The 72,089-nt window shown below is 41.4% G+C and overlaps 1 protein-coding gene across 1 annotated transcript; it reads left to right on the top strand.

The window, feature by feature from the left end:
* The first annotated feature begins 15,620 nt into the window (after window positions 1–15,620).
* On the top strand, window positions 15,621–58,910 carry UGCG (UDP-glucose ceramide glucosyltransferase). The gene is made up of 9 exons (XM_058044419.1): window positions 15,621–15,776; window positions 47,309–47,450; window positions 50,895–50,997; window positions 51,915–52,016; window positions 52,401–52,513; window positions 54,370–54,548; window positions 54,997–55,083; window positions 55,505–55,694; window positions 56,457–58,910. Exons 1-9 carry the CDS (start codon window positions 15,679–15,681, stop codon window positions 56,625–56,627), a joined length of 1,185 nt encoding a protein of 394 aa, XP_057900402.1. The 5' UTR covers window positions 15,621–15,678; the 3' UTR covers window positions 56,628–58,910.
* Window positions 58,911–72,089: the final 13,179 nt, after the last annotated feature.

Below are 72,089 nucleotides of genomic sequence, written 5' to 3'. Positions count from 1 at the left end.
CTGTTAGCAAAAATTCAATTTCATAAGTATAGATAAAGTATGAAAATATAAATATAAATTAATTTGGCATGATCAGATGTGAAACACCATATATTTCAGATACCACCGTGCGATTCAGGAGAGCAAAAATTGGATTTGTTCTGTTTCAATCTTTGCAAAAGTATGGGCACTGAGGTTTCTTTAAAATTTCAGAACGTTTCTAGGACTAATAATGAAAATTTCAATAATTTCTTGGACATGCAGCATGGACTTATTTTAATAACTAGAAGTGGGTCTTTTTAATGTTGGGTCAGGCTTTAGGCTAGTATAGGTGAATATAGTTCCCTTGCAGTCAGGGTTAAATACTAGGATACCCAAAAAAGCATTCTGGGCTGCATCATGAAGAGCAGTGCCAGCAGTTGAAGGAGGTGACCCTGCCCCTCTGCTCAGCCCTGGCAAGGCTTCGCCTGGAACGCTGTGTCCGGCTCTGGGCTCCTCAGAAAAAGAGAGGCATGGAGCTCTTGGACTGGGTCCGGCAGAGGATATGAAGGTGATTAAGGGACTGGAGCATCTCTCTTATGAGGAACGGCTAAGGGAGTTGGCTGTGTTCAGCTTCAAAAAGAAGTGACTGAGAGGGGCCCCATCAAGTATTTGAAGGGAAGGTATTAAGAAGCTGGATCCTGGTCCTTCTTAGTGGTGCCACGCAATAGGACAAGGGGCAGTGGGAATAAATGAGGAATATGAAGAAGGACTTCTTTACTGTGTGGGTGATCTTCCACTGCAACATGTTGCCCAGAGAGATTGTGGAGTCTCCCCCACTGGACATTTTCAAGAACCATCTAGATATAATCATACGCCATGTGCTTCATATGCTTCATATGCTTCAGTGGGTCATTTGTTCCAAGCTCGAGCAGGGAGCTTGGAACAAATGACCCACTGTGGTCCCTTCCAACCTGACACATTCTGTGATTGTGTGAACTGTCAGTGCCTTGCATCAGTGTGGAGTCAGCTTTGGGACACCAATTAGGACAGTTGCTGACATGTTGCTTACTCTTTTGCTTTAGCAATACTTTGTCATGGGCTACATATTTAATGCATAATAGCATGTATGAACATATATTACCAACCTATCCACCCCTTAACCCAAGTGCTGATATCTGCCCTTTAAATAAGAGGGTATTTACTAATGTGGTAAAACGTAGTGAAGTAATTTATTTTGCATTTCCCAGAATAATACAAATGCTATGGAAGTAGTCACAATCATAATTTAACATTCCTTAATTAATTGGCTTTGTCTGTCACATCATTGTCACATTTCCTTGATATTTAACTGTCTCCACACAAGGTAGAATACATATGGGTGAAGGTACAGAAGAATATTGGGGAGTACTTTTGCTGGAGCCTTAACTCTAATGCAGCTACAACCTTTAAGTACCTAAGTGTAGACTTGTACCACTGTGCCAAACTCTGCCATAGGACTCCAGTGGTCTGTGCTCTCACCCCTTTAAGTTTCCATAAAGTTTCTTAAGAGGTTGCGTTCAGACCCCGTGTGATATGCTTGCTCCCCATGAAAGGTTGCTCCTTATTCCTTAGGGATGAAGAGAAGGACTGCAGTCAATAAATCCCAATTTCTTTGGGCACACAGCCCTCTAACCAAAGAGTAATTTGCCATGTAAATGTCTGGATCAGCCAGAGGAATTTTTTCCTAGCATTTGGAAAAGCTGATTACTTCATGCCAAGCATAGCTGTATTGCCCAATGAGAGTTTGTTTATCAACCCACTCTCACAAGTAGCTAACTGTGAAAAGACTCAGTGGTGAATAAGTTCCTGCTGGAAATAGTCTGGAGTTTCTTTCAAAGCCACACCTGTTCATGTGATACAAGCCTCTTAGCTGAGCTGCTTGCTCTCTCATGGCATTGAGAAACAGAATGTCACAGCCCAATGAAAAGCAAATGCATATTGAGCATACAAACACATATGCAAGCAAGGAAATGGCTTTAGCCTGCAGAGAAATATTGCCTATTTAACCATATCTAATGTTTGCACTCTCTCTCACACACAAAACGTTTGGTGCCTGAGTATTATTTCTACTTGCTTGAGAGGGAAAGAATGAAAGGACAGAGGACAGGTTACTAGGAGGGGGTGCATAAAATATTTCTGATTCAACTGTGATGAAGTCAGCTGAAAACAAAACGCCTACTGGTTTTCACAATTGACCAGGACCTTACAGTTGTGATACACAGAAACAGAATATAGACTTTCCATATTCAAACTTACAAAAATTACACGCCTGAAAAGAACCTTTAACTGTAATAAAAACCAGAACAAGTCACAAAGAAATGGATGAGAATATATATTCTTGTAATAGTCCCTTGGAGTCCATGGAGAATGCAGTAATTTGTAGACTCTTTCTTCCTACTTATCAAAATCAACCGTCACACCTTGCACTGACACCATGGGTTTGGAATACATGATGCAATGCAACAATGGCTCATGATGACAAGCACGCAGAATTAACCTGTTCCCTGTATTACAGCTGATCCACCCAGTTATGCCTCACTGGTAAAGGACTGAACTTTTGGTCCTGAGGCAAATGGGCACAGCAGCTGTGTCTCCCAGACACAGTGCCAATGCTTTCATGACATCTTCAAGTGCACTCAAGATAAGACTGATCCAAGAGCAGGTTTTTTGTACCACAGGGATTTTTGGCACAACAGACAAGTAGAAGGCTTGCAGACAAACAAGACAGATCAAAAACCCTGTGGCTTTCGCTTTCGCTCTCTGGGCTGAGGTCTCAAACTTAAATGAAACTGGGGCAAATTACCCAATCATTTGTTTGTTCACTTTTGTCAGTATCTGAAACAGATCACGCTCCTGAACAAGGTTGTCCTGGTATAGGGCAAAACTGGGAGGAAATTTGGGGTGAAATTTTGATGCAGCTGTTCCCACTGTTTCATCCCTGATGTCCAGATTGATATCACTAACCTTAACACAAAAACAACCAACTGCTTATACTTCTGTTCCTGGCAAGACTCTACTCTTACAAATATACGCAAGGCTGAAGACGGACACCAGTGGTTGCAAAGACCAGTTGATTCCAGAAGTTGGTGAGTCGATATTCCATTTCAGGGGCATCCTTTTGGAGAGCATTCTACCATTTATCTGCACCAAATCACATTAATTCCAATCCGTACATCTTTATATAACAGTCACTCCCTGGGTCAACATGAAAACCAAACTGAAGAGAACTGCTGAGTAAAACAGAAGTCACTCCCTGAAAAGACCATGATGCTAAGAGCTCTAGTAAGCCTCTGACTCTTCTACTGCTGAGCAGTCCCCAGCATGAAACTAGTTCACACAACACCTAGCAACTCAGTATTTGCAAAAAACCAAAAAGGGTTCTGCTTAGAGAAAGGAAAATGTACATAGAATTTGTTAATTCACTATTTAAAAAATAGAGTTCTGTTTTCAGAGCTGACTCCATTGTAAAAAATCAAAATTCAGCCTTCTCTCTCACCTGTTTTTCACCTGATTATAAGAATATTCTTTGCAAAGAAATTTAGAAGAACATTAAACTGTAGGGCTTTTGTAATGGGTTTAAATAGTAAATGAAACTTGAAAATTTCCTCAGCAGTTTTCTTCACATTTTCAAGGTTTAGATTTTCTGTTTAGGAACAGAAATTCAGATAGTATCATTTATATTGGTTATCTAGAGAGAAGCTGAAAACTCAGGTTTCAAACTGTGCCTGTCTAGACTCAATGTATATTAGTCTTCTGAGCCACTTAACAGCTGCTTCACCGTAAAAGTGGTAATTAAATAACCACAGCAAAAATACAAATGACCGACAACAGAGGAAACTTGGCAGATCAGACATCTCAGGTCACCCTGATTGCTTCTAACTGGATGCAAATCCCTGTGCAAGAGTCTGTAACTGCTGTGGAAAATGGGCAAAGGTCAGAATAGATGATCCCTGTGAGCTGGGTAAGGAACATCCGAAGCACCAATTGCAAACACTCTGCACGAAGGACTGCACTGTTTCAGCTAGGCTCAGCTCACCACACCCTGTGCACTTCCCAGACATGCAGGTGTACCCACTGAAGTTGTGACCTCCCAGCCCAGTTCAGCACACAACTGGGAAAACGGCTCTGTTACTGCAAGTCCTGAGCAAAACAGTTCTTTTATTCTGGAAAAAAGCACTTCTCTGTTTGAAATAGCAGGTCTGGGTTATGCTATAAACACATAACACAATTTGGAACAGTGGAGCTTCTCAGGTCCAGGGGCCTGTTACTTGCAACTCTTTTAAAGAAATGCAAGTACAGCTTTTGCAGGATGTATACCTGTATTAGACATGGTAAATGAGAGATGTTCCCAAAAAAGAGTTGGGAAAACTTGCTTTTACAAGTGGCTTTTATCATGTTCCTCTGGCCTCTATTATTGAGCTTAGTTTCACAAAATAAAGGAACTGAAATATCAGAAAGCATTGTGGTAAGATGGAGGAGCAGCAATAACAGCTAAATGAGCAACTCTGAAATCATTCATATCTGATTAAAATATTGTGTTAACAACTATTTAGAAACAACTGTTTATAAACCACTTCAGGAATAGCATTTAAAATAGCTTCATAAAACAATGTTTTTAAAATGCCAGACAAACTTCCCTCTTAACAATTTTAACTGTGTATTTTTGTCTTTAGTCCTCAAGTTTTTTCAGCAGCTGCCAGGCAGAAATTGAAGAAGTCCCTTTCAAACAGTGCTATGAAACTGTGACTCTTTGTGATGAGAACCAAGTACATGGCTAGAACAGATGTCTCAGTGCACTCTGGCTCCTTACACATAACCTTTCTGTCCATCTTCAGTCTGTACCTCCACTCATATTGTGGGAAACTGCATGCAAATACTCACAGATATCAGAAAGGAGATCCCAGCATTCCATAAATGAGTGCAGAGTGATTCCTGGATGCTTGACAATTCTGTAGCGGTTGGGAAAGATTCAAATACAAATCATATCTTCGCAGCCATTTGGGAAAGAGGCATTCCATAGGGATGCCTCTGACGAAGCTAATGGTGTATGCTGTAATTCCAGCCCTTGAGACATGAGTAGGAAACCGTGTGAGATATCTTGGACTGTATTCAATCACAAGTTATCTTGTCGTCAGTGTGTTAATCTCGACTTGAGAAATTGCCGGGCGTTCAGCTTCAAGGCAGGGCTGATCCTGATTTCTAAGACAAATATATTTCTAAAGCAGTTACTACCTCCACCCTCTAAGCTTTGATAAGTAATGACCAAAACATCTTTACAATTTTGCTCACCTGTCTCGTCAAGGCAGTTTTGCTTCCAGGCCGTCATGGCTGTAGTAGTGAGAAAGGACTATGAGCTTTTTTCAGCTGCTCCTGGACCTGCTTTGACTGAGCTCAGGAACCAGCTCAGTCATTAGCCACCATTTTTGTACCGTGGTGCTAGTGTTGGGGCCCAGGAGTTTCTAAGGACTAATCTCAGTGTCAGTATCCATAGCTCCATTTAAATGTATTATTTGTGCCTATATGTATTCTTGGAGTATCAAATACTTGTTCTTGGAAGCAACAAACATTACCTTTAGATACAGTGTCCCATTTAGTCATGAAACATCACTATTTAGCTCACTTCTGTGCTAGATCCTGTTCCCTGGATTTCACCCTTTTTGGCTTTTACTCTTAGCCTACAAAAACACTCATGTTTTTGATCCCCCAGGGGGCTCTCTGATCACAATTTCTGTTGTCTTGCTGACAACAAATTCTTTCCTGACCAAATTCTTTCCCCCAGTTCAGGCCCTGATGCATGTCTTTGGTTCTTAAGCCCTGAAACAACCTGCCCTTCCTTGAATCCACTAAAACTTGGGAGTAGCTCTTGGCTATCCTTGCTTGGGTTAACAAGAATGCAACAGTTTTGCAGTAAAAAGAGTTGAGAGATGCAAAGAACCCTGAGTGTCTGCTTGGGTCTAGCAGGTGGAAAAAGAAACTTGATTACTTGTTCCTAATAGTAGTAGTATACCTTTAACTTGCACTCAGCATTTTTAATTTCCAAGAAGGTTTACACTGATGAAACTCAGAAATTCTTCTGTAGAATGAATGCTTACTCTTCTGAAAATCATGAAATATGTAGCTAGCTAATAAATTTGTAATTTTGCTTGATTTCTTCCCTTATCTTTATGAAACTGAGATATCCATAGAAGATATTGGCCATTATGAGGAGATGTCAATGGCCAGTTGAGTTCCATGAATAAAACCATGAATTACCTATGGTCCGAGTGAAAAGTCCATGCATAGTGGATATCCAACTGGATAATTAACAGTAAGAAATTTTTTAAGATACTTGTGAAAAAATCCAATTTTATTCTCAAAACTATTAATGAAAAATGTAAATTTAAAATATTACCCAAATAGATAATTACCTTCTTAATTACAGTAAATTACCTTCTTTCTCTATGCTTGTACTCAGTATTTCTCTAACATGTTTCTTGGTTAAAAACAACAATTATATTTTGATATATATTCTGCTCAGCATGTGAAATGTACGTACTGTTTCAGATGAAGAATAATTTGCTCAGCTGGTGGGAAAATACAATGGTTATGCTGCAAAACCAGCAGCCAATGGAACCAATAAGCCAATGCATATTCTTCAGGATCATGTTAAATGCTAACCAAGAAGCGCTGCAAAATAATGAAGTTACTTCCATGTTTGGGTAGTAACACCAGTTGATACAGCAGTCAGCTGTAACTTCAGGGTTTATGACCACCAGAGGAAACCGCAGGACATAAAAACACATGTGCCAAGGGGAGGGAACATTTAATAATAATAATTTCAGGGAAATAATTGTCACATGTATGTTTATTCCAGGAAAATCAATTCATATTATGTAAAATTCAGTATAAAAGCAAGAGCTTTTCTATACTCAGCTCAACTGGTGGAGATATCCCATGTGCATCCAGTGCCACAATAAAGAATGCCTGCTTCTTAATGCCACATTGGTAATAAGGAGCTTTATTTTACTGATTTTTTTGGTAATAATATCTGCAACAAATTTTGTTCTTAAAAGAAACCTGTTTGCGTAATATTCCTTAGAGATATGACTTTTAAAACACTGGAGCTGGTGGAGTCACTGTGTCATGGTTTGACACTGGCGCAATGCCAGTGCCCCCCTGAGAATACCCTCTCCCTGGGGTCTGCTGTGAGATGTGACCAGGAATAAGCAAAGCAGGCCCCCACTTAGAAATAAAGAAAAGAAAACTTTATTAACTAAACTACAACTCTAAGTAAAAAGAAACACACAGGGAAAATGAAAACCTTCCAAAAACATTTCCTCCTCCCCCCACCAAATTTCCAATACATCCATCCCTCAGATCACCAACTCTTGGTCCATCACCACCCTTTAGATAATCAACTCTCAGTTCATCAAGAGGAGAGGAATCCCTCTTGTGCCATAGGCTTCCCCAGCAAACACCGTTGAAACCTCGTGTGTTTCCATGTCGCTCGTGGCACTGCCCAGAGAACATCAGCCATCGTGACCTCTTCCTTCCATGCCCAGTGCTCTCACCACTGCACATGGACCAGAGCTGCTTCTAGGGTCCTTTAAGGGTGCTTTGTCCAGTTCTAAAAGGAGCACAGTCTCACCTTTGGGACACCTGTCCCCCCCAGATTTCACCCCCTGGGGCCGAGGAGTGAACCCTGAACACTGAACCCTCTTGGCTCCGAGCCATTGCCTCCCCCTGGATGCAGTCTCTGTGTCACAGGAAACATGGTTCTGTCCATGGCTATGCAAGAAAAGTCCAGCTAAGGCCACTCCATCATCTCTTCCTACCTAAGATTCTTCTCTACTCTTCCGCATCTTTCACTTGCCCAGACCTTCACACTTGCACATTTCCTTCTTCTATTTCATCTCTGTCTCTCTTCTAGGAAGGTTAATGTTCTGCAAAGTTTTCATTGTCCAAAAAAACTGGTAAAATCTTGGGCTCTGCCTGCCCAAAGCTCCCACAGCAGCCAGACACCTTCTCACTGCACCCCCGTCGCCCCTTCTCCGCCGGCCGGGCTGTGCTGCCAGCACATGATATCAAATTTCAAGGTGGCACAGGCTCTCTCTCTCTCTCTCTCTGTCTCCTGGGGGGGCTGCCCGATGCCTCTCGCTGCTCTTCCACTCTTTCCCCCTTCCATCCTCGGGCCCGGCCTACCTCGCCTCTCGGTCCAAGGCCCGGCCTGCCTCACCCGGCCGCATGGCTGCCCCTCCCCTGCCCGGCCAGCAGCTGGGACAGGGCAGGTCTGACCTGGTTCCCTCCCCCGAACCCAAGAGGGCTTCCCATGGGAATGCTCTGCTTTTAACCCCTGTGTTCTCAGAGGCGTATCCAATGTCCCCAGTGGCCGCATCAGGTGCCAATATTCAAATCTGAACACCAATTGGTGCCCACAGCATATCCCAGAAAATTTACTTCCTCTCAAACCACACACTGTCCCTGGAAGTGTTTAAGGAAACACTGGATGTGGCACTCAGTGCCATGGTCTAGTTGACAAGATGGTGTTAGGTCAGAGGTTGGACTCGATAATCTCAAAGATCTTTTCCAACCAAGCTGATTCTGTGATTCTGTGGAATATACAGAGATATAGATAGATTTACTATTTCCTTTTGTACTTCAGATATGAAAAATATCATAACTATCACACTTTTTCAATCAGATGCTCTCATCCCTGGTCACCACCCTCTTTTTCTCATACATCCTCACAGGGAGAGATTCCTGGCCATCCTCCTTCAAAATACTGTGGCCAGATGGTTTTGTTTTCCAGGAGGTAAGGATAGTATAATATGCCTAACAAGGAGCATGTAATTTGTTTATAAGACTTAAAAAAAAAAAAAATACACTGATACACTGGTGTGTAGATATGACAATTTTGTGACAATCTGTATATTGAAAATAATGTCTTTTCATCTCAGAGGGATAATTCTTGCTCTGAAAATTTCAAAATAAAAATGGAGAAAAGAGGAGGTAAAGAAATAAAAAGGGAGAAGATAAAAAATGAAAAAATTACCTGTTAACACTTACTTATAATAAAGCCCCATTGTTCTTGTTCATTGATAATTGTAAATTAAAAGGAGAGACTCTGGAGCATGTAACACAGGACAAGCCAGAGCAAACATTTGGAGGTGGGTCTTGAAGAACAAACCCTTACGAAATGTGGCTGCTGAAGTGAAGAATAAGAACTCTGAAGGAAAGACAGGAAAGAGCAGTAAAGAAATGGAAGATAATCAGAGCATATAAAGAAAAAAGGTTGAAATTATCTGTATGAATAAGCAAGGTCTCCTCATCAAAATCAAGTATAAAATGGAATCTTAGAAGCGGTGGGACCAGTAGCTCTGGAGGAATACTGACACTCTTTCTGAGCACAGAGGGAAATCCACAGTCCATCTGGAGTTGAATCTGATAAGAATGTGAAGGACAGTGAAGTACCCTGTAGCAAAAGAACGATCATAGAAAATTTATGACCACTGCTTAAGCAAGGAGGATACATGGTGACAAAGGACGTGGATATCACTTAAGTGCTCAGTGCCTACCTTCAGTGGAGGAAGATCAGGAGACCATTCCACCTCACAGATGCACATGAGTGCTGAAGCAGCATGCCTCTTCTGATTGTCTTTGACACATTAGCAGAACATGGGAGGTTGCTGAGCACTAGGAGAAAGCAAATGTCCCTCCTGTTTTCCAGCAGGGCCACAAGCTACAGCCATGAAACTACAGTCTGATTGGCCTCACCTCAATTGCTGGGAAAGTGATGGATCGACTATCCTGGAAACCATTTCTAAACAAACAAAGAACAACAAAGCGATTTGGAGTAGTTGGCATGGACTTATGCAGTGGGAATCAACCTTCTATGTAGCTTTCTCTGACCAGATTACTAGTTTTGTGAATAAGGGGTGGTAATGGTAACTGGAAGTTGTGAATCTGAACTTCAGGAAGGCTTTTACCACTTTCTCCCACAATATATTCCTAGACAAAATGACAAGGAATAAACCAGATAAGGGAAGTAAACTGAAAGCTGCCTTGGGCAGCCAGGCTCCAAGCCTTGTGATCAGTGGCAAGAACTCCAGCTGGTGGCTAGTCCCTATTGGAATGCACCAAGGGTCAGTAGGGGGGCCAGTGCTGTTTGAACCCTCAGAAAGTTTGCAAATGATACAAAACTGGGAGATGTGGCTGATAACATACATGGGTAGATTGAAATTCAGAGGGATTTTGACAGTCTGGATGGATGGGATGACAAGAACGACATGGAATTCATGTAGAACTCAAGGAAGAACATTACAAATGCTGCATCTGGGGAGGAAAAACACAAGGCAGGAGTACACACTGAGGGATAACTGTCTGGAAGGCAGCTTTGCAGAGAAGGACCTGGGGTGCTGGTGGACACAAAGTTGACCATAAGCAGCAATGCACCCTTTGGAAAAGAAGGCCAACATCGTTGTGGCTTTCATTGTTTTGTGCATTGCCACTGCATGTAGCAGCATGGAAACAGAGCAGCTGAGGGTCACAAAGATGACAGATACTGAAGCATCTGACATATGAGCAGTGACAGAAGAGTCAGGATTGTTCAACTTGCAGAAGGCCCTGGGGGAATGTTACCAATGCACACAAATACCTGGTTGGGTGGAGTAATGAAGATGGAGATTGACTCCAAACTCAGCAAATTACTCTCAATGACCCTGCTCAAGCAGTAAGCTGGAACAGATGATCTCCAGAGGTCTATTCCAAATCCAACTATTCTATAATTTTGCAGGTGACTGCAAAATTATTTACCTTGGTTATCTAAATGTAACTATTCTCCAGGTATTCCACAATTTAATGCTGAGTGCATAAGCCTAGTTATTTCCAACAGCAATACATGGGAGGTTTATAGGCTAATCAGCCTGGATCAACTTGTCAAGAAAAATACATATACCTGAAACATTGTTTGATTTTTTTAAAAAAAACTGCTTTCATGTTCTATTACAAAATTATTTCTGAAGATCAAAAGTACTGAGGCTTTATTCCTTTCAGACTTCTACTTTGAGGTTTCACTGCAACCTGTAGCTTTAACTTTTTCAACCCTTGGGCATAAGAGCTCTGGTCTCTGTTTTTTCTGGTGTTTAATTTTTTGCGATAGTAACAAACAAGACAAAGACTGTATTATGGGCTAGCCTAGAACTACATTTGTTAAACCTCACAAGCCACTTCACATATGCAGATCAGATTGCTTGTTACTGCCAAACAAAGAGGATGCTGGCAAAACTGTCTCTTTTTGGTCTCTCTTTCTTGCCCCTACTAGACAAGCTTTTATATACTCAAGTGCTCTAGGACCTAAATATAAGTTCTAAACTCAGGCATGGAGGCTAACAAGCAGGAAGCAATTGCATAGATTTCTGTTTCAAATCCAACTAATAACTGCAAACTTCATTCTTAATCTAAACATGTAAGAGGAAGATGCAAGGCAGAGTATTCATATAGTAAAAAACATGCAGAGCTGTAATACGCACATTTCTTTGATTTAATTAAAAGGAACAAAAGTGGATTTTTAATAAAAGAAGACAGACATCTCAGAGTTTAAATTACTAGAACCAAGTTTCAAAGACACACAATCCTTACCAATGCATGTTCCCTTTACAATAAGGTATTTTACAAAGCAGTTTCAGAGTGCATATGCATAAATGGATCAAATCATTAAGCAAAAACTTCCACTGTCTGTCCCCTTATTTTATATTTTCATAAGGAAATGACACATAAGCAAGAGAAAGCTAATTTATTCTTGCCTTCTATTTGCCCAGAACCTCAGTGTACCATTCTAAATGGAAACAGTAATAGTAAAGTGAACTGGAGAAAGTGTACTTGAAACACTAATAAAAATTCTGAAATAGCATTTCAGCAGATTTTAAATACAATTTTAACTGAAATCCAGGTGACAAGCTGTCTTGCCATCTGAGGATGGAGACTCAGATCAATTTTCTCTCTCCAAAGCTTATGTTTTTTTTGCATGTAAGCAATGGTTTTCAACAGAAACTGATGGTTGAGAAGAAAATTGGGACGTCTGTATAGGGTTAAAATCTTTCATAGGTATACCAGTAAGAAAAACTTCAGTGGTTTTGGTTTCCACAGCCTTCTCAGCATTAATACCAGTATCACTACAGGTTAATCCACTATTGTTCCTTTGTTAACTAATTATATTTATCCCTTTTTATCAGTTCAAGATTACGTTTCTATTGCATCATTTTTGTTGTGGGAACAAGTCTCATATCTAGGCCATCTAAGATTTTTATTATGAAGATTTGTATTAAATTAATCTTTCTCAGTCTGCAACAAACTACACTCAAATGCTGTTAAAATCAATCAATATGTTGGCAAAATGATGAATGAACCAAGAACAGGAGCTTTATAGGATATGGGAGGGCTAATTTTTGTTTTTATTTTAAACATAGTACACATTTGCATTAAGTCCCAAGCACTTGATTAAGCACCAGGGTGTATCATGCCCCAAGGCATAATGAGGCACCTTTGAGTAGGCAGATTTGTCCTGCTTGAAGAACACTGCTCTCTGTGAATTGCTGCCTTCCATGCTTACAGCAGGGAGACCAAATACATGTCCCTTACTACTGAACTGTCACAACTCCAGGTGGCCCCATGCTTCAGGAAATCTTTACTCTCTGCTCCCCCACTAATCTTAATTTACCTGCCAAAAGAATCCATGTGGCAGCAAATTTTACAAGAGAAATTGCTCAGGTTGAAGGCTTTACTATAACTGATTTTCCTCCATTACAATTCTGAAAGTATGCTGAAGATTCTGCTTTTAAACCTTACATCAATTTGAACATTGCGTGCTGCAGCTTTTTACCTTAAACACCTCATGAGAGAGTTCTTTCTCCCCATAAAACCAGAGGGCAGAATGACATCCCAGAAAGGATGACAGAAAGGTGGATCCTTGTCTAGACAAAATTATTTGTACTACCTTGGTGTTTCCTCATGGAACACTGCTTGAGGACTGCTCATTCATCAGTATGGCCAGCTGAAGAACAGGAGTCAGTACCTCTATTCATTTTATTTATGAAGAATCCTCAGCAAAGTTTGTTTGCATGGAGTCATTGACCCTACCTGTTGCACAATAAGCAGACACTCAATCTAATCTCCCAGGCAAACACTTTCTAGGACAAAAAAAATAAGCTTTACTGCTTCAGTTTAGTAAACTCTGGTTATTTGCTTTACTGATTACTGGAGACAGGCCCTCAATCTTCTTCAATTCCCTGTACTGTCATATTTTAAGCCAAGAGAATCTTGTGAACAGGCTGTTTCTGCCTTAGAAGAGAGATTCAAGCCAACCACGCAAGGGTTATACGAGCTATATTCCAACAATTATCTGACTCAGCTAGTTTTGTGACTGTGCCAACATTGAGCATGGCAATTCAAATCATGGCTAAAAAATGCCTATAAAGCTCATTGAGGCAATCTTAAATTAATATAAATGTGATCATTAAACTCTAAATGAAGGAACAAATAGGAAAAAACCTGCCACTTGCAGTTACAAATGACATACAAACACAATAGGGGAATTTGAATATTAAGGTAATTAGTTTTATTTGAAAAGCTATTTTTAAGGAAGTTACAATAAGAAATCACTGAAGCCAGTGAAAAGGCATGTTGCTGGCCCCATGATTTATTTATGTGGAAACTAGCATTAACCGGGAACTACAGACTATACAGGCAGTGTTCACACTAGAATGGACTGATACCTCACCTGTTCTTACCAGTTACTAGTAGCTTTTCACTTTTAGTTTTAAATTATAATTTGGTCAATTCCACACCAGATGAGATGCCTTTTTAAGTTGCCTTTAAATTACTATATCTTAACTTCTCTCATACAACTAGAGCTAACTTGAAACCAAATTCTTTCTACAGTTATTGTGGTGGCTATAATACTTTTCAAAACCACAAGTGAGTTCTTAGCAGAATTTATGAACGCTCCTGAACCTACATTAATAAGAGAGAGCTGTGGAGGAAAAAAAAAAAATAGGGAACATACATACATTGCAATGTTCAGCTTGTGTTAGTGGTGAAGACTCCTGAGAAAAAGTATACTTTCTCATGTACAGGTAAACATAGTGTCTTATGTAAGGCTATGCTTATTCTGGCAAGCTCAGTATAGTCAAGGAACAGCCAGTCAAGTCATTTTATCTTCCCACAGCATACCCCAGATTAATGGAGTTAAATTTAAAACAGTTAATGCAATGCATGTTTGCCTATTACACAATAAGCAAAAAAAGGAAAAAAAAGAAAAAGATAATTTTATATTTCTGACCCCAGATCAAAAATGCTGAACTGTAAAAGTAAGCAGAAGTGTTGGGAGGTTTCTGCATATGAACCCCCTCAGAAATGGAGCCACATCATAGTAATAGTAATTGCCATTAACACAGTAATGAAATAAAGGCAAGAATAGCTAGCTCAGAGGATTAGGAGTGAGCAACTGACTCTTTCATTAACTGGATGCTAACTCAAACGTAGCCAAGGCTGGTAGTCACCAGGTTGCATTAGCACTGCTTGGGCTCCACAGATGGCAGTATGACTGATGAATTGCCCCAGTCCTTGGAGCAGCTGCTCTGACTCACAGAGTTCAGCGCTGCCAGCCACTCACAGGTGCACACCTATGCTAGAAATAGCAATCCCGTCCTGCAGCATTCAACATCACCAAAGTGTTTGGACTCAAAAGCAATGAAGAAAAATAACAAAGGTCATGCAGCCCTGTATCAGCCCTGCTGTACTAGATCTCAGAATCAGAGAGCAGTTTGTGTTGGAAAACACCTCTGGAGATCATCCCGTCCAACACTTCTGCCAAGTCACCAAGGGTCACCTAGAACAGGTGAACCAGGAACAAGTGGAGGTGGGTTTAGAATGTCTTGGGACAAGGAGACTCCATGACCTCCTTGCATAGCCTGTTCCAGTGCTCTACCTGTGTAAAGAAGTTCTTTCTCACGTTGAGATGAACTTCTTGGTGAAACTTCTGATTTAGTTTATGGCCACTGTTCCCTGTCCTGTCACTGGGCCTCGCTGAAAAGACTCTGGCACCTTGGTGTCGGCACTCCCTTTTGAGATATTTATATCCATTAATGAGATTCCCTCTCAGTCTTGTCTTTTCCAGACTGAACAGCTCCAGCTCCCACAGCCTCTGCTCAGAGATGCTCGGCAACACCGAGTTTATCCGTCTGCCCCCGATCCCCGGCTCTGTGTACAAAGGGCTACCGTCTCCTCAGCGGCCAACACCAAAGTTGGACGATACGGAACCAGCGCCTCCGCCGCGCCCGCACCCCTCCCCGGCGGCCGGAGCGGGCGGGGCGAGGCACCGCCGCCCTTCGCCTGCGGCCGCGGCCCCGCACCTCCCTCGGCGGCCCGAGGGGGACGGACCCAAGGTCAGGCGGCGGGCGGGGGCCGGGCCGGGCCGGTAACGGATGTGCTCGCCCGCCCCGCCTCCTGCGCTGACAGAAAGGCGGCGGCGGCGGCTCTCGGTGCGCTAGTGGCTGCCGCGCGCAGGCCGGTGCGGAGCAGCAGCGGCGCCCCCGGAGCCGCCCCAGAGCCCGCCCGCAGCAACCGCCGCCCCCGGGCCGCCCGCGCCCCCGCCTCGCTCCGCTCCGCCGCCGGCTCCTGCCTGGGCCGCCGCGCCCCCCGGGGATGGCGGTGCTGGCCCTAGCCTCGGAGGGACTCGCCATCTTCGGGCTCATCCTCTTCGTCGTGCTCTGGCTCATGCACTTCATGTCCATCATCTACACGTAAGCGCTGGGGTGCGGGGGATGGCGCTGGCGTTGTTCCGTCACCCACCGGCCATCGCGCCCGGGGAGCGGGCCCCGTCCGCCGCGCCGCCTCCGGCCCGGGCTGGCGGCTCCCCTGCCCCGGGTGTCAGCCGGGCACCCGCCTGCCTGCCTGCGGTGTGGTCCCCGCAGACCTCGCCGAGACACCCAGGGCTCGGGCTGGCCGTGCTTAGGGCACGGCTGTGTCCCTGCCGTCGGTCTTCGGCTAGAAACCGTCCTCTGATTTTCTGCCTCTTGGTCTGTGCGGTGATCTTTGCTCCGTAGCCCTCAGTGCTGCTGGGGAAGGCTTAGTGGTTGTTGTGTTCTGGTATACACTTGTAAAGCGTCCTTTCCCTGTGGTAGTGGGTGACCAGGGTGCACAGGACTTAGAAAATGTATGATGTTTGACTGCAAAGGCTGTACGGTGGAACAACTGAAAGAGCACAGTACTCTGTGCCAGCCATAAGCACACTTCTTTTTTGTATTGAGAAATAATGATAGTGCTAGTAAAACAAGTATATGTAGTGAGTCAGATCCTTCTTGGATAAGTCCAACTGAAAATGCCTTTAGAGTTTGTGAGCAGTGTTTGCATTTTAGGGACTGACAAAGCAGATAGAACCTGGCAGAGGAATTTTCTATAGGTATGTAGGGAAAGGATTAAGAATGCATCTCTTTGTAGATAGTTGTTTTGCTCTCTTAAGTAAAAGGCCATTCTTGCATCACTACTAGGATTAGAAAATACCTGAATTTCTGTTTGCTTTCTTTGTGCTTATCTGTTCTCCTTTCTTGATGCTCTACTGCATCTGATAGGTACCTGTGATAAGCCTCAGCCCGTACTGAAAGCAAACCTCACAGAATGGGTCAGGTTGGAAAAGACCACAGTGGATAATCTGTTAATCCTAAAGCACATAGCACAGGACTGTGTCCAGATGATTCTTGAATATCTCCAGTGGGGGAGAATCCACAAACTCTCTGGGCAGCCTGTTCCAGTGCTCAGTCACCTGCACATTAAAGAAGCCCTTACTAGTAGGTGGAACTTCCTGTGCACTAGTTTCTGCCTCTTGTCCTATTGCTTGGTACCACTGAGAAGGACCTGGCTCCATCCTCTTGGCACGCTCTCTTCAGATACTCATAGACACTGATTGGGTCCCCTATCAGTCATCTATTTTCAACATTGAACAGCCCCAGCTCCCTCAGCCTTTCCTTATATGGGGGATGCTCCAGTCCCTTAATCATCTTCAGCGTTCTCTGCTGGACACTCTCTGTTGTCTCTTGTACTGAGGAGCCCAGCATTCCAGGTGAGGCCTCTCCAGGGCTGAGTAGAGGGGCAGGGTCACCTGCCTCAGCCTGCTGGCACTGCTCTTCATGATGCAGCCCAGGATGTCACCGGCCTTCCTGGCCACCAGGGCACTGCTGCCTCATGGAGCGCTTGTTGTCCACCGGGACCCCCAGCTCCTTCTCCACAGAGCTGCTTCCCAGCAGGTCACCCCCAGGCTGTGCTGGTGCCTGGGGTTGTTCCTCCCCAGCTGCAGGACCCTGCACTTGCCTTGGCTGAATTTCAGACGGTTCCTCTGTGCCCATCTCTCCAGGCTGCTGAGGTCCCTCTGAAGGGCTGCACAGCCCTCTGGGCTATCGGCCACTGCTCCCAGCTCTGTGTTGTCAGTGAAATTGCTGAGGAGGCCTCTGCCCTTCATCCAAGTCATTGATGGATAAATTAAGCAAGACTGGGCCCACTATTGGACCTTGGGGGTCATCATGTCTCCAACAGAGACACAAGTCTCCAACCAGAGCCTGTGCCACTGATTGTGACTCTGGGATTTGTTGTTCAGCCAGTTCTCAATCCACTTCACTCTTCCCTCATGCAATCCACACTTTCTGAATTGAACTTATGGATACCAAAGATTTGCTTCTGCTTCTTTTTTTTTTTTTTCCTTTTCTGGTTTTGTTGTTGGTTTTGTTGTTGGTTTTGTTGTTAGGTTTGTTTTTTTTTTTTGGGGGGGGGGGGGTGTTTGCTTTTTTAAATGTGAAGTCACTAATAAGCTCTAATTAGTTTTATTTTCTTCTACTGATGTTCAGTTATCCTTAGATCTTATATTCACTTGGATAATTAACTTCTTTCTTGAAAAATACCTGTATGGTATATATATGGTATATAACCAAATGGCAGGGTTTCACTGGGGAGCAGAAAGGGTGCTTAGTGGGCGAAGAGACTGCTTTGGGCATGGCTGATTTTGGTCAGCTTTAAAGATAATAAAACAGTCCATTACATGCTTAAATCTCAACCTGTCAAGTGGGAATGTGTGGTACTACTGCTCAGAAGTCTTTTACAAATAAGTGACAACTGAAATGGGCAGGAGACATAAATGGGCAAGATGGCAAGAGGATGAACAAGAGGCAGAAGGATGAGACATGCTAAGAGATGTGAGAAGAAAGAACAGGGAAGAGCTAGAGGGAAGAGTACACTTTTGGGCAGACAAAAGTGGACATAGCCACAGGAGCTATGCCCTCAATGGGACTGCCTTCTGTGGAGGCAGTACTGGAGCAGGGACACTTCTGAGTGCACTGTGGGCTGCAGGTAAGGCAGTCATGAAGGGACTGTAACCTGTGGGCAACCCATGCTGCTGTAGAGATGCCTTGAGGGGCTGCAGCCCCATGGTTGACTCTCCCCTGAGGAGATTGGAGCCTGTGGCAGGCCCAGATTGGGGCACAGACTCTGCCAAAGGGATCGCAACCTGTACAGCAGTCACTCGTGAGCAGTCACACCTGCTAGAGCAGAGTAACAGTTTAAGAAAAACCAGCAGTGGAAGAAAATGAGTAAGAAGTAAGGCATGGAAAAAAAACCATTATGTGCTGACCCTTGCCTGCTGTGTCATCTTGCTGAAGGTCTGGGGAGGGACTGAGAGTAAGGAACCATGCAAATGAGCAGTTCAGATAGAAGAGTGAGGGGGAAATGTTTCTTACTGAAGCAGAGCCTGGGGAAGGAGGACAAAAGGTACTTCCCTAAAAGTTAGGTTGTCTTTTTTTCCTCGATACCCAAATTGATAATTAGTTGCCTGATGATTGCCAGTAGTTTAAATTGAATTATCTGAGTTGAGGCAATTTTGCCTGTGGCAGTAATTGGTGGGGAATGCAAGCAGCAGCTGGACCTGGTATGGCCTGCATCTAGAGTATTTGCAGTGGTGTGAAATCTGAAAGGAGTTGTGTTTTTTGCTAATGGGAATTACAAGTGCATGTATAAATTGTATGTTAACAGGTGGAAAACTTGTCAGTTGTGGATGGAGTGGGTAAGAACTGGGGTGATCCAGTCTCAGCCTCTGAGGCCTCTGGTCTGCTTCCCACAGGGCTCTGGAATTGCCATCTCAGTAGGGCCGGAGTCAGGAGCTGTCTTTGACAGAGTAATGGGCTGATGGCAGTGGGGATATTTAGAGTTCAGTTCAGCAAAACAGTGTCCCGTGTTTGGAAGTGAGCAGCTGGTAGCACTGAGGTGACCAAATTGCAAACTGTTCTGGGTTCACAGGCAGTTGTGGAGGAGCTGCCCTGGTTACAGTGATTTGGCAGATCTGAGGAAAAAGGACCACAGCTTCCCATAGTGTGACCACACAGCTGCCCTCTGAAGTGAAAACAAAGAAGTGGGGGACACCATCCCAGGCAGTTGTCCTTGCAGCATCTCTGGTGGTGCTGGGAAACAGTAGGTGATGGGATGTAGCCGATGGCTGGAGAGGGCACTGTGCTTTTGGAGCCTGTGCCGCTTGTTAGCATTGCCCTGTGTGAGGGAGGATGGCTGGGAGGTTGTCTGACGGAGCTGCACATGGAGGAATGGCCTGCTCCTGCAAGCAAGGTAGTCCTGTGAAGGGAAGGTGAAGGAGGTGATCAGTGGTATTTGCTTTGAATGCTGGAGAGTGTTTAGGGGGAAAGGGCTCCAGATAAATGATGATTGCTGGTGTTATGGCTGAAAATGCTGGTGGCTGGGCACTGTTACTGGTGCCCTCCATCTTATAGAAAGGATCTTCACTTATGGACAGAAACTGCTTTTTATGTCGGAAGATGCAGTATTAAAATAAAATTGGATTATATTTGGCATATAGTGGATAACACATTTTTCCTATTACGGGCAGTAAAGAAGAAGAATGAAAGTAATTAGTCTTCCTGTTTTCTCCTTACAGACAGTATTGTTGATTTAATTTTTTGAAGTCATTGAGGTACTGCTTGTACTCAGTCTGCACTGTGTGTAGCCATGCTCTATTGGTGAGTTGGAAGGTCCCATATGTGCTACTGGAGTATTAAGATAATGTTGTAACATGTCAGTAAAGCTGTTGTGGACTAGACAGTCATCCTTCTGTGGTTTCCCATTGGTATTTAGGAAGTTTGATTTAGAATGTGTTACTTAAGCAGGTAAATGGAGTTATTCAAGAAAGTAAGCTTTTTTGTATTGAAATGCTTTCAGCAGTTGTTGAGATTAAGATCAAGACAATATTTATTCTGCATTGGTTTATACTGTACTTGCATTCAAAGCTGTAGGCTTTGAATATCTAGGGAATATTCTTCCATTCTGTATTTGTGAAATCTGGTTCTTGCCACCTCTTTCCTCTACTTTGAATGGATTTGAAACACAGAAACATCTGGGTTAGAAAAGACCTTCAAGATCATTGATTCCGACTTTTGACTGATCACCATCTCATCAATTAAGTCTTAGCATCAAGTGCTATGTCCATTTCTTGAATACCCCTGGGAAAGGTGACTCTGCAACCTCCCTGGGCAGTCCATTCCAATGCTTGACAGCCCTTTCTGTGAAGAAATTCTTCCTGATATCCAACCTGAACTCCCTCTGACAAAGCCTAAGGCCATGTCCACTTGTCCTGTCAGTAGTTGCCTAGAAGACATCAACCCCCACCTGGCTACACCCTCCTTTCAGAGTTGTAGAGAGCAATAAGATGTCCCTGAGCCTCCTCTTCTCCAGCCTGAACAACCCCTGCTCCCTCAGCTGCTTCTCACAGGACTTACTCTCTAGACCCTTCTTTGGCTTTGTTGCCTGTCTCTAGACAAGCTCCAGCACCTCAGTGTCTTCCTTGTGGGAGGCCCCAAACTGAACACAGGGTACAAGGTGTGGCCTCACCGGTGCCAAGAGGGACAGTCACTGCCCTGGTCTTGCTGACCGCACTATTTCTGATATAAGCCAGGATTCCATGGGCTTTCTTGGCCTCCTGGACACGTGTCTGGCTCATGTGCAGGCAGGTGTTGATCAGGACCTCCCAGACGCTTTCTGCTGGTTAGCTTTCCAGCTACTCTGCCCTCAGCATGTAGCCCTGCATGGGGTTGTCTGACTCCTGAGCATGACCCAGCAGTTCACCTTACTGAATCACTGCTGTGCCTTAAGCCCAGTAGAAACTAAGCACCCACAGCAGCTCACTCACACCCCCCACTATTTCCACCTTGGTGGAACACCACCTCGCAATTGATCCTGGCCTATTGATCCAGATCCCTCTCCAGAGTCTTCCTGCCCTCCAGCAAATCAACACTCTGGCCTCTTTAGTGTCGTTGTGAACATACTGTGCACTTGATCCCATTGTCTGGGTCCTCACTAATGATATTAAAGATGTTACATGTTTGTCAACTCTCTAAAGCTATTTATCTTTTTGTCTTTATTTATCTGGTAAAAAAACCTGAACTAATGTGAAGTCATGCTCTGGCTTTGAGTCTTCGTTGTTCTTGTCCCACTTGTCAGTGGCAATTCTAATTACAGCACTTAATGGAAATCACTTTTAGGCAGCCACAGTCACTTGATATTGAGGTTGCTCATTTTCTTGGTTCGTAGGTGTAAGCGGGAAGGGTAGTGCATGACACTTAATTGATAAACATACTGCTGGTTTTAGACAAATTATTTTAAAAAGCTTTTAGTTACAGTAGTCAATGGAGAAATAATGAATTCTGCATTTATGTGGCATTTTGGGTGTAACCGGGCCTTGTCTGCTGAGTGAAAATCAAGACTTTTCAGAAACATATACAGATAATAAAAAACTCAGACGTAACTAAAAGTAATTAATAGCCTTATTGTGTGTATGGACATTAGGAGGATATTCAGTTTGCACAGATGCATAAAGCTCAAGTTTCCTGAGGTACTTCTGCAACATTGAAAGGCTTAAACATGGCTTCCAAACCTAAGCAAGAACCTCCATGTAGCTGATGTTTAACTGCTGCTTTTTTTTAAATGTGAAGTTAAAATACTTTGGCTAATAATTCCTCATTGCATAGTAATTGTGATACTTAATTCTTAAGAAAAAAATAATTTGTTTCTCTTGGCCCCGTTTGTCTTGTCAACCCTTTCTTTTTACTCTTTGACCATCTCTTGCTGCTCAGTCTGTAATTTGTGTCAAGGTTTATCCTCTAATCTCTCTGCTTCTCATTGTCATCTCACTTTCAACTTTTTGTGTGTTGGTGGGACTGTCTCCTCTTTTAAACTTTCTTGTATTTTCCATTGTCTGGCAATAGACTGGGTGAGATAGCTGTTAAGAGCAGCACTAGTTACACAATTAGCCATGATCGAGTTGCATTTTCTTTGATTTGTGGAACTGCTGCAGACACATCTTGTTGCAGATACGAACTAGGTAAGTTGTAGTGTAAATCTAATTTAAAAGGCAGTGTTTAGAGAACTCTCCTGTTACTATCAAGTAACATAAGTGAATGAACACTTTGATAGACTCTGATGGAGATAATCCAGCTACTCCTGGTAGCTGGTGAGAGGTACCCTTGCCTCTTGATGATAACCAAACTTGGAAAACTGCAAAGTGTGATTGTACTAGTGGAGTGGAGCTTCTCCAGGAAGTGGCTGGAATATGTCTAGCATGTGCAGAATGCCATTTCTGTTTCTGGGTATGTGGCTTAAATGAAATTTTATTCAACTTGAGCAACTTGTGCTTAAATGTCTTATGCAGGTTATCTTCCTCAAGGTACATAGTTTTTCCAGTTACGTAGCTGATGACAAGGATGATGCAGAGTGTTGGTGACACTAACAACAAACAGATTGTTGTCTGTGATCTTGTATGGATGGAACAGGGAATGAAGCAAATTCATTATCTGATTAGCAGTGTCTTTTTGCAAAAATTCTTTGAGGGTTAAAAGCAAGCAAAAGACATACTTAAGTGTTTGACCATAAACTGGGACATTGGAGAGGCAGGAAAAGTTGGAAAGTTATCTGAGGCTTATGTTTGATATCAGGTGACATTTCATCTTCCTGATTTTTCTCTGAGTAACCCTTATCTCCCATAATCTGTGCATTGATGATGAGCCCTACTTTATACAGAAATCCCAAGGTATTTGTGGCAAGTGTTACATCCATAAAACTTCATGTTGTATGGGTTTTCAACAAGTGGATAACAACATTGCAGCGAGCCAAATCTGGGAGATAGCAATGCAAAGATTGGAAGTCAAGTACAGTTACTGGGGAGGAACACAACAAATTCATAGGGTATGGAAACACAGAAGTCAGAATAAACAGAATATCCTGAGTTGGAAGAGACCCACAAGGATCATAGAAATTTAGCTCTTCTTCTTGTGCGGGACCAGCTTTGAGAGTCACAGCTACATGCCTGAGAGTGTTGTGCAAGCACTTCTTTAGCTCCGGCAGACTCAATGCTTTGACCATGTCCTTGCAGAGGAGCCTTTTTCTAATATCCAGCCTGAACCTTCCTTGACCTTCATGCTATTTCCTCAGGTCCTGTCACTGTCACCACTGAAGAGAGATCAGTGCCTGCCCCTCATCTTCCCCTCACAAGGAAGCTGTAACTGCAGTGAGGTCTGCCCTCAGTCTCCTCTTCTCCAGGCTGAAGAGACCAAGTCACCTCAGCCACTCCTCACACGGCTTCCCCTCCAGACCCTTCATCTTCTTCGTTGCCCTCCTTTGGATGATCTCTAATAGCTTTATATGGGGTTTTTTTGTATTGTTGTGCCCAAAACTGCACACAGGACTTGAGGGGAAGCTGTACCAGTGCAGGGCAGAGTGGGACAATCTCTAACAACTTAGAGGTGAAAGCCATTTTTTTCAACACTGAAGGAAAGTGGAGTGCTTTAGGTGGGAAATACCAGTTTTAGGTTAAGTTCCACCTCTTGCTTGAAGTGGAAAGAAATTTTCATAGTTTGCTGTATACATGTTGCATTGATATGATAATAATAGCTTGTGATAGAAGATGGAAACTATTGAAGGAATGTTAAGTTCGAGATGCACAAAATGAACAGGTGTCAATGATTGGTGGGGCCATTTATCATCATTAATGATGTGGACTATGTGACATGATCATCAAGTTTGCTGATGGTACAGAACTGGAGAGAGTGGCTAATACACCAGATGAGTTCAGAGAGACCCAGACTGGCTGGAGAAATGCTCTGACAGGAAGCTTATGAAGCTCAAGCCGGGAAAATGCCATGTCCTGCACCTGGCAGAAATAACTCCATGCATCAGCACAGGCTAGGCACTGAGAGGCTTGAAAACAGCTTGGCAGAGAAGGACATGGGATTGCTGATTTGTGCCAATCAGCCTACCAAACAGCAGTTTGATTGTGAGCAGTGACATTCTTTTGGTGGAGAAAGCCATTGCTGCACTGTTAGCAGGTTGAGGAAAGTGATCCTTCTGTTCTACACAGCACCAGAAAGGCTGCCTGGAGTGCAGGGCGCAGTTTTGGTCTCTCTCACAGTATGAGTCATGGGTATGCTGGAGCAAGTCTGGCTTAGTGCTACGGGGATGATGGTGGGACTGCAGCATCCTTCACTCAGGGAGGCACTGAGAGCTGGAAATCTGCCTGGAGAAGGCTTGGAGGGATCCCGTTAATGTGTAAGAGTACCTGATTATTTGGGGGAGTGAAGGGTGTGAGGTCCAGGACTCATCTCAGTGGTGCTGTGTGACAAGATGAAAAGCAACGAGGACAAATTCAAGTGAAAGACTGTAATTTTAAAGCAAAGAGGACACTCACGGCTGAATGTTGAAACAGGCATTCTGGAGAGTTTGTGGAAGCTCTGTCCTTGGAGACAGGAAAAACTGGCTGGTCCTTAGCAACCTAATCTACTTACCCCACTTTGAGCCAGGCATTTGGATAGCTGACCTCCAGAGGTGCCTACCAACCTCTGCTAAATGGTGATTTTTTTTTTTTTTGTGTGTGTGAAAGATGACACTGAGGCAGCTGTTTGGACCATTACAGAGCAATAAACTAAGAAAGGTTGTGTGGAGCTGTAAGTTTTGTGTGTTGCTTGTTTTAAACAAGCTGAAATTTACCTGATACCATCTAATCATAAGGCTTAAATTTAGATAATCCTTAGGGGAAGTAATATTAAAAAAAACCAGAAGGTGTTTTTTTTATATACTAAGATTGTGGTTGGATGAGCTTCTGTATTACAGGCTTGATAAACGGGGAAAGCAAAACAGTGCAGGACCAGAAATCTGAGAGTGGTAACAGTGTGGGAGAAAACCAATAATGTGGAAGGCAATTAAGGCAGGCCAATTCTTTAATAGGGGAGTCAGGAGGATGAGACAGACTATTTGGTGTAAACAGACTGTCTAGTGTTCATTTAAAGGAAAGGAATCATGGCAGTGGTGGATGATGTACTTACGTTGAGAAGAGGGTAGATAGTACAATAGATGCATTTTGATTTTAAAGGCCACTTGTCACATCTCTTGGAGTGGTTTGTGTGGAAGGGGAAGATAGAAGGCTCTAAGATTTGGAGTATGTAATATGGAAATTAAATGGGTTGGGTTAGTGGAGCTCTTATAGGGCAAAAAAAATCCCGCTTTTTATGTGAGCTGGAGTGGAAGAAGCTGAATAGTGGCATGGGGAAAAATGTCTTTTGGTCAGCTTTCATCAGGATACAAAGATTTTAAAGAAGTTGATATTTTACATGAACTGTTTCCATAAAAGAACAAATGTTGATTAAGGTGGATGAGTAGAATGATAGATGATAAATTACTCTAAAAATTGGAATCTAAAAATTCTGTTCTAGCTGCTCTATGACATGCTGAGCATATAACTAGTTTTACTGGTTTACTAGAGCACCCTTCAGTATTTCTGTCCATCACCCCCTGAGAATGGTGTAATGGTAAATAGTGGTGTCACAATTCATTAGGATTTTAAAATTGCTTTTTAACTGAAATAAAATACCATAATTTTGACACATTTAATATTGGTTTTACATTTTACTGAATACTACTGTTTAAAATGAATTATTGATTACTTTATTGTGAGAGATGTTTTCCTTTAGACTAAAAAAAATTCATTTTGCTAATTGCAAGGTGACTTGTTTTGCATTTTCTTGTATACATTACTTTTAATAGTAGGTGGTGAGGTACATATTGAAGACTATATCTTTTCATAAGTAGTCTGGGTGAATTCATACCCTGAATTGAATTATTTCAGTTACAGTATGTATAAAGAAAGTCTTATACTATCCTTTGGACAACTAAGGTAAAAAACATTTTTACAAGTATAAACTTGTAAGTTAGAAAGCTGATGGGATGCATTGTGCTAAGTGAAAGATTAGGACATTCTTGCCAGTGCTACTTTCCTGAGGAATTGTTTTATTTCTCATGAGAGTTTTTTGAACTTTCGGTGCTTCTAGTGACCAGTCTGTTTTCATTAAAGTATCAGGATAACTAACAACCTATCTTTGCTCATTTGTGCTGGTAGCTGATCTGGTCAGGTTTTGACCACTTGCGTTCCAGTCTTAGAAATACCACTTTGTAAACTAAAGATTGCTTTGTTTTCTTCCCCCTCTGTTGATAGGGCTCATCTTGGATTTAGTCCACAACGAGGTATCTGTAAATGAAGCTAACCATTCACTTTTCTGTTTGCAGCTGTCCTATTCTTGTTAAGCACTTGCCTTGATCTTGATTCAATTTGCCCATGTTGTAGTGATTTCCCAGATGACTGCTGCTTTGGTTTAATAATGGGTAGTATGCTGCACCTTATTTTATGAAGCAGAAGTGTCACTTGTCTGGTCATATGCATACATTGTTAAAATATTCAAGCCGATGAAAACCAGGTATTGGTTCATGTACTGGGCTGTTACAGAGCAAATATCCCATGTTTTATATTGAAATACTTGGAGTTAAAAATTGGATCAAAATTGAGTTCAAAATTGTTACTTCACACTTCCTTTTAAACATTTTTAAGAGATAATACATATGTTTTGTGCCTACATTTCTGAGAAGATTCTTTTGTGCAGATTGTGTAGTGGTAAGGGCAGTAAATTTTTTGGCAGTACAAACCAAGTATTGTGGGTTTTTTGTAGGCATAAGACATAAAATTTGTGAAGTTAGTTTTTCTGGTTTGTACTGTCAGAAATGTAAAAAAAAAATTACCCTTCTGAAATGCAGTCAAACATCATGTTGAGTGTAGAAGTGTTATTTTAGCTTAACATTTTCTTTCAAAGCATTTTTGTTTCTATGTAATTGCTTCCTTTAGTTTCTGATGTTTCATACGGGAGACTTACTCAATCTTTCCAAGGTATTTGCAGCACGAGGGCAGTCACCCTCTCACTGACAATTGTGTAGTGCAGACAAGATGTACAGCTTTTTTATTATCTCAGCTGTGGGTAATGTGGTCCCAGACTGTGTGTTCAAACTTGTGTGAATTGGTGTTTTAGTGTCTTTTTCAGCAGTATGCTGTTTTGTACTCTGGAAACATTTGTTGCTGAGTTAATGAAATAAAAATCAGACTGTCATACACTGGAAATAAAGAAAAAATGTTGGCCTGGTACCCTGCAGTATGGTTGTTAATATAGTTTCTTATGAGCTCTTAACATAATTCTGCTACTGGCAGTTAATTGTTTTGGAAGTTTTGAGGGAGAAAAAACTGGGAAAAGCTGCACAAAAAGAGCAGCCTGGGGTGTCTGTAGCATGCACATTATGTAATGTTTAGCAAATCATGTTGTCATTTAAACTTATGAAATAATTGAGGCTGAGCTAGTTTAATCTTAACAGATTTTCAAAATAAAAGTCAGAAAACCAAATTGAATAGTCTCAAAATAAAATTTTTCTAAAGCCTTGTGTTTTAGAAGCTCCCAAACATTGATGGGTTGATCCTGTACTAAAAGCTGTCTTCTGTGGTTGGTTTTTCTGGCCCAGAGTTATGGCCATCCCCTGGAGATACTTTCGTAAACAAAACATGAATTGTGTTGGATGCAGCAGTTCTCTAAACTTGCGCAGTACTTGTTGCAAGGGTTTCCAGAAACATTTCTGTTTCTATGCCTTAGTAAATCTTTATTTAATGCACCAGGGGATAATCCAAACCCCTTCCTTCTGTTGTACCTTTCTAAACATTTCTGCCATTCTAATCTGCTTTTAGTGAGCGTGCAGCTATGTGGTGACTCAGATCAGCAAGCGAGTTTTTTCTGTGGGGTAGTTCCCTGTTTGATCAGCAGGCTGGTCCATTTTGTCTTGTGGTGCTGCCTGTTTTATAGCCACAAGTGGGCTGAGGGTGTGGGAAAAAAGAATCAGGGAATAAACTGCTATTTTGATGGCAGACTGTAGATAGACTACAAGGAAAACCAGTGTGTTTATTTTAATGTTTAGCATGATGCAGTAATGGATGTGTTGTAGGCATCTTGCTATGTCTTTGTTAACTCCATTCAACTTGCTGAATTGTGAACTATCAAAGATTTGGTCAGTAAAAGGGTTCCTATTGCTTCAGGTTCAGGCACAGCCTATTGTATGGCTGTTTGTTTCTACCTTTATCCAGAGGGAGTGGGAGGGGAGCTGGAGAGGAAGTGTGTTTGCTGGCTTTAAGCTGAGGTCTCTAGTGTTTGCTCTTTCTTACTCCTAAAAGATGATGTCAGGGTTTTTTCTACTTGAAACTGTTAAACAGGTTCGAAGGCATTTTCAATTCCCCCTGGTTTTAGAAAAGACTGTATCAAGTTGTGGGTTGCAGGTACTGAATGTGACTTAATGGTAATACTTGGAAAATCCTGGTTAAAGAATTTCAGTAGTGCATGGAGTTTTTAAATTTGAAATGGCAAATAGCACTAGATAGGACTTCAACTGTTCTATATTTCATGATTTTTGTCCTTTTTCTTAGCCACTGATTGAATGACTCCAAAATTGAAAAAGCAAATTGATACTTGGTTTTTGAGAACACTCACCTTCTGAAAGATAACAATGGTCACAATCTGGTTTGTTCTGGATCAATTCCAATTCAAGGCCTATAATTTGACCCTTTTTTTTTTTTTTTTTTTTTTTTTTAAGTTTGGAGTTTCTTTTAGCTTAACTTTTATTTTTCTAATTTCTCTTCCTCTCCACTACCTATTGTGATTTCAGTGCATTACCTTGTAAGATCCCTTTCTTTTTGTCTGTGGAGGTTATGTGTAGGACAGGAGAAAATATGCATTGGAATTGAATGAAGTGTTTTATTTGCCCTGCACACTCAACTGGCATGTGATGAAGCTCAACTGTAACATGCTTTTCAACATAAACCCCTAGCATGCAAAAGGCAGGTTTGCTTTTTTTTTTGTTTTCAGTGGTTTTGCAGGCATACACAAACCTATGACTGTTTTTCTGCTGGCACAAGAAGTCTCTGCTACAAAGTGCATACCTGAATCATGCCTGCCATGTTTTTCTTTCAGACTCCTATACTTCCCCCTGTCTCTGAACATTTTATCCAGGCCAACTGACTTGTTAAATGTTTTTAATTACATTAGGGTTTCCCCTTAAGTCCTTTTCTTGTTGTCCACATCTGCCTGTTTCTGCTCTTCCCTCCTGTTGGATCTGAAGGTTGTGTAGCTGTGAGGCTGGTGAGTGGGTGGATTGACTTGCCATATGTCCGTGTGGCTGTTGAATTGGATGTGAGCCGTGACAAAAGTGGAGGATGGCAAAGAATGCCTCTCTGAGAGCAGTGACTGTTGGGTGCAACGGTTTGACCCAGGCCAGCAGCTGAGCAAGGGTGCCTGGCACTATAGCATATTTCTATAAGCTGATGTCTTCCTTTCAGTCAAGAAAGTCGAAGAGGGATATACCTGAAGTATTACTGCAAGAGCCACTTTTGAACACTGGCATTGTTTTCTGTTACTGATTAACTGAAGTTAGCTTTTTTCTGGCAGATAAGGAGCAACCTCTAAGGGAGTGAGTGCTGTGAGGGAAAACTGTGATGTGGAGTTGGTTGTGAACAGTTTTTAGGGGCCTGACCCAAATCTATGGTCAACTTAGCCCTTCTGGAATCCTGCTGAAGCATGAGGTGGAGGGAGACCCTATTCCTGCTCTTCTCCTGTGATCTTGGCAGCACATTCAGAGCCTTCTTGAACATACTCTGGAGCTTTGTGCAGCCTTCCATAGGATGCCTGAATTCTAATTTGGCAGAAGACAATCTGAAGTGGAAAAAACCAAAATCCAGATTTAGCTTTCAGCTGGGTGAGTGATTTGAAGCAGGATTGTGTGTGCATCAATACTGGCATGATGTCTTGTTTGGCTGGTATTGATGGCAGCACAGCAGAAGGATTACTGGGGGACCTTTGCCTGTGAAGCAGCATGATTATCTTGCTGCATCCTTTCTGGCTTGCTAGGTTGAACTGATGAAATTCTATAATTACCTGTTGAGTAATAGTTATGTGGTGGTTTATGAATCTCAGGTAGTTCACTGTGGGATCAGACAGTTGCCAGCACAGAACATCCCAGAAAAAGAGGAGAAAGGGGGAAAGAAGGAGTGCCTCTGAGCAGTAGCCTGCACTTAAACTGGTTCAGCTACATTATAAAGCTCCTCTCAAGGGGAAGAAAGGTTTAAAACAAGACCAAGGTTTAATTCTTGCTTTAACAAGAATTCTTTCAGTTTACTAAGAGGCTAGTGGCCACAGGTGATTCTGGCTTTTCTGTTTGTTCTGTCTTTCAGTTTGTAAAGCTCTCTGACATCTATGAGGTTCATAAAAAGAGTAATAGTGTAGTAGGTCTGCACAGTAATGCAGCAGTAGTATTTCTGTGGGCTTAAATCTGGACAGAGAAGTATAAGAATTAGATACTTGATAATAGTATGTTATTCAGCCTTAATTGTATCATTGCAGAGTCCTCTTGTGTTTCTCTGCCTCCATGTTTTGCTTCCTGATGGGATCTACTAGAACAAATCCCTCCCACCTTCACATGCCAACAAAAACCTGCACATATATATTTATTACACAAAATGTAATTATAGTAATAGATATTTATTACATAATACTATATATAGAAAATATTATTCACATAGGAAACATAGCAACATATGGAGTCATAGAATAGTTTAGGTTGGAAAAGCTCTCCAAGATCATCAAGTCCAACTCTTAACACTGCCATGTCCACCACTAAACTGTGTCCATAAGTCCCATATCTACACACCTTTTAACTATCTCCAAGTTTGGTAACTCCGCCACTTCCTTGGACAGCCCATTCCAATGCTTGCTAAGCCTTTTGATGAAGAAATTTCCTAATATTTGATGTAAAGTTAGCCCAGTGCTGCAACTTGAGGCCCTTCCTCTTGTCTTGTCACTTGTTGCTGGGACCAGAGACTGCCCCCCATGTCACTACAGTCTCCTTTCAGGGAGCTGTAGAGAATGATAAAGTCACCTCTGAGTTTCCTTTTCTCCAGGATGAACACCCCCACCTCCCTCAGTCTGTTCTCATCAGACTTGTGTTCCAAACCCTTCTACAGCTCCTTTGCCCTTCTCTGGATGCACTCTAGCACCTCAGTGTACTTCTTGTAGTGAGGGACCCAGAACTGAGCACAGCACTCATGACACAGCCTCACCACTGTACAGGGGGACAGTCACTGCCCTGGTCCTGCTGGCCGCGCTATTGCTGGTACAGGCCAGGGCACCACTGGCTGCCTTGGCACACTGCTGGCTCATGTTCAGCCACTGTTGACCAACACTCCCAGGTGCTTCACCTCTGGGCTGATTTCCAGCCCCTCCCTCCCCAGCCTGCGGCTCTGCAGGGGTTGTTGTGACCCAGGTGTAGGACCTCATACAGTTGACCTTGGCCAAACAATCCAGGCTGTCCAGATCCCTCCAGCAGATCAGCTTGGTGTCATCTGCAAACTTACTGACAGTGCACTCAATCCCCTCATCCTCATCACTGATAGAGATGTTAAACAGGACTGGACCCAATACTGACCCCTGGGGAACACCACTGCTGACTGGACGCTAATTGGATTTAACTGTGTTCCCCACCATTCTCTGGCCTGGCCATCCAACCAGTTGTTAACCCAGCAAAGAGTGCATCTGTCCAAGACATGGGGAGCCAGTTTCTTCCAGGAGAATGCTGTGGGAAATGGTTTCAGTGGCCTTACTGAGCCAAGATATACAGCATCCATGGCCCTTCCCTCATGTACCAAGTGGGTTACCTTGTACAGAAGGTGATGAGGTTGGTCAAATAGGACCTGCCTTTCCTAAACCTGTGCTAAACCCCAGGTTGTCCTGTACATGCTATATGATGGCACTCAATATAATCTGCATCAGAACCTTCCCCAGTGCTGAGGTCAGGCTGACAAGCCTGAAGTTAGTTCCCCAGATCCTCCTTCCAACCTTTCTTGCAGATGGCTGTCATGTTGGGTAGCCTGCAGTAAACTGGGGCTTCCCTCATGAGCCAGGACTGCTAGTAAGTGATCGAAACAGGCTTGGTGTGCACTTTGGTGAGCTCCCTTAGTAGCCTTGCATGGATCCTATCCAGACTCAGACACTTGTATGTCTAAGGTTATGAGGCCTTCGTTCTGCTCCCTATTCCCTTCTTTTCACTCAGAGACCTTGTTACCTGGAGAAGAACTGGTCTCACTAGTAGAAACTGAAATGAAGAAGACAATATCTGAGCCTTTCCATATAATTTCCCAGTATGTTTCCTCTGCATTCAGTAGAGGATGGAGGTTCTCCTCAGCTCTCCTCTTGTTGCTAATGTGTTTATGTATACATTTTCTTGTCTTCTATGGCAGTAGCAAGATCAAGTTCTAGTTGTGTTTTGACCCATCTAGTTTTCTCTGTCCATAACTTAATGACACCAGAGCTGCCTGCATTGTCTTTCAAAGGTCATAAACTCTCCTTTTCATCCTGAGTTCCAGCCAAAGCTCCTTCTTTAGCCAGGTCACTCGTCTTCTCTGCCTTGTCTTTTGGCACATGGGGATAGCCTGCTGGCTGTGTCTTTAGGATTTCCTTCTTGGATGTGAGGCTAGCCTCCCAAGGTACTGTGTTGAACAATCTCCTAAACAGGCCAAAATCTGCCCTCTGGAATTGGCAGCTCTGCTGACTCTTCCTACTTTTCCAAGAATTAGAAACTCCATCATTTTGTGATTCCTGAGCTGCAGCCAGCCTCCAATCACCCCAGCATCCACCAGTCCTCAGATCACAAACAGAAAATCCAGTGGGGGCCTCCCAATGGGCTCATTCAGCTTCCTGACACCATCGGTATCTTCTGCACACTCCAGGAACCTCCTAGACTATTTCTTCTTTGCTGTACTGTATTCCCAGCAGACATCTGTGAAATTGAAGTCCCCATGAGAAAAATGGCTAATGATTATGAGACTTCTCCCAGCTGCTTGTAGAATAATTAATCTGTCTGTTTTTCCTGTTTGGGTGGTCTGTAGCTAACTGCCACCTGGGTTTCTGCCTTTTTGGCCTATTACCTTGATTACTGCCCCATAAACATTTAACCCCATCATCACCATCATTAAACTCTAGACAACCGAAACAGTCCCTAACACACTGGCTACCCCACCATCTCTATCCCTGCTTATCCCTTGTGAAGAGTTTATAGCCAGCCATTGTAGCACTTGAGCTGTGGCACTGTCCTTCCATGGTGATAGCTATGTCATAGTTTTCCAGCTGCACAATGGCATCCAGCTCCTCCTGTTTGTGGCCTATGCTGCATGCATTGGTGTAGATGCACTTCAGCTAGACAATTAGTTCTGCCTTTTTTTTGGAGGTTTGTGACAGTTTTCAAACACTTCTGTTGTTTCTAGGACATCAGTAACTCTTGTGTCTTTGCTGCAACATAGATCTCAATCCCCTACCTCCACTGAGAGGGCCAGCTGACAGACCTCACAGCACACTGTCCCTTAAATACTGACAGTGTCCCCAAGCTTATTTCTACCATGCCTGATATTTATCCCTTTCCCCTTTAAATTACTTTAAAGCTCCTACAATGAGCTGTGATAATACCATGCAGAAATCCTTTAACCTCTTTGAGACAGGTATACCCCGTCTGTTGCCAGCAGCCCATGGTGTCACATAAACCAATCATGGATCAAGAAGCCCAAAATTCTGCTGATGACACCAGTTATAGAGCCAGGTATTATATTCTGCTTGATCTTCCTATGATTTCTTCTCTCATCCTTCTTTGCAATGAAAGGATATGGGAGAAACTGTTTGTGTTCTGATCCCATAACCAGTTGTCCCAAGGACATTATTCTGTGTACATTATTTTCCGTATAGAAGTCCTCTTCCTGTATAAAAAAGATTCTTGGTTACCTAATTTTAAAAGGATCAGATGACTGTATAAAAAGTTACTGCTGTGAGATACTTTTTTATTAGCTGTCTATGGCTTCTTACATGATTTGTCTTTATAATATTACATTAAGGGTGGGATTTTATGTCTGCTAATATTAGTCTTGGTGAAGCAATGATGCTGTTAACACTTTCATGAATTTAGGGGTTGTCTGTAATACTTTTTGAAATCCTCCAGTCTTTTTCAGTTGTATTTAATGTACTGACCAGTGTGGTATACCAGTAGCAAATGTCATTGTTTTTCTCTTTGGTGGCTAAAGGTACCAACTTTTGGGAGTATTTTAATTATATATACATGGTTAAATGTATAGCTATATAGATATGTGTATTTCATTATATACATATAATATGTGACGTGAAGAAGCTATAAGGAGCTCATCCTTTTTACCTTCCTGTTACCAAAAGGAGAATAATCTCACATTTTCTTACTCCTCTTTAGGATGGGACCTTATGCCCTATATTCCATAGCAGACCAGCAATCCAAAAAAGACCTGTTTGAGGTGTTTCAGATCACTAAAAATTCAGAGTTGAAGCAGGAGAACCAGTCCCTTTCAGAAGTAGTAATCTGCTACTTTATCTTGATGGTCTGTGAAACCACAGTCTTCAAGGAATGTCATAAGAGCTTTCTGCATCTTGTTTTGCTGTCTGGCAATTGAAATAAACAGGGCCAGGAGACTTCTTCTCCTTTTTAATGCCTTTATTAAAAGTGATCAGCTCAGGATTGGGCGGAGGACACCAATTTTGGTTTCCCCTCCCAGGGGAGTGTTCTGTAGAGGATTAACCTGGAGTCTTTAGAATTAATTTGGGGAACTTAACCAGAATTACTTATTTACAGTCTTAAACTTTTTACCAACATAGTTTACACAGAACAGTTTTGAAACATTTTAAGCAATATTAGAACTCTTAATACCGATTTTTTCCCACATAGTTCAGTCTTTTTGACTCTTCCTTCTGAGAGTCAACTTTAAATCCTTTGGTCCTTTTACCACAGTGTACTCAGGTGATTTAGCTTGTGAAGCAGATGAATCTCGTCCAGCGCCGGGGGGTGAGAGTGGTGTGGACTCTGGTCCAATGCCAGAGGGGGAAGCTGATGTTGGATCCAGTCCCGTACCTGGGGGTGAGACTGGCCCTTTTATTCTTGTGATATGAGTCCAACCTTTTTCTTTGGTCCGCACAGCTGAATTTGTGATCAGGAGCACCTGGAAGGGGCCTTCAAATTTAGGCATTAATGTTCCCTTATTCCATGATTTTATCAAAACCCAATCTCCTGGACTAATGTTGTGAACTTTTGTGTCGAGAGGGGAAGTTTGAGGAAGGTATCCTTTCTTTCTAAGTCCCTCCAGAGTTCTTCCAATTATTTCTAAATACTTTCTGGTAGCTTCTTCCCCTTCCAGATAGTCTCCTGTGCTATAAGGTGTTAACAAGAATGGCAGCCCAAACATCATTTCATAAGGTGAAATTCTTATGTCAGCCCGAGGTCTTGTTCTGATGCGCAATAGCGCTAGGGGCAAACACTTCAGCCAATTGATCTTTGTTTCCTCAATCAATTTAGTTAATACATTTTTGAGAGTTTTGTTCATTCGCTCCACCCTCCCAGAACTCTGGGGGTGCCACGGAGTATGCAACCTCCATTTCATTCCTAAAGCCTCAATTATATTTTGCAATGTTTGGGACACAAAATGTGGACCTCGGTCTGAGTCTATGGTGTTCACAATACCATATCTGGGGATAATATTCTCGAGGATTGCTTTTGCCACGACTTGAGCTGTTTCCCTCCTGGTCGGGAAGGCTTCTACCCAGTGTGTGAGATGATCAACTATAACCAGTAAATATCTGTATCCTTGCACTGGGGGCATTTCAGTGAAATCTATCTGTATGCTTTGGAAGAGTCTCAAGGCTAATTCCCTTCCTCCAGGTGCTACTTTTCTCATAACTTTCTGGTTCACTTTTTGACAAATGATACACCCTCTGGTAACAGCTTTAGCCAGGCTATATACCCCGATGCATAGGTTATTTCTTAGGAAATGATCACATAGTCCTTGGACTCCCCAGTGAGTTAATTTATGTAGTTCTGTTATCACTGTCCGAGCCAGTGCTTTATTCAAAAACACCCGTCCATCTGAGGTTAACCACTCTCCCTGTTGTCCTTGATGTAACTTTAAATCTTTTATAGCTTCTAATTCTTCTTCACTAAATACAGGTTCTTCCCCTTTTTCAGGTGTCATTTTTGTCTTCAAAATTTTTACTGGATCCCCTGGTTCTAAAGCTGCTTCTTTGGCTATCTGATCAGCCAGTCGGTTTCCTCTAACTTCTAAACTGCCTCCTCTTTGGTGCCCCTTTATATGAACCACTGCTATTTCTGTAGGTTTTTGTAGGGCTTCTAATACTGATCGGACTAGGTTCTCATGGGCTAAGCTCTTTCCCTTTGAACTTAAATACCCACGTTCCTCCCATATTTTCCCAAATGTATGAACTGTCCCATATGCATATTGGGAGTCTGTATAAATGGTTCCCCGGTCCCCCTCCAGTAAGTCCAGTCCCCTTTTCAGGGCATATATTTCACAACTTTGGGCTGACCAGCTTGGGGATAGTTTCCCTTTTTCTGCAATTTGTAATGTTTCTCCATCTATAATGGCATAACCTGAAGCTCTTTTTCCATTTACTACCCTCGAAGAGCCATCTATGAATAAGCTTCTTCCAGTTGCTGGAGGCTGATCTTCCAAATCTTCTCTTACTTTTGTTTGGAGATAAACCAATTCAAGACAATCATGTTCTAAATTCTCTATAGGCTCTCCCACTAGGAATTGTGCTGGATTGAGGGCATTTGATGTGATAAATTCTAAGTCCTCTGTATTCATTAGTATTATCTCATATTTTAATATTCTAGCATCGGTTAACCACTGCGGAGCTCTCTGTCTCAGTACTGCTTTAAGATCATGAGGAGTATGCACTTTAATTTTTCCTTGTAAGGTCAATTTTTGGGTCTCCTCTATCAGGATTGCGGTTGCTGCTACTGCCTGTATACAAACTGGCCAGCCTCTAGCCACTGGATCTAACAATTTGGATATGTAAGCCATGGGTTTCCTGCACCCTCCCCACTCTTGAGTTAATACTCCATAGGCTATACCTCCTTCTGCACTCACAAACAGGTCAAAGCCCTTCCTGAGGTCTGGTAAGCTTAGGACCGGGGCAGAAGACAATTTGTTTTTTAAGTTTTCCAATTGTTGATCATCTTCAGCTGTCCAAATTAGGGGTTCTGGATCCACTAGTTTATTGTACAGAAATTTCACACTCTGTGTGTATTGATCTAACCATAACTTACAATACCCAAACAAGCCCAGGAGTTTTCTCACATCTCTTTTCGTTTTTGGGGCCGGGAGAGCTAAAATATCTGAAATTCTGTCAGGGCTTAATTTCTTATATCCTCCCCCTATTATGTGCCCCAAGTATGTTACTTCTGATTGCACAAATTGTAGTTTCCCTTGGGAAACTTTTAGTCCTTTCTCCCCCAGAAAATTCAAAAGTTTAATACTAGTTTGTCTGACCTGATCTTTTTCCTTTCCTGATACCATCAGGTCATCAACATACTGCAGGATCTGCACTTCTTGTTCAGAGACAAATTGTTCCAACAAACTCTCTAAAGCTTGTCCAAAGAGATTGGGGGATTCAGTGAACCCCTGTGGTAATCGGGTCCACCTTAGCTGTTGTCTCCTTTTCGTACTCGGGTCCTCCCATTCAAAGGCAAACCAATCCCTACATTCTGTTGCCAGAGGACACTCCCAGAAAGCATCCTTCAAATCTATGACAGTGAACCAAGCATGTTCTCTTGGAATTCTGCTTAGGAGACTATATGGGTTGGGCACAACTGGATGTCTGGCAATGGTTCTTTTGTTGACTTCCCTCAAATCTTGTACCAGCCTATATTTCCCTTCAGCCTTTTTAACTGCCAGTATAGGGATATTATGTGGTGACATGCAGGGTTCTAAAATTCCCTCCTGCAACAGTTGCTCGATAACTATAGCAAGCCCCTTCTTTCCTTCTAGGGAAATCGGATACTGTTTAACCTGTATGGGTGAGATATCATCCTGCATTTTTATTGTTATCGGTGGAATGTCTAATAAGCCTCTCTTTCCCTCCTCAGCCCATACCTCAGGGTTTATCTCTGCAACATCTCCTTGAGACAGCTTCATCACTTGTACTGCCATCCTCCCTTCCCTTGGAACAATCCCAATCCCCAAATGAACTTGCAGATCCCTTCCTAACAAACTTTTTTCTAAGTTAGGCAGATAAAGAAAATTAGCTTTACATTGCCTTGAGTTTCCAATTATTTTCACTTCTTCAATCACCGATGCTCTAAATGGTCTCCCCTCTGCACCCAATACTTCACAAAATTGTCTCCCAATTTCCATACCTTGTGGTATTTTGTTGAGACAGGACTTATCTGCCCCTGTATCAACCAAAAATTCAAATTCCTCATTTAGGGGTCCCACTTCAAAGTTTACCAAGGGCTCTTCTAGATGTTTCATGACACCCCTAGTCCTCCCCCTTAAGAATCCTTCCTAAATTGTCCTGTTCCTTGGCTATTGCCTCATCGAGACTGAGCTTTTTACAAAACCTCCTGATGTGTCCTGCCTCCCCACAGTAATAGCACTGTCGTCCTCTCAAAGGGACTTCTTGAGGTCTCTCAACCCTTCGTGCACCGGTCAGTACTGGCCTACCTCTGCCTCCTCCTGATGGTGGACCCGCCCACCCTGCACTTTCTCTAGCTACTGCAACCATGATCTTAGCCTTGGCCTTTGCTTTTTCTTCCTCCCTCCTTAAATACACCTTCAATGCCTCTTTTAATAACTCATTTGTGTCCCTCTCTTGCCAATCTTCCATCTTTTCCAGTTTTCTCCTTATATCAGGCCAAGATTTGGTAACAAATTGGACTTTTAGCAGCATTTGACCTCCCGGGGTGTCTGGGTCTATTCTAGAGTACAACTGGAAATTCCGCCTTAGGCGATTAAGCCAGGCAGCAGGAGCTTCATCTTTCTCCTGTGTACCCTCAAATGCCAATTGGGTATTAGTTCCTTTGGGAACTGACTCTTTGATCCCCTGTATTATCAAAGACCTATATTCCCTCATGGCCTTCCTCCCCTCCTCCTGGTTAGGGTTCCAGCTGGGATCCGTTAGTGGCAATTTCTGCTCACCTGATGGCACCTGGGGTCCTGGACTGTTATCTTTCTCCCATATTCTTATGCCAGCCGCTCTTATCATCTGGACCTCTTCTGGGGAAAACAATATACTCAGGATGGAATTCATCTCCCCCCAAGTGTAGATATTTGGACCTAGAAATTGATCCACTTGGTTGGCTATGCCCACTGGGTCCTCAACTAAATGCCCCAACTCTTTCTTGAATCCTCTCACCTCAGAAGCAGTTAGGGGAGCATTCACAAAGCCAACACCTCCCGCCACTCCTCCCATAGGAACCTCTCTGAGGGGAAAGAGTCTCTCTGCCTTGGAGGTCTTGGATCTGGTGCTACAGTACGGCCCATCTTCAGATGCCAAACTACTTTGAGGGTTATCTGGGTTACCCTGAATGTTCTGCCCATCAGCAGGTGTATTTGCTGATAGCTGTTTATCGGGCGAGGAGGCATTTGTGTCCCAACTAGGAGGAGGTAAAGGGACAGAAATAGGAGGGGGAGAAGAGCCTGAGTAGATATTAAGCGGAGCTAGAGAAGGGGTGGAGAATGCAGCAGGTGGAGTAGGCACTTGTGGTGGTGCAGAAGGGACTGGAGGAGATACTGGGTTTATCATAGCGGAAGCTGAAGAGGTAGAAGGAGGAATTTGAGCAGGTGGTAATGAGATGGCAGCCGGGGGAGGAACCAGACCTGCCATTTGAGGTGCTTGAAGAAGAGGATTATCAAGGTGGAGGGGCAGAAGGAGGCAAATAATCCAGGGGGTCCCATCTTCTACTAGTCCTATCATCCCCTCCTTCATTCCCCTCTTTCTTCCTCTGTACCTTACAAATTCGCACCCCTTCATCCTCAACAGCGTTCTTTACCCAGCAAGCCACATACAATAATTGCTCAGGATCAGTATCTCTTCGAGCTGTTAGATAATTATTTAATTGTTGGCACATCCACTTATCCTTTGTCCCACACCAAAGCCATCCTCCTTGCAACTCTAATTCTGGCCAGACTTCCATACAATAATGGATCATTTTCACTTTATCTAATCCCTCCGTGGCCTCTATAGAATCCCATTTTACTAACAGTTCTCCTAAGGGACTACTGGGAGGTATATCACTCAGTCTCTTGCCAGTCTTTTTACTATTACAACATCCCATTTTTCAGGTCTCAATAAAAAAAAATCCCAAAGGTGCCTCTACTGACCGGGAATTTCAAAAAAACCTTGTTTGAGGAGCTTCAGCCTCCTCCACTGAACTTTAAATTTCTGCCTGATGCTCAGGACTTTATACTGAAACAACTGCCCAATCTCTTGATTGCCCAACTTCCCAGCGTCAGGTCTTACATCTATCGGGACTTGAACACACGAAGCCTCGGCCAAGAATCCGGGTCGTGCCTGACTCCCTCAGTCAGGAAAAACAACTGCCTGATTTTTAGTTTGCCTAACCTGCCAATTTTTCGGCTTCACCATATCAGGACTTAAAAGCAAACCGCAGCCTCCTTCGCTGGGGTTTGTGCCTGACTCCTTTGTCAGGACTTATTTTGCCTGCAGGGCTTGTGAAACACCTGAATCCTTCTCAGGACTAACAAATCTTACTCGGATCCTTCTCGAGACTTACAAAGGTGCCTGACCTCCCTCTGTCAGGACTTACTTTGGGTGCGTGCCACTCAAACACAAATTCCCTTTGCACGCCTGAAGGGGGGGGCCCTTTATTCCCCCTTGGGAGACGACTTCACTCACACTAAGTCCACTCGCTTCCCCCTGTTCCCGGCCTGCCCCTTCGCAGGAGTCAGGAAATGCGGTACTAAGGGGTCCACTCTCAGGTCGAGGGTCCGGCTGCCGGCCCTCGTCTCACTCACACACACACACATGTGCACATCTCCCACTCCTGCCACCGGATTTCTCACCAGTCCGGTGCTCCGGTGCTCCTCTGCGTCGCTGTCCTGAGCCGATCTCTCTGGTCCTGGTAGCCAGCTGTCCTCTGAAGATCCAAGATGGCCAGTCCTGAGTCCTCTTGCAGTGTGGCTATCCCGGACGAGCGCCCTCAGCTGAAATAAACAGGGCCAGGAGACTTCTTCTCCTTTTTAATGCCTTTATTAAAAGTGATCAGCTCAGGATTGGGTGGCTCGACGGGTCTGCAGCGTCCGTCGTCTCTCCCAGGGCGACTCAGAGGAGGAGGATATGCGCAGCTCTGTCCACAAGGGGCAGGGCTGGGGGAAATCCAGTCCTCGTGGGAGCCTTTAGGGCGTGATGTCCCCGTCAGATGGTGCCTCGGTCCGAGTCTCGAGTCTCGCTCCCTCCCAGACCTGGCCCGGGGGATCTCGAGGACAGGGTGAGGAACGATGAAGGTTTCCAGCATCTCTTGCAGGCTCAGCATTCGGCTCCTCACATCCAGACATCACTCCAGTCTCTCAACTCTTATTTGGCTCGTTGTTTTTGGGGCCTTCTCAGTACAGCGGGGGACCCACACCGCATTCTGGTCTTGGGAGTCACTTTGCGTAACCCCCCACCTTCTCAGGTGTCTTCCCTATTCTGAGAAAGGTACAACTTAGCCTGGGGCAAGGCTCTGCTAATACAAAAGGAGCAATTAGCCACAACGACCCGTGATTACAATAACAAAACACGCAGAACTTGGGTAGGGCCAGTGATCTGGCTGCCTCTTTGTAACCTTTTCTCACAAAAAAAAAAAATTAACCAAATTTTTGTTCATAACAGAAATATTTAAGTATGTGTTACAAATTTCTCATCAAGGTTTACTTATCTCCCTCCAGCAGAATACTTCTTTAGTTAAATTAGCTGCTGAGGGAAGGTTGACATGAGGGAATAAAGACTGTTGAGCTTTTTTCAGCTGTGTTTAAAATGTGTGTATCTGAGAGACCCAGCAGCTTATCTACTGTAGCAATGTTTTTGGTTGTGCTCGAAGAGATGAGGAGGGACTTTTTACAAGGTCATGTAGTGATAAGAGAAGGGGGAGTAGCTTCAAACTGATGGAGTAGGTTAGATTAGATATTGAGAAGAAATTCTTTACTGTGAGGGAAGTGGGGCACTGGAACAGGTTGCCCAGAGAAGCTGTGGATGCCACATCCCTGGAAATGTTTAAGGCCAGGTTGAGCAGGGCTGTTGGCCACCTAATTTAGTGGAAGGTGTCCCTGCCCATGGCAGAGCATTGGAACTAGATGGCCCTAAGGTCCCTTACAGCCCAAGTCATTCTGTGATAATACTCTTCTGCCCTTTACGAGCTGGGGAGAGGAAGTGTTGTCCTGGCCTTTTTTTTGGTTGCATAATTTGGTACAGATTAACAAGAATTTCATTCTGAACAGTGATAACTTGTCAGGATTTTGTCTTTGGAGACTTTTTTCCCAGAGGAAATCTGGGGTACAGGCTTCTGTGTGTTAATTATTATTGTGTTAAGCAACCAAGTTAGAGAAGATTTTGCAGGTGCTTTTTCCATGATAGTGAAACTACAGCTCTTGGCATGATTCCCATATGCCTGCTTTTTCTTTTTTCTTTCCTCATCTATGTATGCCAGTACCAGACTGTATAAAAAAATTTCAGTTTCACTACCTAGGGACTTCAGGCTGATTAGTTTAATAAATGTGGTGCCAAAGTACTTAAATACAACCTGGCTATGTTTGCACGTGTTATCTGAAAGTGCTTACGAACACTGCTCTGCCAGCAGCTGTTTCAGAGTTCAGAGGTCATTGGAGGTTTTGACTGCTTGGAACTAATATCAATGCAAAATAACATATATTGAGAAACGATTGCTTGGCTTTATAATTTTGAACTGTATGTGTTATACATGCAGAGTAATGTAGAAATGAAGACCTTTGCAATCACAATGTAAGCCTGAGAGAACCCGCATAAGCACAAGTTAGGGCTCAAAACCATCATCTTCATCTTACTTCTCTTGGAGACTTTGGTACATGTACTGTAGCAGATTTGCTTAAAATGTATCTTGCATCAACAGTGTTAATGATCCTTAAATTTAGTCTATTATTTTGACTTTCATGTTACATGTTAGCCTGAATTTCAATACTGTAACTTTTTAAATGGTTGACCTCTTTCTCTGGTAGGTTGTCAATTTAATTCTTTCTCAGAATATGCCACTTCACAAGTAGTCCCCAGTGTAAAATGATCTGGTTTACTGTTAATTTGCTGTTTGGTACATGGACCCTAGCAGAGCACCATGGTTACTTTAGTGTCACAATACCTCGGTGCTTTCAAAAGGGCAGGCTGCCCCTTTTGTGCAGTGTTATGAATAGCACATGAACTGAAGTCTTACTTAAGATAGAATGTTAGGGACATGCTTGCCAGTTGCTGTCAAAACTGTATGGTGCTTCAGAACAGAATGGATTGTGATAATGCTGCATGTCTTATTTGTGTGTTTTGCAAGATTTCTCTCTCTTTCTGTCTCTTACTGTAATTCAGTCACCCTCATAATACTGTGTCAGCATGGTTTGTAATAGGTTGCCTTGCAAGAGTCTGCAGTTTTTTCACTTCATGCTTATTCACCACAGTCCTGCCTCAGAGCTGTCTTCGCAACTTAGTACAATGACACTTCCTTATAGTTTTTCCTGTTTGTCATGGCCTTTGTTGCTGTACAAAGCTCTATGTATCGATACTTTTTTTTTTCTCCCTTGCATTACCTCCGTTTTGACCCTCCTGGTCAAAGATGTATTATTGACACTCTTCCTTTTTATTGGCACAAAAGGCTTATTTCCTGTTTTGTTTTTGAACATTGCAAGGAAAATTTCTGCCTGGGGTAGCTATCTGAATTACTGCTTTTCTTACCCCTTTGGTCTGACTATCCCTTGTCAGTTAAACAGTCAGCAAGACTATTTCCATTTACCTCTGCAGAGCCTAGGCCTGAACTCAAAACCAGTGCTAGGACATTATCTGCTTTGTTCTGTCTTCGTGGTCAACCCATTGTTTATTTTCTGTAACATTATGCTCATGATGTCTATCCACTCACCTACTTAAAGGCAAACATGCTGACTGGGGCTGATTAGGTATCAAATGCCACTGTCGCACATCAAGGAAAAAAAATAATCTAGAGATCTACTGGAATCTCATCTCTTACTGGATCTTCTTCATAGTTCAGTAATTTTACTTGGTGAAGATGAGAATTAATAACATTAGATACATATTGCAAGAAAATAGTCTTTCAGTCTGACTGCTCTTCATGGTAGAGAATTGCAGTATGCGGTACATATGTTAATTTGAAAATTTTGTTTCTGCAGATACTTGTCCTTCAGTTATTTATGTATATGTATTTTCTTGATGCAAATTCCATTGTATACTGTCCCATTGCTACAATGTCGTTTACCACAGAAAACCAAAGGAAATGAAGCCTCTGTGAATAAAAGAGATTGGACCCAGAAAGATTTGAAATAAACCCAAAAAATGTAATTAAAACCAAAGGAGGTTAGATGTTGGTACCAAAAAAAGATGTATTTTACATAATAGTAAAAGAGGCAAAGAGAAAGGAACAGGAAAGAAAGAAAGAGAGAAAGAGAGAAAGAAAGAAAGAAAGAGAGAAAGAGAGAGAAAGAAAAAGAAAAAGAAAGTGTGCATGTGGGATGGGGGGACAGGGAGAGAGTGACAGGGGTTAGGTGGAAGCGTGTCACCCATTTGGGGGTCCCAAAGACGTCCCATTGCTCCCCTCTGTCTGACCTTCTCGGTGTGAGGGTCCCCCGTTCCGCCGCCACGCACCCCAGAGTTCAGAGTTCCGTGGGTCCATCCACGCTGTGGGCAGGTGGGAGCGCCCGGTGCCCCCTGGCAGGGGCCGCTTTGACACCGCCCCTTGCAGCCCTGAGGGTCTGTGGCATCGCCTGCAGCGCTCCGGGGCCGGCTCTGGGACCCCTCTGTGGGGGCCTTTGGTGGCCGTGACGCCCCCTCTGCTGGGGACAAGCCTTTCCCGGGGTGAAGGGGCCCCTCAGGCCTCTCCTCTGCCCAGCCGAGGGTGGGCGGGCACTGCCTCTCACAGAGGGCTCCAACAGGCACCCAAATCCTCTCCTGCCCTGCCCTTTGGGGCCAGGGTCTGTGGGGGCTTGGGGCTGCCATATCCTCCCTGAAGGTGCTGGGCTTGATTCCTGTGTGAATGTATTCTTCTCTCCGAAGACCTGAGTTTACTGTGTTTTATCTCCGTCAGCGAGCAGTTCACTGCCTCAGTCAGAAGCTCTGTTCCGGGTGTGGCGGTCTTCTCTGCAGTTTTTGTAACACAGTTTCACTATATAATTGAAAGGCTTTCATGAAGATATTTACGCCATAAACTAAAACATTCAGTCTCCAATGTCCATCAATCTTTTGGAATTAAATTTTGTGTTCATTTACCCAGGAGTGTAAGATAAAACATTCATTTTAGTGAGTTTGTGATGTTATTGTCAACACATTTGATATATTCATTGTGGCAGTTAGGGACATGGTTTATCTGTGGACCTGGTAGTGCTGGGTTAACAGTGTGACTTGATGATCTTAAATGTCTTTTTCAAAACTTAAATGATTCTGATTCGTTGCTGAAATACCGGAAACTATTTGAAATTGTGTGTAAAAGTTTATCTATGGTTCTGACCTAGCCTGGTGTCAGGATTTTTATGCTACAGTGAATTGATCCTAAATCTTTTCTTGAAGTTGTTAACAAACTGATCAGTAGGATCAGCTGTTACTGCTGTTTCAATTTGCTCTGAATTTTGCATAACTTGATGCAGGAAAAAGCACCTGAGCCTTTAACTTGTTTTTCATTATTATTTTGTTATAATACTATGTTATAAATGACAATATTATATTGGCTTTTGCATTTATATATTAGCTTTTGCATGTTATTATTAATCAGAACCATTTTGATATGGTATATATATACTTACTTTTAACTGCTTTTGCCATAGTATAATCTCTCAGTTTGTGTAGGCACCATATAGCTTCTTTAAATAGTAGTGTAATGTGTGTATATATATAAATATATATATATTTATATATATATATACACATATATAAAATTTCTTATACCATAGCCTGCTAGAGGCTGTGGGATGTTGAAGTGCTTTTTCATGTAACTAACTCAGCAAATGGTGTAAAATAATGAATTTCCCACATTTAGGGCCTATCTTATCTGAAAGACAACGTAACTCAGGCAAAAGCCAGAATGCTGAGAAAAGAGAATTTATTGACCCTTGTTATCAGGGAATAAAACCACAAGAAGAAGTAAAATATATTGATCTAGTCAACAGGATGGTACACAGAGAAGTCAGAGGTTAAAAACTGAGCAGGAAAATCCCTGAAACATCTAAAATCACAAGAATGTTTGAATAATGAACAAAACTCATGAATATGTATGTAATGTAACAGTATATAGAGAACATTGTTTTACCCTAACTGGTGTGTTTTCTGGCCCATTGCCAAAAACACCCCAGCTCTGGTTATTTGTACTTTTTTTTTTTTTATCCTGTATTAAACTTTTAAAAATTCTCAAGTGTGAACTTCATTTTTCACATACTGTGAGTTTTAATGCTGTGAAGGAAGGCATAAAAATCTCATCTCTGCTGCAGTTCGAAAAAAGGTATTCCTTTTGCTCAAAATGCATTGTGTAAAATGCATTAATCTGAAATACCTGTTAAGTTAAATAAAGCTGAATGTAAACTACATGTCATGCTAAGGTTTTTTTAGGTGTTGGCTTTTGACATCAGCTGTTGACATCAACTTTGACATCAACTATTAGATAGAAAATCAGCTGTTTTTTCAACAGCTAGATTTAATTCTTTTTGCAGCAATTTTAACTCCATAGCTTTCTTAGTTCTGACTGTATTTTGAATGGCATTCTCTAGCATATTTTCTTAAATGGTGTTATGTGCTGTTTCTCATTACAGACGCCTCCACCTCAATAAGAAGGCCACGGACAAACAGCCATATAGCAAGCTTCCTGGTGTTTCACTTCTAAAGCCATTAAAAGGCGTAGATCCTAACCTGATCAACAACCTAGAAACCTTCTTTGAGCTGGATTATCCTAAAGTATGTATATTATTTAGTGTGATTTTTTTTTTCTTCCTATGTCTCAAAAAGTCACATGATGAACTTGGATGGTATGCTGCTTGGTTGTCTTGGATTGTTCTTCCTTCTGTAGAAAATGTATCACTACATATTTTACGTGTTGCAAACAAAACTTACTTCTTTTTAAAAAGCTGTCTATTGAGGGCCATGTCCAAGGTTTAAGGGTGAAACATACTCTACACTCCACTAGGATTTGCTTAATCGATATTGCTGTATTGTGGTGTTTATAGATTTAAGTGCTTCATACTGCTGCAGGAGCTTACTTGAGAGGCAGGAAATTCTCCTCAGCTGACTACTTCTCTGTAAGAGATCCTCCAATAGAGAGCACTTTAACTGATAACCTGAAACTTTTTGGTGGTTCTTACTGATGGCTCATCTAATGAAGAGTTGCTCAGTGATGAGATAGTGTACCTCACCAGTTGCTGGTAGGTAGGGTAGTCTCTAAGCCATGTGTTAGTGTTGAGAAGCAGATAGTTCAGAAGAGCTCACATTTGCTGTTGAACACTGTTTGAATGTGTAATACAAGCAATAAGCAATGTAATTGATAAGGTGCTCTCCTTGCTCTAAAGAGCTTAAAAGAAGTAAATGTTTGCTGTATCATTCAATATTTGAAGTATGGTCCTGTGGACAGGAAAAAGTACATTTTTTACTGAATTTGTCTGCTGAATTCTGAAATTTGAAATTTAGCTTTAACGTAAAAACTGCTCTTTTCTCAGTTCTTCTCAAAATGTTCAGTCTGCATCTGACACTGCTTCTCCAGTTGTAGAAGGTCAAATGTTTGTGTGAGCTGTACAGTCAGTGTTTGTGTATTCTGAGAGCCTTAAACTGGCACCTAAGTAGGCAGGGTAAAACAAAGAAAAATCTCTAGCATTTGGAACTAATCAGAAATTGGAAATTTTTTCTGTAATGAAGCTTTGAGCCTTTTGAAAAGCTTCAGACATGAACATACAAATTCTTTCAGCTCAACAAAGTGCAATAAAGTGTAGCACATTTGAAAGCCATACTTAAGGCAAGCTGAATATGCCAATATTGCAAACAGTGCAAAGAATCCTCAGCAATATCATAAGCTGTTATATGACCTATAATGAGCATCCAAACATTATGCAGGTGAAACATTTGTTTACAAATAAAACTTGTTTAATAATTAAAAAAAATAATGTTGGATTTTGCTTTACAAAAGATAGTCTTGGTCCTTAGTTCTGAAAGCATATGAATAATTACTTGAAAATGTTGCTACTCCACACAAATCTGAGTTTCAGATAACAGTAGATAATCACGTTTTTTCCAAGGAGAGTGAAAATGCAAGTGTGAATGCTTCAGTTTGCTGCAGCACGGATTGGAGAGTATGAGCAAGGTCCCCAAACTGTCTGAAAAAACTTTTTGTAGTTACTGTCCAGAACTACTTTAAGAACTACTTTAAGAGATGACCGCAGAAATTAGAGCAACAGTATTGCCTGGTATTCAAAGTTCAGCTCCGCAGTGAAAAATCATTATGGAAGATTAATCTGAAACTTTTTACGGTGAAGCTGAATTCAACCTGCGGTGATAATTATTCTCTTGTGATACTCTGTGTGAAATACTCTCTTGAATGGAATCCAGTTATGCTGTCTCAAAACTGCAGGACTTAAACATAATATTTTTATAAGTGAAGAGTTCTCACCTACTGTGCGTATTGTAATTGTGCAAAAGTTTCTCTATTCATGTTAAATTCAAATGAACCTGATGGTAATGCTTGTGTCAATAAGCCTTTTTTTTTTACTTTGCTACTGCATACAAAGGTGATTTGTTTTGAATTTTTCTTTTCTCAAGTATTGGAGTCTGAAATATCTGGCTTACTTCTGGTTTAATTTCTTGGAGAATATGGACATAGAAGTGTCATGGCTGCCATGGATTGAAGATTGATTATATAATGACTTGGAAAACAAATTTTATTGTATACATTAATTTTAATGTGCAGTAAAAAGATAATTTCTTCAGTTATTTATTTCTATGGTGTTCATGCTGTCAAGATTCTGTTGTGATGAGAGGACCTGTCTGCTTAATGAGACAACTCTTAAAATCCATTCTCCATGCTGTAAGATGGTAGAAGTCAAACTCTGCATGCTCCTTAGCCAAATTGACTTTAAGTTTGCATTCTGAGAGGTACAGATGTTTACCTGATAGTTTGTAGTGCTAGAACAAATTTTAACTCCCATTTAAATGATTTTAAATTTCCTCAGTATTCTGAATGGAGTTAGAGTAGATCAGGCTTTTGTGTAAAACAATACCATTTATTAATTTGAAGTATATATATTTAACTTAATATGTTCCATTGTATTTAATACCCCCTAATACCTCTTACTGAACAAGAACATCAAAAATTTTCATCATAGAGCCAATAGGAAGCTTTCAAAATTCATTTTTTGCTTAAGTAGTTTAGTGAAAAGAAAGTTTCGTGAAATGATAAAATAGTCTAAGGGAGAATAAGAACTGCTTTGATTGCTAGTTGGGATCCTTTTTTACAGCAACTGCTGCAAATGTCCAAGAAAATTGGTTCTTGTTGGATTGAATTTTTCAGTCTTTGTCAAAATGGCTTTTGGGTATCTTGATCAGAAATTTGCATTTTTTGTATTTTATTCTATTTATTGGCACTTTAATAGCTCTAATTTTAACAAGGTAAAAAAAAAAAAGTTGTATCAGGTAAGAATTTGCTTCATTGCCAAGGCAGAAGTACCTTTATCAAAGCTGCCTCAATGTTTATTTCTTTGCCCACTATCACTAGCTTGTATATGCATGTAGCATCTACATCTTTCCCTTAACACTTGTATTTTCAACCATTACTCTATTAATAAGAAAATACACATATGTTACATATACATACATATTCCTGAGCTTTGTTGTACAACTAAGTATACATATGTATATACTGGTCTCTGGGTTGTCTTCCAACTCTGTTCTGCATATGTATCCATAAAGTGAAGGAATGGAAGATGTAGTTCAGAGGTATACAGTCATAGTGTGTCATAACCTCATTTTTAATATTTCAGGTGCTGTCATTTCATTGAAAAAAATATTTAAGATTTTGTATGTGAGCAAAAATGGAATGGAAACAAAAATTTTACCTTGTATAGCAGAACATCTTATTTCATGACTAATAGAAACTCTTCAATAACAGAAGAAGTAATGTTCATCAGTAAAAGAGCTCATTGAGACACACCCATAGTTGTTTTTTGAGAAGTACTTGGCTGTGCATTAAAAAACTAGACTCATTTAGCTGTAAAACAACCCCTTTGTTTTTAATTCTGTAACAGCACTCTTTATTTTTTTAGCTTACTACACTCTTAAGCTTTATTTCATAGACCGTATGGATATTAGCTGTATGTATGTAAATATATATGTGAGTGTATACATTTTTGTTTTTACTAGTATGAAGTACTACTCTGTGTACAAGATCATGATGATCCAGCTATTGATGTGTGCAAAAAGCTCCTTGGCAAATACCCAAATGTTGATGCTAGACTGTTTATAGGTAAGCAGTGCAACTTGAAGGTGGGACTCTGACTTGTAACATGATAGGTCTTCAGCTCCATATGGAGTACTCTGCATGGAGTGTAGACTCCATACATATATGGACTTAAATAAATAGTTGTCGTGTTCAGCCCATGTTGCTTCTGTAGCTTAATCACCATTTTGCAGTAAAAAATAAGTTTGTAGTCAGTCTGTGACAAAAGTCCAAGAAAACTTAAGAAGGAATGGTTTGGGTAACCCCCTGCAGTTTTATCTTCTAATTCCAAAACAACAGTTTAAATCCTGTCTTTGCACTGAACTAAATGTGCAGGAAGTGACTCAGAGTTGTGGCTGTATTTGAGCTTGAGGTCCTGCAGCAATCCTTTTTAATCTGCTTAGGCTGTGTGGCTCTTTCTTCACTTTGTATTTGAATTAGCGGAGAAAAGGGGTATAAGAACAAGGTAGTAAAATGTAATTATTTTTTTTAATCTGATGTGAAAAAAACTTTACCATATCTGTCAGCTGGATGTAAAGGAGTGTGTCTCACTTTATTCTGCTCCTTTTTAATTTTTCTGCTGAAGTTACTATAGAACACAATCTTTATAATCATAGTCTCAAAGAATAAGAAATGAATAATGTTTACCTTACAAGAATGTAGTAATAAGCTTTATAGTTCTACTGCTCTTTTAATTATATTAATCTTGCTACACTGCCATTTTAAGGGAGCATTTGAATATTTTTTCTTTTTATTCTTCCAAGTAAAAAATATAGAAGTGAAGGTATACATAAAATATAGACATTTTGTATAAAAGTGGACTTTAAGAATTGGTGGGTAAATATTTACTGTACTTCAGTTTTTATATTTAAATATTTTGGATATGGAGTCTCAATTCTAAAAACTCCCCATACATTAATTTTTATGATGTTTGTATTTTTTAGGTGGCAAGAAGGTTGGCATCAACCCCAAGATTAATAACTTAATGCCTGGCTATGAAGTTGCCAAATATGATCTCATATGGATTTGTGATAGTGGAATCAGAGGTAGGTGTGTATGTGCTAACTGTTAAACTGTGCTTATTCACCATAAGCAAGCAGATTTTGGAGACTAATTTAACTGAGACTATAAACAGAAATTAAAGTTCAAAGTCTGGAAAGAAATGTTTTTGTGAAATAAAAGATTAGCCTCTAATTAGAGGAGAAAATACCTTTAAAAATACAATTCATACTGTTTCCATTTTATTTGTTGTTGATCATAATAATTGTTAATTACTAGTTATTTTTGTGAAACCACTTTTATAATATAGGATGCATCAAAGCACATGTACTCTTGATGCTGGTAATAAAATGAGAATCAGTGTCTTGCTGCAGTAGTCTGCTAATGGCAGGGTTGCTTCATCAAGTGTCATTTTTTCATTTGTCGCTTAGTAACACCAGACACGCTGACAGATATGGCCAATCAAATGACTGAAAAAGTGGGCTTGGTCCATGGGCTCCCCTATGTTGCAGACAGACAGGGGTTTGCTGCTACCCTTGAACAGGTGAGTGCAGTGTTGTGGAGAGGATCTTGTTTTATTCTTTTTTGCTTACAAAACCTTGCTGAGTGAAAGCTGTATTGTGCCTCTTGTACTTTGTGAGTGACGAAATAGTTATTTTCTAGCTGCACTCACACTTCCAACTCAGGGTAGCTAGGGCAATTTCTAAGTGCTTCAAAATTCCTCTGTGGTGCTCTGTCTGTTGATTCAATATTTAGGTTTACAATATGAGCAGTAAAGATTACAAGATACACGTTTTGGAGTTTATGTTTAAAATTATTTAAAAACTGAAGAATTGAACTGATGAATGCTTTCTAGTGCTTAGTCAGAAAAGACTAATTAATTTTATTTGGATATCTGAAAAAGCACACAAAAATGTCCATGACAAGTCTAAGTGAAGTTTAGCTCACACAGTATCTTACTTCCAGCAGGATTTACAAGCAGTCTTTATGGAAAGTAGAATAAAAGCAAGGCTTATATCCGATTTTCCTGTAATACTGCCTCAGTGTTCTGTAATTTTCAGCCGAGAGACTACCTGAGCAGGAGCCAGACTTGTATATTTACTAATCCTTAATATAAAAGCATTTTAGTAAGAAGAGATTTCTTAAATGAACTTTACCAGTATTTTTTTGAGTCCATATAAATTTTTAACATGTGTAATTTTCTATACCAGGAAGTTGCATAGATCTATTTGTTACAGGATCTATGTCTGTTTACTCTGACCCTTGTTCTGTAGTGCTATTTCATGTCTCATAATAATTGTATTGTGAAAGAGAAAGTGAAAGTTTGATTCCTGTCCACCATCTTCATATTACTCATTCTGTTCTATTCTTCCCTGTCCTCTTTCTCAGTAAGTTCTCTTTGGTAAAATGAAGAGGTTGAGTTTGCTTTTTGGTTCCTTATGTCTCAAGGCATGTAATCTAATAAATAAGGCATTTTGGCCCAAGGCTAACTGATAGGGGGGGTGAAAGAGAGAAATGTGAAAGTGTGGTGAAATTCAGTACTCCATCATTGCTCTAAGTGAGGGATGGTTTTTGCTGATTTTTTTCTTCCTTTTTTTCCTTTTTCTTAAATGATACAAAGTCTGATTTTTTTCTTACAAGAGAAAAGCAGAGGTCTGTAGCACAAATTTCCTAGTACTGCTACTTGTTAAAGCAAGAATTACAACTCCTGCTCCTGTATTCCTGGAAGAGCTTTTTGCCTGCTGATCCAGGGTACTGCAAGATGAGCACACCTTTTCTTGAATGAGTTACTGTACCAGTGTGAAGGCAGTCTACACTAAGTAATAATGAGAGGCACTAACACTCATTCCCTCTGTTTTGTAGGTCATTCCTAGCCTTCAGGTACTGAATCTTTTTCTCACAATCTGAATTTTTTTCTTCATTGTTTTTGTTTGCAAGCGTGCTAAATAAACAAATTTCCCATGCTTCCATAGAATCATAGTGTAATTTTCTAAGAACATGTATGCAGGAATGCAGTTAATTTTCACATGTCTGTCAGTTGCCACCACATAATACATTAATCTTAGTGATTAGTCAGTTATTTAATGGATTTTTAATACATATATTCCCTGAGAAAAACTTCAGTAAGTTAGAAATTAAATACAAAATTAAGTGCAGTAGTTCGTCATGAGAATTTAAAACCTGCTTATAGATTTGCAAAAATACGGCCAATATCACCAATAGATTTCTCAGATCTGGTGATACACTAGGTTTTTTGAAATGGTACTAAAGGTCTTTCCAAATACACCATTGTATTTGGCCACACCTAGTGTATTTTACCCTCCTTATGTTTCCAGAGGAAAAAGCTGTCATTGTAGTACTTAAATACAAAGTTTTAAATGCCTTTTGTTCTTTTCACAGGTCTATTTTGGTACTTCACATCCAAGGTCATATATTTCAGCCAACTTAACTGGCTTTAAGTGTGTAACAGGAATGTCATGCTTGATGAGGAAGGATGTCTTGGACCAGGCTGGAGGACTGATAGCTTTTGCACAGTATATTGCTGAAGATTACTTTATGGCCAAAGCGATAGCTGACCGGTAAGATGACTCTGAAATAAGCTTATTGGTTTAGGTGTAGTTTAAATCTTTCTTTTTGTTTGCTTTTTTGTTTTTTTTAAACACACAGCACATACTGTAAGTATTGGTGTTCATATCAGCTTCACATATGTATAGCAAGCATATTAATGACATGTGCATTGTCCTGTCAGTGTAAGGCTTTTAGGAATAATTAAGCCATATCATTGTCAATTCCTTTAGAGAAAAGTTTCAGAACTTGGTTTAAGTTCTGAGTTTGAGTTCTTGGTTTAAGTTTTTTGGTTTTTTTTTTCCAAAGAAGAGTATATGGTTTTGGGGTTTTTTTTCCTACACCCTAATAGGACACACACACCAAAGAAACTTCTCAAGCCTAATAAAATTGTGATTTTTATGTAGTTGGTTTTTGCATCTCTTATTTACACATTTTTATTATAACAAATTCCTTTTTCAGGGGCTGGAAATTTGCAATGGCCACACAAGTTGCAATGCAAAACTCTGGTTCATATTCTATTTCTCAGTTTCAGTCCAGAATGATCAGGTAAGATTTTGATCTTTTATTTCCTCTCCCACCCATCCCTGCTCCCTTCTTTTGGTGGGGACAGCCTGATGAGAGGGAATACGTTTTCCAAGGGAATTTGATCTAATGCCCAGTGTGCTAAGGTTCAGTGCACAGCTTGATGCATGCTTCTTCATAAGTGTTGGGAGAGAGGTGCTGACTTTCCACAGAGGAATGACTGTTACAAGTATTAAAAAAAATTAACACACCCCTGTCCTTAGTACCTTTTAAATGCTATGCCTAGCATCTTTTAAAAGGAGGTTTTTTGCAGTGTTTTATTCGGAGGTGTTAATTAAATTAGACTAGTATTTTAGAAAATACCATGATGGCTCATTTGGTGAGGCAGGGGAGGAGGAGTTAATGAATAATGCAGAGTCAAAACTGATTTGTTTTTCTTTTCTAGGTGGGCCAAACTACGAATTAATATGTTGCCTGCCACAATAATTTGTGAGCCAATCTCAGAGTGCTTCGTTGCCAGTTTAGTTATTGGATGGGCAGCTCATCATGTGTTTAGATGGGATATAATGGTATTTTTCATGTGTCACTGCTTGGCATGGTTTATATTTGACTACATTCAACTAAAAGGTGTTCAGGTATGTAATTTTATTTTCCAGGAGGTTACTAAAATTACTTTTTCCCATTAATTACAGCAAAAAGCTAAGCTTTATTGCAACCATAAATAACTCTATTGACAAGCAGGAAATAGCAGATCTAATCCTGTTTCTTCTCAGTCTTCCAGCTTCAGTTACAATATCATAAAAAGGAAGAAGTAGTTTTAATTTTTGTATTTTACAAAATACAATGTTGTAATTTTGTATTCTACAAAATTCTGCTCTTGCCTCTGACTAGGCTCTGAAAGCTTGTGTCCCCCCTTAATTAATATTCATGTTCCAAATCTGCTCCACAAGGGCATGTGCAGAAATTTTAAGCTCATTTGACAGTACAAGACCAGAAGCTTTGTGGGATTTCATTTTTTGGGGGGAGAGGAGGTATTATTTTACTTTATTTTAGTTGTCACATTGTCTTGTATTTGTTGAGGTGTATGTGTACTCATACATACATTTTTCAATTCATTTTGTTAATAATGGGCAAGGAGAAAGGCCTTATAAAACTTCTAACATAGAAAGATGCCACAAATGTGAACAACATTTGTTATTCTCATGCTATAGAAAATATTTAATATGGGTAATTGTATCTTGAACAAGAAAGTATTCTTAGATTTTAATGAAGGATGCAATTGATACATAAATCTGCCTAGTAAGCTTTATAAAACATTATTAAAAGGTTTTAAGTTACTTTAAAATTTCTCTTGAATTATCAGTATGATTAAATACCTCGCTTTTTATTGTTTCCAGGGTGGTGCTCTGTGTTTTTCAAAACTTGATTATGCAGTAGCTTGGTTCATCAGAGAATCCATGACAATTTATATTTTCCTATCTGCTTTGTGGGACCCCACCATTAGCTGGAGGACAGGGCGCTACAGGTTACGTTGTGGAGGCACTGCAGAAGAAATTATTGATGTATAGCCGCACATTTGTAGCTGTGAATGTCAAAAAGTGAAGGGGGAAAGAAAAGTATTATAAGTTGTTTATATACTTCCAAGAAGATCTACCTTCAGTAGTTTTATTACTTGTATGTTTGGTATCTGTTCTTCAATTTATTTTTGCATGGCACTTGCATCTGTGAAAATACATCTGTAGTCTTGGCCAAATGGTACCTTCCTTCTGTGTAGAAATAAAAATAGGGAGAATTGGTCCTGACATCTGCTTTCTATTTAAATGCTCTGCAGTAGACTTTTTTAAAAAAAATATCCTCTGGGATATGAACAGCTTCTTACTCCTTGGTGTGCTAGGCTAGCAAAACTAGGGTTCACATAGCTATTCTCCAGCTGGATTGCACAAGACTGTACCTAGTGAAATCGCAGAGGTACAGCTGATTTTTGTTTTATCCCACTCAATTGGGCTAGTAATGGGACCTTGGGAAAGAAGCTCTGAAATGTTTTATGCCTACCTCTTATAGTTGCTGCAGAACAAGATGAATAGAAAGACTAAACTGCTTTGCAAAAACAAACTAAAGCAAATCTGTAGTCTTGTGTTTATATGTATATAGGGAATATTTTAATCATTGCAGTAACCAAAAGTGGACTGAGTTGGATAAGAATGAGTTGGGAGGATTTACTGGTCAAGCATGTATTATGGGCATCTTTTGGCCAAGTCTGATCTGGTTCTGTCTCTTGAACCTTGTTAAGCACTGTGCTGTAACTAGCCAAGGTGATCCCCTCAGTACTTCCATCCTTTTTTAAGGGGTGTTTGTTTTTTCTCTGTGAGTGAATGCTTTCACGGTGGGGGGAGGGTGTTGGGGGTGTGTGTGGTACATAGTAGGGAGCAGAAATACATTTCAGAAACATTTCACACATGAGCTATTTTCTTACACAATGTCTTAAGAATGTAATTTCATGATGCAGGTATTTAATATCTTTGTAAAGTGAACATACATACCTATACTAGTCATAATTAAGTATTCAATTGCAGTAGATATAGTGAATATATTAAAGGGCCGGGTGAGTTTGCTGTTACTGATTAAAACTGTAGTCTTAATTTAGATATCAAACTAAGTTTACTCTTGGCTGTTTGCCTGTTAGTCTAGCCTTTAAATTGGACTTCTGTATTCCAGTGGTATGACTAAAAGGACTAGATTATAATGCATGCCATGGTTTTCCTCTCTCTGTTCCCTGTAACTTGGTTTTCAACCTCATTGTGATATTTCCTAATTTGTGGTGAACTGGACTTGTTTTCTTTAAACATTTTTAATTAAAAAAAAAAAAAAAACATAGCAAAGCTAGAGAAGACTGTTGCATAAGCCTTTTGTTTTCATAATTGCATTTATGCTGCTTTACTTTCCTTCATATGGAATAGCATACTGTCACCATGAAAGTGAACTGCTAATTACAAGGTTATGTCAACAAAGCAGCTTTAAAAGTTGGATTATTATTAGTTGGATGATGTGTAGCATATTAGCAATAATCACATGTATTTATAAAAAATGGACTTTTTACCTTACTGAGCCAATCCCTTACCCATCATATGCTACACAAGTGTAATGTGTAGGTATTTGTTGTAAAACATACTCTGGGCCAAGATGCTTCATCCACATTAATAACTCTTTGCCTTATGGTAACATGGAACTTTTCTAATGGGCATTTCTGTATGAACAAAGGCTTGTGATGCATGCTTCATTCTTTTCATGTGAATCAGGAAGAAGCACTTTTCCTGAGGAGAGATTTACACTGAAACCTAGTCTAGTTGTGACCCACAAAAACACTCTTTTTTAAATATTGTTTTTGACATAGTTGAATTTTACTGACAATGTTTGTATCTTCATTTGTTTCATGAAGTTTGATGCCATTCATTGCACTGCTGAAGTGAAGCTTAGCTTGCTACTTGCTTTATGCTGATTTCTATGCAGGCAATGGAACAGAACCAAAAAAAAAGGCTGAACAGACTTCCGTTTAAAAAACTAGGTGGGGATAATTGTTTAACAGGTGCTTTGGTATACGTAGAGCCATCTTTGGCTGTGAAAAATAAAGCTTCACTTAAGCAATGGTTTCATTTGGGTGTTGTTTGGTTGATGATGAAATGGAAACCAACAGTGTCAAATGTTGTAGACAATGCTGCAACAGAACTTTTAGAAGTTATAAACAGCTTATGTAAAAGTTATGTTGATTTACAGCTGTGTAGAATACACCTTGTTTATTTAAAATAATTGTATTGTTTTTCCTTTATTTAAAAATAAATTTTGAATACAATCTATATATGGAGTACTTTTTTTCCTTTCTTCCATGCTGTAATGTGACAGATTTAAGTATTTATGGCAGTTTTGTTAGATTATATTTCTAATTAATCTTCACAGCAGTAAAGAGGCGTGCCTTTAAAGTTTTTTTACAACTACACCATCTCTTTTGGATTTTATATTGGACTGAAAGTAACTCAAATGTGCTAAACTGATTTTGAGTTGTTCTTAATTTTTCAGAGTAGCTTTAGTGTACAAAAATTTTGCAAGTGAACAGCATAGTTCCATATCTATTCTAACTAGCTTAGATTCAGATTTTAGAGGTGATAGCTGTTGCCACAGAACATGTTGACATTGAGAAATAATGTTGATCCTTTGTTTTCAGGTACACTAACTCAGAAGCACTCTGAACTTGCTCTGCCATCTAACTTGGCTTTTTTTGTCTCTTCCCTACCATTTATGAACATCATGTGAAACTTAGTAAGAGACTGTGTTTGTGGAAGGATTGTTGGAATCCTGCATGCATGGTGTAAACAAACACTGCTGGAATCATTTGAAAACTATTTATAGAAACTTAAATGTTCCCGAGTGTATTTTGTGCTCAGTACATTTGCAGCCACAAAGCACAATACTTAAATCCTCTTCCCTCCATGATTTCATTACTCTCATGCCTACTGTTAAAATAATGTTGTTGTTTTCTGTACTTTCAGTTGAAGTCTTTCTCCCTTGAATTCCTTTTGCCACTCTCCTGTTTCCTGCTGAATGCTGGCTACCTACATTTCCTCTCAAGTCTGTTTTGACAGCTGGAAAAGCTTGTCTCTAACCACCTGTGATTTTCACAAATCACTTCTGGAAGCTGTTTCATTCATCTTAAAAGCTTTTAAGCCTCACACCTAATTTCTGATCATCTAAATTTAGGGTGGGTTTGAGCTCCAGCTTTTCTTGGATTCAACTGCTTTCCCAACAGCACTGATACTGATGATAGCTGTTGAGGCTGAGGAAGGCTAAAATTTAATATAGCAATAGATATACTTTTAATAGTGTTTTAATAGTTATACAAAAATATTTCTGCTTTTATAGTGTCTATGCTTGCATAAATAACACTTGGAAGAGAGAATGGCACTGTATAGAATAGCAATAATTTCAAATGTAGTCCATCTTTTGGGTCTGAGAATGTTAGTTTTGAACTAATGATCAGATTATTCTGAATAGTTTACTACTTGGATATTCAGAGTGAATGCACAGGTTTACATAAGGGTTTTTCTTACCTCCTGAACTAAAATCTGTGTCAAAGGCAGTACTTAGTGTTATAATGCAGTTATCTGGGCAGATGAGAATTTCCCTCCACAAAGTCATCTCTGCTTTTATGTTGGTTTTGGAGACTATATGAAAGATTCTTATGTTAGTGTTGTAAAAATGCACTGTAATTGAAATCGGGGTCCTGGGATGTGCTTTAACAAAAAAAAAAAAAAAAAAAAATCATAAAAACAAACCAACTAAAAACACAACAGACAAACAAGAAGCTTCCACAAACAAAACCAAACCAAAACCCACCACAACCAAGGAAACCACCAACCACAGAGCCAACTCCTGCTGACTTTGTGCATCCTGTTGATTCTGAGCCTTTAGTTGGACTGCTTAAAAGATTGTTAGCTGTTCTGCACTGCACAAATCAATTTCAATTGCCAGCTATCACACAATTGAGAACAAATAATAATTCTTATGGGTAAATGCACCACATTCTGCTTTTGTTTATTTGGCAGGTCCCTAAATGTTTCTTTGTAGCAGTTTCTAAGGACAGGAGCCTGTGTTTTCAATTTTAAGTCTTACCTGTCATCAGTGTCCAGTTTTCCTTACAAATCCAACATTAAGTGTAGCATACCAACCAGTCCTGTGGATCCTAAGGCTTTGCTGATGTTAACTATAACCTTGCAAGGTTGTGACCAGTGGGCTTCCTTTTCAGTGGCAGTTCTAGGTTAGTGTCCTGTAAAAGTTCTAACTATGCTGAAGCCCTGCAGGGTCCACCTGAAAGGACAAGTGTCTAACGACCCTTTTAAGTGGAAGGTGTTTGTGCTGCCCATCTTTACGCTTAGCCGAGGTTAAAATAACTAGCCAACTTAATCCTGTAACCTAAGAGACTGCAAAAAGTAAAGTATTTTCAGTGCTTTCCAACACAGTATTTGGAATGCTTTATTTCTTGAATTCTCATCAGATCAAGAGTGAACTTCTGCTTATGTGTGGTTTGTGCTTCTGGGGAGAATATTTTTTTTTTTATGAGCTGAATCAGATCTAATGATTTTTCCCTAATTGTTGGTGTGACTGCAGAGGCTCAATTAAGAAATGTAGACCAGGGAGCTCTGCACTAGAAGTTTATGGATTGCTGCTTCTTTCTGTCTCATCCCTCCACACATTCCCCCAACAGTTTTTTTCCCAGTTTCAGACAGGAAGGAAGGGCCTCAGCCAAAAGCCCAAGTGCCAGCTGAAATTAACAGCCATATTATATGTAGCCAGTTTGTGGGTGAATGGGAGAGGTCAGGCTCATATCCCTGTGAAGGAAGCCAGTAAATTCACAGGGAGCACAAAGCAGGAGCTGTCAAAAGAAATCTCTTCACTGGGCTTTGACATGAAGTGAATTATTATTCTTGACTTTGTCTTTGCATCCTCTGGGCCTGTATTAAACTTAGATCTGCTCACAGGGTGAAAGTGAGCTCAAGCCAATTTAAAGTTCTGTTAGCCCTCCCCCTGCCTTTACTGTATGATGAATTGCTTTTCTTCTTTCAAGCCTTGCCTGATGCCTGGAAGAGTGTATTTCTATATGGTGAATGGTAACTTATTTTTGGTGGCAATAACTTCACCCTTTCTGTGATACAAAATGCTGGAAGAGGTGATAAGACAAACATAGGCCTGTAAATTACATATATAAAATGCAGTAAGACATTCAAAAATGACTCCCTAACCCTATAGAAATGAGAAAATAGAAACTATGAAGCCTTTGGGGGAATCTGTACATACAATTTTTGTTTTTCTATTGCATGTATACACACTACATACATAAAAGTATAGGTGCATGTATTTTTATGTATGAACTTTATATATAGATATATATGTACTAATACCAAAATAAAACCTTGTAAGAAGTCTTGAATTTGACAAAATTATTCTTTCTGTAAGTGGACCGTGCAGGTAAATTAATGATTTGCTAGTATAAAAGGCCAGCAGCACAAAGTTAAATAAATCATGAGCCACTGGGTCTAATATCCAGTTCCATTTCACGTCTCAGTAAGCAGACAGAGGAAAGCTCAAAACCTGTAATTTTCTTCCTGGACTTTTTACTTATAAGCCTGAACAATGTTTTATCCATCTAGACTTTGACATCTTCCACTAAGAATTCAGAAACTCTGCTTCCTTAGCTGGCAGCCCCCCAAATCTGAGCAAGGCAAGACCCATCTTTTTGTCACTTGCCTCCTTTCTGTTCAGTTTTATTGGCTTCTGTTCCTTCCTTTTGAGGCAAGTGTTGTTCCTGAGGGTCTTTATAAAAGAGTTTTCCCAAGGAGGGAAACATATGGGAAGGAGAAATAACAACAATGAGAGGTGGAACTGGTGAATGCACTGTTAAAGTTGCTTGTGACTAATGCTCCAGAATGAAGTATGGGCGAATCTGGCCACCTTTAGAACATACTAGGTAACAAGGAAGAATAAAAGAGGTGAAACTTTAGAAAGATTCTTTAAATTTTAAGAGTTCTTGCTCAGAGAGAGGCTGGAAACGTCTGAAACATTCCTGAAGGCTAGATACCTAGAATAAGCCTCTTTCCATGAATTTTATGGGGCTTTCAGTGTGATCTGTTTAAGGGTTATGTTGTATGGCTGGAAAAGGAGGAAAGCATTTCAGCAGGGATTGCAATTCACTCTGCAAGACAGGGCAACTTACACCTGTTGTCTCTGGATTACAAACCTCTCAAAGGCTACTTTATTTTGGCTTCCCATGCCTTGAGGCATTCAGCTTGCCCTCCTGCACATGATTTGCAGGGAGGATAGGAACAACTTGTCACTGTTGAGCCATTGGCTGAGCAGGGAGGGAGCTCCAGCTGGAGCAGGCAGGTTTGGACTTTCCCCATGTTTGGGAATGTCTGCAGCCACTGACTTTATTTGAGATGAAAATGTTAACTCCATGGTATGGTGGTGACTGTACCATGAAGGGTCTCTGCTGATCCTGTGGGACTGGGGTGTCTAAAAGCAGACTGCCTGTCTAGTAGGGAGAAGGCAGATGTTGGAAGGAGTGTAGCTTTGTGAGTACTACACTGGTGGTGGTATGAACTAGGAACCCTCTTACTAGAGCTTAAAATCTCAGGCTTAAAATGTTGTTGTGGTTCAGGCATCCTCCTGCAGTGATGAATGCCCTGATGAAGCTGAAGCGTGTCTTGTCTGTGTGCAGACTGACACAAACAATGATCTCATCAGTGCGTCAGCAGCACGCTAGCTCTGCTGGGACACAACAGTCACATTTGGCATTCATATTTTTGTGTGTGTACATAAAAACAGTCTTTCTGCAGCCAGAATATAACTACATAATATTTTCGTGCTTTGCCTGTCAAACAGATTGCTTTTGTATGCAACAGGTGATGACTAAAGAGATTATTTCATTTAGTTTAAAAACATAGCTGAAATGAACATCAGAAGTAAAATTTGGCATTTCCAGCTCTCTGTCCAGTGATTAAAAGAGAATCTGGTGCAGTTTTGCCTCAGGCAGAATGTTACTCTCAGTGAACAGTGGAGTCATTCTTTATGAACATATAAAGTCATAAACCAAGTCTGTGCAGCAGGAAGGACTGCACTTGTCTGTACAGTCTGTCTCAAGGCTGGTTTTCGTGGCGTCACAGCAAAGTAGCCAGCTTTACTTTCCTTGACTTAGGCCGGGAAGCCATGTACTCCATTGGGTTTTCAATGTCAAAATGCTACAAGTATCCAGAGGAAATTGCCCTTCAAGTCCATCAAATGGGTGGTGATAGCTGATTTGCAGGATCACAGAAGCCAGGATTCTAGTCACAAAATTATGCTGTTTTGCATTGCATGAGTAAGGTAGCATTTCCTGCTGTTGTTTCAAGCCTAAACACAGATTATATCCTAAAGGAAAGTATCTTTGGGAATGAAGGAGTCCTTTTTACTGAAGATTGTTTTCTCCTCCAAAATCCAGTAGAATTCCCTCTAAAAAAACTCCATGGACTTTGTCTGATTTATAACTCCCAACATCATGGGGTCTTTTTCCCCTTGTAGGCTGTGAAATATTTTGAGTTTCTCAGTCCACAGGAAGCTGATATTGTCATAAATAGGCCAGCCACAGTTTTCTTCAGTTTTCTAAGTGGGAGATGGCAAGTGTCTGAAGGGACAGAAGCTCTACCATTTCAGTGCTCTGCTGCCTTCATCTGTTTTGCACTGCAGCCACTTCTGATCTCTGCTGCACCTGTGGGAGCCATTTGCTCCCACTGCAATACTGCAATCAGTGGATAAATCTGTTTCCTCCTGTCGAGGGAATTTTACCATCTCCTTCCTGCTGCTAGCAAAGTGTGAAAACCAGAGAGCACTAAAGGGCATACTGAGTTCCAGGCTGGAGAGCCTTATGTCCATGTATGACAGCGTGCAGATGCTGTAAGTCTGATACACCGATGCTTGGAAGATGGTTTTTGAGAACTGGTTCCTGCCACGGTGGTAATAAAAGGAGGGGGGAAATGGTATTTGCTTAGCATTTATTTAGAGAAAAAGACATTGTTTGAAAAGTCTTGCTGTAGTATTCCCATAAAAAAAAACAAAACAGTCCTTGCTATGCATCTCCTAAGTCTTATTTCCAGTTTCTGGGCTGTTCTCCATACTTAGCTGAAACCTGTTGTTTTGCAGGGAGAAAGGTGCATCACTACCCACTTGAGTTTGATCAGATCAACACAAATATCCATTTTCCTTTATGTGCCCAGCTGATAGATCCTTAAGGATTTTTTTCCTGTATGATATGTTTAAGTCCTTTTGTGATGAGCTCACTTTGTTTAGTTACTGTCTCTGTGTCCTCTAGAAGTACTCTACAGATATCCACAAGTGCGCAGGCAACAAATCAGAAGACACTACTCTAAGAAAACTTTGTGTGACAAAGAAATTTCTGCCTCCAGCCAGAGGGTGTCTGTGTTACCACAAGGATCTCCTCAGTAAAAATGGGTATTGGATTTTCAGTAGAAGATTGGTAATCACTGCTGCTTCAAACAGCACCAAACAGCCCACCAAAAGCCTTCTTGCAGCACAGGAACTTCTTGCCAGCTGATCCATTCAAGACTGGATGTGTGAGCTGGTGGCTTAGGACTGGGTCCAGGTGGATTTTGAGCATGCAGACAAAAACTCTCTGGCCATACTGTGCATTCACTCTCAAAGCAAAAGTGTTTCAGAAAGTCCAAAAGCAATATCCTGTGTTTCAGTTTGAGCCCACTGTCTCTAATCCTGGCACTGAAAAAAGTCTGTCTCCTTCTCCTTCACCTTCATCAGGTATTTGTACATGCAGATAAGATGCTCATGAGCTTTCTCTTCTCCACACTGAGCAGTCCTAGCCTGCTCTGTGGAAAGGGCACACTGCTGGCTAGAGTTCAGCTTGGTGTCCAGCAGACCTTCATTTCCTTTTCTGCCAAGCTGCTTTCCAGACTGTCAGCCCCCAGGCTCTGGCTGCTCCCTTCTGGGTTCAGGATTTTAAACTCCTCCTTGCTGAACTTCATGATGTTCCTGTTGGGCCATTTCTCCAGCCAGACCAGGTCCATCTAGATGACAGCATGACCTCTTGGCTGTCACATGTACATCAGCATGATGTGAAAAGGGAGCATGAATCTGAAGTTATTTTACTTCAGTATAAATATGGAAAAAAAATCTATTAGTCTAAACCAAAAGCAAAATATATCCTTCTTGGTCTGAAATAGAAACAATGCAAATGGATTACTGATGGTAATCACTGACTGTAACTACTGGCTGCATCACTAATTCCTGAAATAACTGTGTGAAAAAGAGAATAAATGGGTTTTGTTAATCCTTGATATAGCCAAGCAGAGACTCTGAGCTATGAGTCATCTTGTCTGGGTGAGGGAATCAACATCTTGTCCTTCACAATAACAATTCCTCTCTGCCTCCAGTCTCTCTGCTAGGTTTCCCCTTCACCTGGCCAATGTTTCCAGGGCCAGCATCTTACTTCCAGGTTTCCTATTGCTGTTTTCTCTGCCTCTAGGTTTGCTCTCTCTGCTCTTCCTTCTTATTTCTTCTCTCCCAGCCAAGTACAGGCACAGGTTGCCGCTCCCTCTCCAACCACATATCCATGGGATTGAGGTACATTTCCTCATCTCTGGGCCTCTCTCGTGCTTATGTGCCGAAGATCAGGTATAGGATCACTTTGAAAAAGTGATGAAGCCAAGTTGGAGGACAAAACAAAGGATTGTCTTCTGTGTTGTGTTTTTGCCTGGCTATCCTGGAACCCAGAGAGATGGTGCAAGGAGATGCAGTGTGTCCAGCATCTGTGTCCCTGAGAAGTGCAACTGTCCTGGCTTAGACAAACAAGCTGCCTGTCCTGCGGCCACAGGCTCTTGGGCTTGACAAGTCACTGCAAATTGTAAGCCTTGAAGCACATCCTCCACGGCAGAAATATGAGCCTCTGCCACCGTCCAGGCACAGGTACATTGGGCACATGTACATTTGGGGACAGGTAGATTGGTACATTGGTACATTGGGCACAGGTACATTGGGCTCAGGTACACTGGGCACAGGTACATTGGGCACAGGCTGAAGAGGTCAGATGTTAATGAATGCCACTCCATTGTGCTGGCTGCAGGGATTAATAAACCCTTGGCAAGTCCATTTCATCAAACTAAATCCAGTTGCAAATGAAGGGAAGGAGTCAGGTTTGGGAATTTTGGGGTTGATTTTTCTGTTTGAGTATTTGTTTGTTGCTTTAAGGTTGGAAGGCCTCAGTGGAGGGTCTGGTGGCTGGCAGAGGGAAGCAACTGCAGTGATCAACACCAGCATAAGCTGCAGCAGGCTCACAGCCTCAGACAGCAATGCCTTTAATGGCTTAGCACAGATTTCAGCGCACATGCTGGGCTTTGCGTGTTGGGTTAAGTGATTTAGATTTTATGACTGGCCATTAAAGCAGCAGCTTAGTCATAAAATGTATTAAGCTGTGGGAATTCGAGTTGTGTATTGGATTAGTTTTAGCTTTAAGCTAGCTAAAAAACATTAACCCTGTGCATATTTTGTTGATATACAATATATACACTCTCAAACTAAATATATTTAGCTTCATATTAATAATTAGTTTTTATTCTTTAGCAGGGTATATTATAAATTAATTTAAATAAACATTAGATATGATTGCTATGTCATAGGTTTTGCTTGTAAATAGAAAAAAAAAGAAAATGTGGTCTGGATTAATTTCTTCCCTTTAATTTTATGTTATAATATAACATTTTTATGTTAGTAAATGAAAAAATTGTAGATTTCTATGCTTTCCATGAGTGCTGTCTGGGTGTGTTTGTATTCCTTCTTGCTAAAAAGACCTTTTGTTAAAACACAGTATTCTTTCAACTGGGTACCAGTTTTTAGCTTTGATTTTTTCCACCAGGTGACACATCCTATTTCTGAGAAGCTTCAGTATTTATCTGGCAGCTACAGGCTTGGATTCCTCATTGTCTTAATTTGTTCCAGTGTGAAAGAGAAGGAAAGAGTATAAAATGCTGCCTTTTTAAATCTAGTACCTTCCATCCTCTTTATTCTGGTTTGCCTGGCATAATGGTGCACAAGGCAGTGGATGTGTTCTCTTTGTGTCTTGTTTGAATGGCTGTAGTGGTATTTGCAGCAGTGTTACTTGGAATTAGTTTTTTGTCTTTTTAGACTTTTTTAGTCTATTGCTGCTTTTTCCAAACTGATATCTTATTGAAACTTGCCTTTCTAGGGTGTCTTCTTTTGCAAATGTGCCCTCTAGACTTACATCACCCTGTGTGTGTACCTTAGACTTGCTCTCTCAGGTTATGTTCCCTGCCCAGGAAAGAGCACAACATTTTGCGTCTGTTTGACAAAGTAATGCATATAAAATAACACATGCTGATGAAGTCAGACAAAGCCTCTGGACATTGCCACAGGAGGAGATGAACATTTTTTTCTTGGAAACACATCTGTCAAAATCCTACACACCTCCCACGGCACTGTGTTCCTGCCCGGGACAAAGGGCAGCGGGAACCTTGCTGCGGTATTTGCTGTGTGCCTGAGGAGGTGGCAGCGCCCTGCAAGGGCAGGGACAGGCTCGGCACCTTGAGGCTTCAGTGATGTCTGAGTAAACGCTGTGAAGACCCAGAGCCCCTGCTGTGCATGATCACAACCCAGGAACTTCCTCCTCATCTCCACTCTCAGAACCGTAACCTGAGCCAATGCAGACTGAAGGTGAGTGCTTTTAACCCATGCCATGTACTAAGCTGTTTTTCTTCTAGGCTGTTTCTAATATTATTTTTATTCTCAGTATTTAGTCATGATCACCCATGAATCGATATTTAATTGGCTTTTGGACTTAGATGTACTTTGCAAACAGCACTGTTCTCTTGCCTATTTCTTCCATTGTTTCTCTGGTGGCTGAACAACTCTTGTGATGTAAGCTTTTTGGAAAGCCTGCTCCAGTATCACTGCATGCTGTTGTTTTTCTCATTAGCAGCCCTTTCCCCTTTCCCCAGCCAAGAGCACAGCCCTGATGCTGTGTACGTGCTTTTGCTCTGCTTTTGGGAAGTGGAGCCTGTGGGACATGCGGTGCCATGGCCACTGTGGTTCTGGGGGCAAGGGAGTTGCTGAGCAGGTGATAGCATATTTTGGGCAGCCCAGGACAAACAGCCATGCCTCTAGTGTCCTGCTTCCACATTAACTAGCTACATGTAAACCTTGAGCAATCTAAAAATGAAAACTCATGGATACAGATTGTGCAAACCTGTAATCAGTGCCAATTATATTGGGCCAGAGGCAGGTCTGAGGATGCCTTCAGCTGGTTTTATGTTACTCATCCTTCCCAACTTCCTTTGCTAGGAGATGGCTGTCCCAGAGGGTGGTTCCTTCTGTTGCCAACAGACAGCCTTGACTTGGCACCAGGATCAGGTCTCAGCTGAGTAAATAACTCTTTCACTTAGAGGGAATGCAGCTATCTGGAGCACTTCTGACTGAGCCGGGATGGATGGAACAACATTATGCACACGGTTAGCTGTGAGCTTCCAGCCAGGAGGCTTCTGTGGGCAGAAGTTGGGGGAAAAAGTTTTAGGCAAATTCAGAGAAAGACAAGGAGGGTGGATGGAGATGTGAAGGCCCTCTTTTAACTCCTTAAATCGTGTGCTCCTCTTCTCCTTCCTGGGGCTGGGAGGAAGTAATTTGGAATTATATTCTTATGAGTCCTCCTTCAACCCTCCCGGAGTTACCACTGCACAGGGAAGCAGAATAAAGAGGCATCCCTCTCCATCAGCAATGCCACTGAAATCAGGTATAATCCATTTTCCCTCACGGTGCTGCATGGGGTGAGCCCCTGCAGTGGTCCATGAGCGGATTTTGCTGCTCTGCACTCACGCTGGAGGAGGGAGTACAAAGAGGCAGAAGTGGCAGAGTTGGCATAATCACCATGTGCAGCGGGTGCTGCCAGTGCAAGAGGTGCTGCCAGCCCTGTTGGGCCCTTGGGAACCACTGTCAATGTTGTATAATTAGGTTTCCATTTCTCCAAGGAGCTGACCCTGCTGAAGTCTCTTTGCTGCCCAAGAGGTGCCAGTTCAGTACCAGGTCCCCACAGCCCGTGCAGCACCAGCACTCTGAGATGCATCACAGGGTGCTGTGTGTCCCTGCAGGGTCCAAGCATCACCTTCAGGATATGTAGGGCAGCCTGCAGGAGGTGTGGGCAACACTTGTGAGTTGAATTGTTGCCTAAAAATTTTGCTGAAATCTGGAGTTCAGATGTAGCCAACTGTCTTGTATTCACACAGAGGGCAGGACTCTGGTGGGTAAGGGTTGGGAGCAACTAGAATCCTTTAATCAGAGAGTACCCTGTTCCTTATTCTGCCCTATGGCCAGCTCTGATCTTCTGGGGACGTGAAACAGGGACCTCTGCAGCCTTCATAGCTGCCAGTGGTGCTGCACTGCCCATTTGTGTTGCAGCGCACTCCCAAAAACAGGTACCAATTCTCTTGGTGAATGGGCCTCTCCTACCAAGGGGAGTAAATCTGTTCGTGACTCTCACGAAAGCTCCCTTTCCTTTTTCATGCTCTTGGAGGTCAGGTGGGAAAAACCAGCAATCTCTCCTCCCAGCAAAAGGTGCTGTGGCACTGCACAGCAGTGCTGGTTTTTCAATTGGCACGTGCTGAATACCACAGAGGTTCATTTTTCTTGTTCTTTTTTTTTTCTTTCCACAAAGGATGAAGGTAATGCAGTTTCAAGAATGTGGGGCTTTCTGAAGCATACTGAAGAGTTGTGCTTGTAGCAGTAATCCAAGATTTGTCAGTGCTGCCACTTAGGAGAAACACATGAAAAACATCCTCTGCCCAGCTGCTCTTGTTGTGTACACATTACTCATCCCCTTGCCGTCTGGATAGGAAATAGCAATACTTAGCAGCTTAATCCAACCCACTGCCAGATAACACTGCATCTGTTTTGTGCAAGTCCAGTTCCTCTAAAGCTTAGTATGTCTCCAGAGAAATGGCAAGAACTTGTAATCCCTGATGCTGGAGAGAAGGTTCACACCTCTCTGGAGCTGCTGACCAGCTTGCAGGCTTTCTCAGACATTTTAGACTTGCTTTTTGGAGAATGAAAACTGTTCACAAGTGCCAGAAGAAACAGCAAATTATCAGCACCAGGAGAGACAGTGTTCAATCACAGACTGGATCTCAGGTGTAGCTGTCGAAGCAAATATTTCCCATGTGTGTTATCTCAAGATATCAATGGGACTGGCACCTGGAGGGCAACACCTCTCATCACAGGAAATTGCTGATTATCAGAAGAGGGTTAAAGACCAGTAAACTCACATGGATGTGAGCAATGTCCCAGAGCCATCTGCACTCACAGATAGCAATGCTGTGAGATAGACCTTCTGTCAGTGGGCAAACGTGTTGCTGGCCCATCCCTGATTTACCTTCTGAACACTAGCCAAAGGTTCTAGCAATAAGTTTTACAACCCCCACAACAGCCAGGACAAACAGGCTAATATTTGCTCAATATCAGAGATTTCTACTGTCACTGTTTTAGCTGCAAAGCAAGGCAAATGGCTAAGCTCAGGTCCCCTCCATTTTAAGGCCTGATAAAGGAGTGGGAGGTGAGATTTGAGACTCCAGTATGAAGTAAAATAACTCTCTGACTGATGTAAATTGGTGCAAGTCTTTTATTGGCCATCACTGTTGCCAGTTGGGTTTTTGTTCCACCAGCTACACTGATTGTCTTCACCCTGCTGAAAAGAACAGAAAGGAAAATAAGAGAGAAGAGCAACAATATAGTCTTTCTGAGAAAGGAAGCAGCCTGAACACGTGTACCTTTGGTGCTATTTGTCCTGAAACAGTCCTTGGCCTCTTTTTACCACAGCTTTACTGTGTGATGAGTCATAAATTAAAGCTTTATGCAAGGAATAAAAGTAATAAGTGTGTGGAATATGTAGGCATAGAAGCTACCTGCAGCATGATTCCTGAAGCTGAGATAATTTTAGAAGGAAATTGTTTCAAAGAAATATTTCTACTTATGCACTGAAAAAAAAAAAAAAGGCAGAAAGTAAAGAGAAAAAAATCCCCAGACTTCTAAATTCTGGAAACTTCTGCATGAAATCAGTCAAAAAACTTTGGACTGCGGCCCAAAAGGAAACTCTTATAATGCATAGCAATGGCCTGGGACAGACCTGTGGAACAAGGCTTAACAATTCTGCCTGGTAGAGGGGCCTCTCATTAAAAAAAATTCTTGAGAAAAGTCATGTGCCAAGCCAAAATATCCCTGACTGTGGCTGTACTGTGGGTTTTGTTCAGCATTTACTATCAGAAAAACCTGGGCACGTTGCAAGCAGACCTTGGGACATCTTGTCCTATCTTTTCCACACTCTATTGCAATAGTGACACTGTTGACAGTTTTAGCTGTCACCATGAGAAAACTGGCCCTGGAGTTTGTGCTGCAAATGGTGACAGATGGGTTGCTGTCTCTTGATG

Source organism: Melospiza georgiana, chromosome Z (genome assembly GCF_028018845.1).
Source record: "Melospiza georgiana isolate bMelGeo1 chromosome Z, bMelGeo1.pri, whole genome shotgun sequence".
NCBI lineage: Eukaryota > Metazoa > Chordata > Aves > Passeriformes > Passerellidae > Melospiza > Melospiza georgiana.
The sequence above is the reverse complement of the archived record's forward strand: the minus strand, read 5'-3'. Positions and strand labels throughout refer to the sequence as shown.

What these genes read in the sequence shown, in the direction of transcription:
- UGCG (XM_058044419.1), top strand. Translation starts at nt 15,679, where the DNA reads ATGGCGGTGCTGGCCCTAGCCTCGGAGGGACTCGCCATCTTCGGGCTC. An exon ending in TTCATGTCCATCATCTACAC is followed by an intron (nt 15,777 to 47,308) that starts GTAAGCGCTGGG and finishes TTCTCATTACAG; the next exon opens with ACGCCTCCACCTCAATAAGA. An exon ending in TTGCTGCTACCCTTGAACAG is followed by an intron (nt 52,514 to 54,369) that starts GTGAGTGCAGTG and finishes TTCTTTTCACAG; the next exon opens with GTCTATTTTGGTACTTCACA.